The following is a 62,875-nucleotide window of genomic DNA, read 5'->3' on the forward strand; positions in this document are numbered from 1 at the left end:
AGGGCAGGCTCTGCAAGGCAGGGAACGAACAGGAGAATCACAGGATCATTCATGCAGGTCAGAAAATTCCTCTAAGATTAGGTTGGAAAAGTGCTCCAAAATCATTGAGTCCAGCCGCTAACCCAGAGGTTTTACCAAGTCCACCACTAAGCCATATCCCCAAGCTACATCCACATCTTCTAAATCCCTTCAGGCATGGTAACTCCACCCTGGGAAGCCTGTTCCCCACTTGACAACCATTTGAAGTGAAGAAATTTTTCCTAACATCCAAACTAAACTCCCCTGGAGCAACTTGAGGCCCTTTCCTCTTGTTCTATTACTTATAACATCTGAGAAAAGGCCGTGCAGGGGAAAGATTTGCATAGCAAAAGGCTTGTTGGAAGTGAGAACTCACGATTGATAAGCGCTGATCTTTGTTAAAGTCTAGCCACCAACATCACTAGAATTTCTATTAATTTGAACATTCATGATATGCACACTGGCCCTTCCCTTTAAAAAGTGACATTTATAGCAGACTCTTGGTGTGGGGCTATCACAACTTCACCCGGACATGTGGGAGCCAACTGTGAGGACAAGAGAAGATGCTGGATGCTGATTTACCTCTGGGGATCTCTTGAACCAAAGTCCAAGCCACCCAAGCACCAATGACTGGGAGCATGGGCTGTCATGTTGGTTGTTTTAAGCCAAAACTTTAACGTAAATTTATCTCATCTTGCCCATCAATGACATTTCAATCAAACAGAAGTTTGTGAAAGTACCCTGATGTTGTATTTGTGGGGTGCCCCATGGCAGGAAGGAAGGATGCATCTGACTCCGTGGTTTTAGAAGGCTAATTTATTATTTTATGGTCTATATTATATTAAAGAATACTAAACTAAACTATACTAAAGAATACTAAAAGGACACAGACAGAAGGCTAGAAGATACTAACGAAAACTTGTGACTCTCTCTCCAGAGTCTGACACGGCTTGGCCCCAGTTGGCCATTAAGTCAAAACAACTCACAGCAGAAACCAATGAAACAATCACCTCTTGGTAAACAATGTCCAAACACAGTCCAAAGCAATAAAACATAGGAGAAGCAAATCAGATTATTATTGTTTTCATTTTTCTCTGAAGCTTCTCAGCTTCCCAGGAGAAAATCCTGGGCCAAGAGATTTTTCAGAAAATATAATGGTGATGCCCTGACACCAATTCCTATTATTAAAATCGCTGTAGAGAAGCCAAATAACAGGAACATCTAGGGTCAGCAATTACCTCTGTTCCCAGGTATCATCCTGCTTCAGCATCTGATCACCACCTTTGTAGCTGCCTTTCAGGCCAAGGCTACATACTGTTCTAACTACCCAGGGAGTTTGTCATGAGGAGAGATGTCCCACTGGCAAAGAGATAAGCACATCTGAATGCATTCTAGAAGTTTTCCTCATAGCTCAGCTCATTTGCAGGTGGCCATACAAACCTGTTTTTGTGGTTGCAGCTGCAGCTCTACTTACCATGGTTATACGTGGACTGGTTACAGCATGAGGAAACAGAAACAGCAAGGAAGCATCTTGGGGATGCCCAGGTTTCATAGCTCCCCTCTTTCTTGCCTTTGTGGTGGCTTGCCAAAACTGGTACCCTGCACTGAGCATCATCTGTGGGGGTTTGTGAGGTGGGACCCTGGGCTGGTGCCAGCTGCAGAGCTGGGAGGATCAGTCCATTCATCAGAACAAGGGATGTGGGAGTGCATCAGTCATTCCATACCCTTGACACGGGGTCAGGGATGATCTCAGGCACCAGCAACTTTCATTACCTTGAAAACCCTGGCTGCCAGTCCAAGGCATGATTCCTTGTTTGCAGAGATAATGTCAATGGCTGGAATAATCCATCGACCTGATCCTGATGGAAAAGTAAACACTTCATTTCCATCCAGAGCCCTGTTTGCTAGGCTGTAATGCTTGTGACACACTGGAGGATGAGCTCATACTCATGAAATATTTCAGTTCCACTTCTATTGTCCTTTGCAATGGAAGCTCTCACCTCTGTTTTAACTATAAAACCCTTGTAGGAGACAGATCATCTGCAGTTCTGACTCAGACCATTAAGGGTATGTTGAGAAATAACTTTCATTTCCCAGAAGACTAATTTACGTCAGCAAGCAAGAAGATAATCAGAGCCATAAATCTTTGTCCGTGTCCATATCTCCTGATTGCTTTAAAAATATTGGGACAATACTTTCTATACCTTAACCAAATGCAGAAATTCAGCTTGGTTTTCCTAAGAACTGCAGAGCATGGTAGTTAGGCTGGCTTATATCTGCCTGATTTCCAGCAGGCTGGGATTAAGCATAGCCTGTAAATTATGCACTGCTTTTTAACATTCATGGATCCCATAATTTTACTTCATTGATCAGTTTTTTACCATAATTGGCAACAAACCATGAGGAAATGGATGTTCTACATCAGGCAAATGGGAATTTTATTGATGTAGTATTGGGAAAGCAATAGGTATGATTAGCAAGCTTAAGTGTTCCTATCCTTGATGTTTGTGTGAGAGAAGTGTGTGTGTCCTGCTGCCGGCATTTCACCTGGGATCTTCATGGGAGTTAGAAAACCTGGTCTATTTAATATTTTTAGGGAAGCTATGTTATCCATCTAGCCCTCTATTAATATTAATCAAGGTAACCATGTATGTTCCCTCTATTAAAATTAATGGCAAGTGAACACAAGTGTCAGTGCAGGGATTGAAAAGTTTTTCCGTAGGACTAGCAGCCAATTTTTTCCCTTTCTCTGTCTCTCCACCTTCATTCCACACACTTCCTGAATGGCCACACACATGGCCAGCCGCAACACCAGGCTCTTCTGCTGATCCCCATGCTAGAGGAAAAGCAATTCCTTTCACTTCAGGAGGAACAAACCCACCATGAATAATCTGGTTAATAAAGGCTGTGTACTGAACTACAGTCTTTGCCCTCGTGTCAGCTGTAAATCACAGAGGCACAGAGCCATTCAGATTGGAAAGATCTTTAAGATCATCAGGCCCAGCCCCAGCACTACCAAGGCTGCCACTAAACCACATCCTCAAGTGCCATTTCTACATATATTTTAAATTCTGCCCCGGGATGGTGACTGCACTTCTTCCCTTTGCCAAAACCTAACAACCACTTTGGTGCAGAATTTTTTCCTAATATCCAATCTAAACTTCCTCTGGAGCCACTTGAAGCCATTTCCTCATCCTGTTGCTAACCTACCTGTGAGAAGAGGCCAATTTACCTCTTTCTATGACCTTTTTGGAGGGTGGTGAGATCCCCACTGAGCCTCATTTTCTCCAGGCTAAAAAAGCTCATCTCCCTCATTCTCTCCTCACCAGACTCACACTCCAAACCCTTCTACAGCCCTGTTGCCCTTCTTTACACATTCACAAGATTTAAGACACATCAACAGCCAAAAATAATCAATATCCAGAGAGGAGCCACAGCCATGTCTCTGCTGTCCTTATGTTCAGATCACGGAAAAGGAGAAACGGATCCATTTATTCCAAGGGTAAACATGGCCTTTAATTAGATAAAACAGATTTCTTATAAAAATGGTTTCTGGTTGGACAGGGTGGCATCAACCCTTTTATTGCTTTTAAGAGGGAAGATAGACAGCCCTCCTGGTGGGCCATGTTGTGAGACTTTTAGATGGTCTCCCAAAACTCCCAAAGAGCAATCATGATAACAAAGCATTGATGGTGACTTTTCATGACTCCAGTTATACATCTGTAGATGTATAACTACAGATTCATAGTGTGAGGGTAGTTAAAGGAAATTTAACTCTCTATATGCCCCTCCTAAACAAATTTAATGTGCCATTTGCATTCCTTGCATTCTGCTTTGGGAAGACACCTAATTATGTTGATAAAGTTGATTAGGGCAAGAGAGTCAATCCTTTGTCAGTTTTTGGGTATCCATAATGAGATCAATTTCATCATTTTATTTCCCTCTCTTTAAATTATGCTTGTTGGGTGTAACTGAATTTGTGTCCAACAGCAAGATGAAGATATTTAGATTTACTCTAATAAAATCTTGTACCAAGGTTATATTAAACTGCACAGAAAAATGGGAACTGCTCTAAAACATCTTCACTTGAGGTCTGCATATAGAAAAAATGCTCATTGTTTAAGCAAATCTTAAAGGCAAGTCTCCATTTTTCTCCAGAGTGCACAGTAACAGAAATAGAAAAATGGAATGACTTCAGGTTTTCCTTTTTTATTCTTTTTTTTTTTTTTTTTGTAAGGAAGGAGGAAGGGAGGGAAAGAGCTGCAAAATTGTTCATAGAAAACCCTTAACTGTGCTCTCAGATGGTCTTGGATGGGCTCACACCTCATGCAAAGTACAAGTCTCTGTAGTCTGTGTTAAAATTAAAAAAGGATGACTAGGAAGAGAAAAAGCCATTGCACACAAATAATCCTAAAAGTGAAGTACAGGGTGCATTTAGTATCCAGACTGGCAGGGAAAGCTGGTGCAATGCATCAGGCAGGTGAAGGATTTCTTCAAAGATCCTGGAACCCAAGAGCAGATTATAGTAAAATAAAATTTTCTAAAAAGAAAATTTAGTCTTCACCTGGTCCAGACATATTTCAGCTCTTTAGCAAATAAAACCTATAAAGCAGAATCCTCCCCACACCAAAAAAACCAACCAACCAAACAAAAAAGTCCCCCTAAACTAAACCAAACCAAAACCAGAGAAGGGGGTAAAAAGGAAACAAAAGCCACTAAAACAGAATATGTTCAGTCCTGGTCCAGGGGGATTTGTTGTAAAAACATCCTTGTGCAAGTATCATCAACCTTCTTGGAGGAGCAGCATTCACAGACAGGGTTTTTTTTTGGGGAGTAAAATCAAACATAATGTACAATATTTTAATTTACTGGCCATTAATAAATGGTTAATGAGAAAACCATTCTTTATTACACATCATGTGAGAGAACATATGTCTGCATTTCTGAGTTTTTGAGAAAGCAGGGAATGCAGTGAACACCTGATTGAATTACTGACCATTTTCTTGGACATGGGGAACTAAAACACTTTGGTTTTTTCATAAATAACACTTTAACCCCAGGATTACCTGGTATTACACAACCACAGCATCAGAGGGCACTTACCACACTTCTTCCAATGTGTTTGATCTTCTTTGTTAATTTTCAACTATGCAGAACTCTTCATAAATATTTAATTCTTATTATTCTGCAGGCACAAGTGCCAGGGAAGAGTCAGAAAGTGACTCATTGTTTCTTAATAAGAGATGAGGGACAAAGGAGCTCTGGCGTCACAGTGGGAGAGGGTTCTCAGTGCTGATAAAATCATCCCAGGATTTAAAAAAATCCTGTGGAATGAAATAAAATTATCTCTTACACCATCAACGAGGGTATGTGTGAGGAAACAAGCACAACTGGTCTACTCTGTAATTTAAAAAGAAATATTAGCAGTAAAATAATTGTAAAAACAATAGGAGTAATTTCTTTCATTTTTCAAGAGATTTAGCCATGATATCATGGACAGAAATAAGAAGTAAACAGCGTGATCACACACTAAAATAACTGATTTATCACTGAACACTTTATGCAAGGTAGAACAATTCCTGTGCCCTTCTGGTACAATTTAATTGACTTGTGTTTATGCTCACATTTTTCTGGAATTTGTTCTCACTGATTTAACGGCCTACAGCAAATTTGCCATAAATGTTTAATTTCAGGATGGCTCTGAGACAGTACCAAGCATTAGCTCCACCTTTTGAGTTTAGCTGGTTAAATAAGAGCAGGTGCACTGACAGCTATGAAAATCCTGCAGGCAAAATTGGTGAAAAGATATTTTCCTGAAGTGAAATGTGCATGAGGCTTCCCATTCCATCCTCTGGGTGAGAAGGTTACAACCCACATTCACTTGAGCCACATACAGAGATGGCTGAGCTGTCTTTGATACTGAATGGGAAATTTATTTACTGTTCATTTTAAAGTCAGTAAGAACCCCTTTAAAAAGCCAACAAAAAATACACCAACTGACCAAAAAAACAAACAAAAAAAACCTCCAAAAAACTGAAACAACAAAACAAAAACAAAACCAAAAACACCATAACAAAAAGACCAAACAGGTCTACAAATGGTCAGTGGCTGCTGCAGGACATCAGCCACCAGAGCAGGGACACAGCAAGCCCTGCCTCCTCAATGTTGCCTCTTGTGAATTCTTTAAACGTTCTTGAAGATGACTTCAAGAGGATTTTAGCTTTTTATTTTTTTCCCCAGAGTTTATCAAAGTTTCCACTCCATAAATCAATAGAAATTGTATTAAGAAATGGCTATGTAAAGGATATCTGAAAAATGACAAATCATCATTACGTCAGCCTCCTTGGCTTACCCTCATTACCTGACACTAACTCTCTTTGCATATGAAGGTTTTCCTCTACTTTGCATACCCTGGTATTAAATTCTGCCTTCAAGCAGAAGTGTGAGCAACAGCCCAGGAGATAAATGGTCAGGTGTACATTGCTAGAGTAGCCATATATTTCTATTTTTGGCTGGGCTACGTTTTGAGTTGCAGCACCACCCCTGAAAGTGATGTCTGATGCATGACAGTTATTGTTATAAATTGCTTTTGCAGATCTTTCAAGCCTGCAGGATGCTATCAATCCTCAGGGAAAGCACTGAAGAGTAAATTCCACATCAGTTCCCATTTTAATTTTAAATTAACAGTGCCTTGATTGCGTGGAGCTGCACACTAAATGAACATTCACGATTTCATGAAAAATACCCTGTTGTTCCTGGCTTTTGTTGGTCCTGCTATCATTTTTCCTGCACCAGAGGTTGGTGCTGGAGAGTTTAACCATCTCCTGGGGACCTGCCAGGTGTTGCTCAGGGTGAAGGGAGGGTTGAATTTGGAGATGCTCCTGTCTTCAGGGGGAAGGAGTTGGAATTTTTTTTACAGCCTCACTGAGCCACCTAGAAGGTTATCAGTCAGCCAAGAAAAATGTGAGTGCCTTCAGAAACAGATTCTTCCCTATTATCCCCTACAAAACAGATCAAAAACTGATGATTCTACAGCTAATGCATGTATCTAGTGTTTCATGAACCTGGCATTATCACAAATAGTGTGTCTTCATGCCACTGGAACATCTCAGGCGCTGCATAACGACAAGTGCAAATCCTTCAGGGTGGATTAATCCTTCATGTTCAAATCAATCCTTGATTTTTTTTTTAATACCTGATAAAATCCTGATTCAGTTTTATGCTGTGATATCACCAGAACTCACTGGGTACTGCTGCTGCATGACTTTGCTTTTTGGAATGGCCCCAAAAGTCAGAAGAAGAAAGTTGTCCTTTTTATTGGTCCATTGAAAATACAAACATTTCAGGGGGCAGAGAGGCCACAACAACAACAGCAAAAACAACAGGCTAAATTGCCTGAGCTGCTTTACCAGCCAAGAGGGTGACAACTTTGGGGTCAGATCAGTAAAACCTGAAAGGCTGTGACAGCACAGTGGCTGAGTGCAGGGCCAGCCAGGCAGACACATTGCAGCCTATTTGTAAAACTCCTCTTTGGCTCAGAGCAGTTCAAACCCCAAGGAGAAGGTGGGGTTTGAACGGTGCCTTTGGTCCTGCATGGTAGGGAAAGCATCCCCAAGAGGATCCTGGTGGCATCCCTGCCCTCCCTGCTGCCTGTGGCCTTGCTGCTGCCCAGGAGATGGAAATTGCCTTTATTGCCCCTGGATGAACAGCACTGCCTTTTTCTCTGTCTCACAGCCATTCAGGTTTCCAAACTTCTGCAAGAAGAAGCAGTAAAATAAGACATAAAGTCAAGACACTGCTGTTTTATTCCCCGAGCAATGCCAAAAGAGCTAAAAAAAGCATCATAAATATCTGCCTGCAAATGAGAAGACTGCTGTGCTCAATGCCAGTTTTATGATGCCAAGGTGAAGCTGGTTTAAGTCACTCCTATAACTTACACAGGCATGGCACAGACTTTGATGCTCATTATTTTTTCACTCCAGCAAAAGTTATAATCCTGAAAGTGTGGATCCACTTTCTTTTCCTATCTTTTCTTGGAAATAAGCATATTATGTAAGAGTTCTCAAAAACAAGGTGCAGGAGAAAATCCGGGCTTATTTCACCTGTAACATTTACTAAATTTTCTGAGCTGTTTTGTGTCTTAAGGCTAGCACTGCCTAACATATAAATTATACTCCCATAAATACATGAGGAAAAACATTTTCCTTATTGGAAATGTGTGTTTATTTTATGGAGAGGTGTTTACTCAGTGTCAAGGAGATGAAGATTTGAGCTTTGTGAGCTCAGAATGAACTTCCCACTGCCTGCTGTGGGGGCAGAACAGGGTCCTGGCCCAGCTGGAGCACCCAGCTGCTACTTTCTTTCACAAAAAAATAGTAGAAAATGGACAACTGAAGAAGACAGTTGCTTTTTACGATATAAATAAACTCACTGGGTATAATAAATATATAATATAATAAATCTGGAAATATGGAATATTTCACTTATCTTGACAGCTTTGAGGACTAAGATTTCCAACAGGAAGTTATCACTGGTCATGAGGCAGTGTGATTACCAGCACATTGAATGTAAGTAGCCCATGCTCTAAAACAAACTAAGTTTCATTTTATACATATATATGTATGTATGTAGGCACTTAGCCCACTGAACAGCATCAGCTGGTTCTCTTTCAGTGAAGGCAAATGCAGCATTAATAAGTGATGAAGAAAGAGATTTCTATCCTGGTGGACAGAACTTGCAAGATGGACGGCCTGCAGGATGGGCTTTGGAAAATCAGTTTAATTTTCCCAGCCCCTTTATCTTTGAGTGATGGATTAAGAAATAAAGTTCATTTGTAAAATGCCTTGCAGTATTGATTAGTAGTCCTGCTGTAAAATGCACCATGATAAAGATGGTGTGCTGTTTTCTGGGGGGGGGTTTGTTTGTTTGTTCTCTGTTCTGGGGTTTTTTTTTGGGGGGGGTTGTTTGTTTTGGTTTGGTTTGGGGTTTTTTTTGAGTAGGAAAATCATAATAATTTTGATTCCAAATAATGCTGCCCATTTTAAAGAGTATTTAAAAGCTTTTTTCCCCCCTCAATCTCTACAAAACCATCATTTTGAAATTCCTCTCCCCTTAAAGCAGGCGATCAGAGTGCTTTGCACATGAAGGATACTATTGACATATTCGGCAGGATATTTTTAGCATGGTGGGAAAAATAAAATCTTGGGAAAGGTCAGCTCTTTCAGTGTGCTAATTAAATTTCTGCGGAAGGAGGTTTTGTCACGATGGTGACACGCGGGCTGGCGGGGACGTCAGGCAGCAGCCTGCAGCAAGCAGCCAGGCTCAGAGGGGCTGGCAGGGCTGGACCTGCACGCCTGGCACATCACCCCTGAGTCAGACAGCGCCAGATCTCCCTCCCTGGTGTTTTCAGTGAAGCAGGGATCTCGCAAAAGGAGGCTTCCCGTTGGTTAATGGCAGCTCCGAGCATCCTCTCAGGGAGCAGGATGGGGGAAGGTGTTGGAACCCAGGGCATCCCTCTGGCTGTCCTGGGTGGCTCCAGCCCCTGCCAGGGGGCTCAGAGACCTTGGCACAAAGCCCAAGACACCTGTGACTTTGATTTGACCCATGGAGCAAATTACCACCTTGGTACGAAGAATTACAAGTCAGGAGATTTTAAGTAGAATAATAGGTAGTTTGTCAAGGGGTGAAAAAGTAGAATTTGGGGGTTTTTAGAATGGGGGCTTTGGGTACCAAGATGGAGGGATTTGGGTGTGCCTTGTCCTTCTCTCTCCTTTTTCCTAGGCTCCATCTTCTGGGTGATGCTGGCACTTTTGGATTGGTTTAAGGTAGGAACACACTGTCTAACATAGGTGATAGGTATTGGGAAATTATTGTAAATAATGTACACATGGTTTTTAATATAAAAAGACAACACCACCCTGAAGGCAGGCAGTGTGCCAAGGACTAACCTGCTGAACGGACCTCAGCAGGCCAGGGAAAGAATGTTATATATAAGAGAAAATAAACAACCTTGAAAACCACAGCTGAAGAATTCTGACTCCTTCTTTGACTACCAGGCTGGGGAAAGAGACTTTCTAAAGCATCTTGGGGTCGCTCTGACTAGCAGAGATTCTGAGACTAAGGGAGGGATGGGGGCAAGGTGGGTGAAGGAAGGTGAAACTCTGCTGTCTTGTCTGCACTTCTAACCCAGCCTGGGATAAAAACCCCGAGGATTCAAACTGGAGAAAAGCAGGAGATTTTCTACAATGAGAGTGGTGAGGCACTGGCATGGGAGTGCCAGTGGAGCTGTGCATATCCCATCTCTGGAAATGCTGCAGGCCAGGCTGGATAGGGCTTTGACCAACCTGATCTAGGGGAAGATGCCCCTGCCAGTGGCAACTGGATGGTCTTTAAGGTCCCTTCCAACCCAAACCATTCCATGATTCTATGATTTTGGAGGAGGGATTCAAATCTAAGGTCACTTCAAAACCAAAATGATGCCAGCATGACCGCAGGCAGAGTTGGGACTTGACACATCTTGGTATCAGCAAAGTGCTCCGTAGAGCCTGGAGTTTCAAAGCTCTGAACAGTGGTGATTATTGCTTGTCAGTAAACAGCCACCTTCTGCTCCCTTCATGGGGCAAAACCAACTTGCTCCAGTGAAAAAATTAAGAACATGCTAAGCAAGATATTTCAAATAACTAAGCTTTTTGAAAACTGACTTTCAATGGATACGGAGAATGAAAACTGCTTTGTGTTTTCTGTGGTAACTCACTGTCTGGACAAGACAAGGCACAGAATACCTGCATCAGGAGATGATTTATGTCCTTCAGGAGAGCAAGAGGAGCAGCCTGGCAGCAAAGCCAGTGGCTCCACAGTCACCTGCACTTTGACAGGTCCTCCCAGGCTCTGGACCCCTGTCTGCACCTGCCAGGACATAAGGAATGCCATCAATTTCCCTCAAAGCACTGACAGAGGAGGACGCTCCTGCAAGATGAGCTGCCACAACAGGCACAGATGGAAAGTGGGAAGGCGTCAATGTCAGACCTACACGGAGGTAAAAGGCTTGGAATTAGCACACAGGACAAGATTCCACTGAGCAGCCTTGTGGAAAAAGCAGGGAGGGAGCAAGAGGAAGATGCCAGGCCTGGTGAGGCAGATCTGGGTAACTCACTCAGACAAAAATTCCCTCCATGACAAACTGTGGGACAGGAAGCAACAGTTTAGACATATTCCATCACAAGCTGTGGGAGCAGCTCATATGGTTCATGGATACCTTGGAATTGGTCTGTATAAAAGTGGCACCTCCAGTAGAACACTCAAGGACTCCCTCCACTGAGCAGAGCAAGAGGGGCCAGCAGGACACCACAGAAACCTGTGTGGTGGTGACTAACTAATTAATCTGTCTCTCTCCCTCTTTCTCTCCCCCTCTGTCCCTTTCTCTACCTACATTTACTGATAAATAAAATCCATACTATTGTCTCCAACCTATGGTCCTGTTTGCACCTTAATTCTGACAGAGTCATATTTTAATAATCAGATCCTAACACTGTTCCAGAAGTGGGATCCTCAAGTTATTCCAGGGATTTATAACAGCATAGCAGCACCCTTGTCATGCAGGATGCCTTTCCCAGCTTGCCACCCCTGCACCCACCAGAGATTGCTGCCTCATTCATCCCCCAGCCCTGCTGTGGCCACTGGAGCCAGCACATCTCCATCCACCACTCCTGGCCAGGCATGGGCAGAGACTTATTTTTCCAAACATGTTCACTGATCTCCTGCAGGGCTCTGTGGTAGTTCAGCAGAACCTTCGTGGCTGGAGACAGTTTTGGTTGGTTACCAGCTGATGGCACAGGAGCTGCTCACCCTCCCAGCCGAGTCACTGTCACTTCCCAGCAAGTGTGAACCCGTCTTCACGCTCCCACAGGCAGACAGGGCAAGTTGCCTGCGTTGCTTCTGTTCAGTGGGGGATCCATCCTCCAGGGTGGAACTGTCACCGTCTTTCAAGACTGAGATTTTAATAAAGAAAAAAATTCTGCACAAAGCGTCTTAACTCTGAGCTGAATGACTGCTTTGAGCAGAGCAATTAAGAAGATGAAAGGGGGGAGGGTGTCCCTGTGCATGGTGTTGTCATGTGCTTCAGGAGAGCTCCTGGGGTGGGTGTGATGGATCCATGAGCAAATAAGTCTGTGCAAGAAGATCAATAGAGTTAAACCTGGGTGCTGCAGTCCTGGGCCCAGCAATGGGAGGTTGTGGCAATGGGATCCCAGATGAATTTGCTGGGGCTTCATTTGGGAAGATTATATTTAGGATCATTAACTGCCTATGAAATCCTTGAACGCATTGTGTTTAAATTCAGATTAATTGCTCCAATCTGCAGTTAATTTCAGAGCTGCTGTCAGCGCGTTCTCACTGACAGAGACATTAAGGAGGCTTCTGAATAAAATGTCTGTGGCTGAGCTTTTGCCCCACAAATGAGTGAGCAATGCTCCCAGCATCACGTCATTGGCCTCTGCCCCATTTTCCGCAGTCTTTTCAGGTTGGATGTGCAGAGGAATAGCAGCCCAGCATTTCTGAGAATGCTTCATGGCAGAGATAATTACATGGTGAAATGCAAACTAACAAGCTGCATCTACTTAGTATTAAGGATTAATGATCTCAGCTTTAGTCTTTGCTCCCCTGCAGGGTGGCACATCTCATGAAAATCATGCTTCAATAAATACAAAAATTGTGGTGTGCAGCCTATGCAGAGTGTATGTATAGAAATAAGATTCTTACTCTTCCAAGCCATCATCAGAAGCTGGGCCTAATGTTCTGCAGCCTCACTTGCCTGAGGCAAAACAAAGATGCAGAGTAAAGAATCATGTCATCACAGCATGGTTTGTGTTGGAAGGGACTACAGAGAATAACCAGTCCCACCCCTGCCACAGGCAAGGGACACCTTCCAATAAACCAGGCTTCTCCAAAGCCTCATCCAGCCTGGCTTTGAACACTTCCAGGGACAGCACAGCCACAGCTTCTCTGGGAAACCTGTTCCAGTGTTTCATCACTCCCACAGTCAAGACTTTCTTCCCAATATCTAACCTAACCCTGTCTTCTGTCAGTTTAAAGCCATTCTTCCTTGTCCTTCCACTCCAGAATCTTGTTCAAAGTCCCCCTTCCAGCTCCTTTAGGCACTGGAAGGGACTCTAAGATCTCCTCAGAGCTTTTTCTTCTCCAGGCTTCTTCTCCCCAGCTCTCTCAGCCATCACCAGACTCGCTGTCCTCTGTGACACAAACCCTGCTCTGCTCTCTGCTCTCTAGAATTATTTATCCCCTTTTCCAAGCTGCCTTCACCAGCCCTTTCTCACTGTTCTTTGTGTGTATTTCAGATGGTGAGATGATGAACACTGTGGAGCACACCACACACCCAGTGCTTTCCTCTTAAGTCCTTCCCCACATTTTATAGCCAAGTTGTGGTGTTTCACCCACCCATGGCTGGGACCAGCTGTCTCTGGAGCTTCCCTTTGAACCAGAAAATACTGAATAGCCTGTCTGCTGGCTCTTTTGCTCTCATTGGCATCCATTTCCCAGCCACCTGCTGATGGCGGGCTCCTCTGGAGCACCCTGGAACATGCTGGATAAGGGCAGGAGGCAGCAAGCTCAAATGGCACACAGAGGCTGAGATTTGGCTGGTCAGCCTGCTTCAGTCTGGCTCAGTTTGTCTTCACATCCAGGTTTTCAGCTTTCCCCAAAGCTACACTACAAGGGGAATGCTACAGAAGGGAAAATGTGGTTTAATAGAGCATGTGCAACACGGGTTATGAAAACATCTGCCATCCCCATGGAGTTTCTGGTGCATCCCACATTGCCTCTGGCAGGCAATGTGTGTGTAAAGGCTGCTCAGGTTATCATCTCCCACAACCAGAGGATGGAGATCCTGTCCCTCACTCAGTTTATATTTCAATTTAAAGAGATTTGACACTTCAAAGCAAGCCTCAGCCTCCGTGTGGGGTGGTTTGTGTCAGACACTTCCCAGAGACAGCATATCCATCAGTGTTCCCACACAGCTGTGTGCTGGAAAAAGCCCTTCAGAGTGTTAGCTAGGGCCAGAAATGCAACCAAACCCTTCAGGTAGGGTTTTGCATTTGGATTTTTTTGTAGAAGCTACTTAAAAACACTGTTCTTTCTCACCTCCCTTTAGTAGCTACTGCATGGTGCATTTCATTTCCCTGAGTGTGGCCCTGAAGTGCCCCCATGGCAGAGTGTGCATGCATCCAACTGGCAGAGCTTCCCTCCGCCAGCTCTGCGGGAAATGGTACAAGCTCTCAGACGTACTGACACATCCAGCTTAATCATCTTAAGCCTGTCTGAGCAGGAAAGAACCCCAGGTGGGATAAAAGAAAAAAACCCAATATTTCCGTGTGCAGAGAAAGAAGGGTTGATACAGGCATGAAGCACCAGATCTGCCTGCGATGCCAGATTTTGGGTTCCCTAAATGAAGACCTACAGCAGAAATGGATCCCTTCTCTCCTGGAGCACAAACCACCTTGTCAGGCTGGCTCCCCAGCCAGGATATCTGTATTCTGGAAATATGCTGAAGGTTTCTTATTATGTCGTTTCTGTGGCTGGTTGTGTGAGTAAATCTTGTAGTCAGGCGAAGCGTGAATAGTTTGGCACATATAATTTACTCAATGTATTCAGATGTGGTGCCCTGAATACTAAGCACTGCTCTCCCATCAGTGAAAAAGAGTGATTTTAACTGTTGGGGGCTTTTTTTTTTCTCTTTCTTGGCAATCAGAGGGGGTTATATGTAAATCCTGCACTTGCGTGTATGTTTCAAATAAATAGATCTGGGTTCGTTTTTTTTGTTGTTTTTTTATTTTAGGAAAAGAAATTATCCAGACTTGCAGTGGCACAACTGGTCTGTTGAGTCAGACTCCAAGGGGAAATATGGGATGAAGAAAGAAGGCAGGTCTGGACTAAAATGGAAGGGTAGTCTCTTAAGAAGGCTGGAGGAAGCATGCCCTGTGCTCCCAGCGCTTGGAGGCAGGACATCCAAGCTTTTTCCAGTCCCTGGAAGGCAGCGCCCATGCCCAGCACTGTTAGCCACCATCAGTGACTTCAGAAAGGTTCTGCTCCCATGGCCATATGTGGCAGCACTTCTGCTCCCTGTCCCTGGGGAACAACTGGAAACACATCTGTGCATCGTGCTGACAAGTGTAGGGTGTTTACTATGCAGAAAGCTTCCCTTCTATTTTATCTTTTTTTTGTTCTTGCCTTTTTCTTCTTTTTTTTTTTTTTTTAATTGGAGAGCACTGTAACAGTGAGCAGCTATTATGGCACAGCCTGTCAGCTGTAGTGCTGGCAGGTGGGTATCTGCAGGTTGTGTCTTGGGCTTGCTGATAGGGACCTTACACAAATAATATCTCCTGCCTTCATCAGTCCCTCTGAACCAGCCTGTCAGCTCAGGAGACAGGGAACAAGGCTCAAGCTTGATTGCAAGCCTGCAGCTCCCTGCTGGGGAGCTGAGAGGACGGGAATCAAACCCTGGGGCTGATTTCTAATTGGTAAGATAAGAAGACGTTTTAAATGAGATAGCTGCAATTAGGATGAGAGGCACTACAGAGATCAAGAGAAATGCTTCTTCATAAGAACAAGCTGTTGCTTCTCTCAAGGGGAGCAAGCAGGGGAAAGGTAGCCTGCCTGAAATGGGTTAGCTGCAGCAATTAGGCAGGAGACTCAGTAGACAGAAAGAAATATCTTCCTTCAAGCTTGCAACTGATTTCAAAGGAATCAGGGCTCATTGGAAAATAAATTACTGTTATTAATCTGATGGCTTAGCTTGGTTACTTTGCTCTTACCTTCATGTTGGGAACATTATTTTTAATTACTTCTATAATTTTTAAGCATGCATGGAGGAGCATGGGGCTACTGCAATGTTTGAGAAGAATGAGATAATATTTATGAATCCATCAGGGGAAGTTAATGGTCTGCCAGGCCAGCGGTGCCCATGGGGCAGTGGAGATGTTGGCAGTGACCCCATGTCCTATGGAAAGTGACCGCTACTGGCTTATTCCTTCATTCACACCTTTCCTTTCAAAAAGCCATCAGTCAGCTCTGAAGCCAGAAGGGCTCAGATATGCTGTTTACCCCTTGAAACAGGGCAAGGAGGACAACTGCAAACTACTCAGCAGTGGCAGATGACAACTGAGATCAGAGCTAACACTAAAATTCGTGGTAAACACACCTCCCTGAAGAAGTGACAGAAGGTATCCTCCACTACCACGATGTGCTTACCACAAATCTCTCTTCACCTTCTCTATTTTCTTCAGTGCTCTTTTTAGTCTTCCATATTTAACACAGTCTGCAGGTTTCTGATACCTATAATTTTCGGGTGCCACTTCAGTTATGACACAGTTTAGATGTGACCTGTTCATCCACAGGAAGCTGGAGATAAAATTTCAGTCATTTCAAGAACACTGCTTGAGCATATGCTGAATGCAGAGCAGCTGACTTTTCCCTAAAAGTTACTTACAAGCAGCACTAATTATCTTATTTTTCTGAAATTTTACAAGTGGCGTCAGTGCTTAAAAAAAAACATCAAGACAGTCTGGAGAATAAGGTTTTGCTGGAAATGTTGAGCAGACCTCAGAGCTGTAGATGATAAGGTCACAGCAAAAGGGAGCTCAGAAACTGAATTTCTTCTGACAGCCCTCCTGGAGCAGCAATGCTGAGTACCAGAGAGAAGCAGAGGTTTCCATATCTAAAAATAAATTGAAACAAGAGCATCTTGTGGCCTGCTCAGTGGCACAGAGCAGCAGCAGCAGCTGTGGCACTTCCCTCCGTCTCCCCAAGGCTCCAACTGGGAGGATTCGGGCCACTGCCTTTTGTATATTGTTTAAATCCAAGCACTCCAAACAAGCAGCCAACAAGTGTTTTGACATGAAAAACTTGCCTTTAGGGCTTCTGCTTTTTCTCATGTAATTTTTTTTCTCTTTTTCTTTTTTTTTTTAAAATCCTTCCTGCCTGCCTGTGCCTTGTGCTGCAGCCACCTTATTAGCACAGCAGAAAAGCAGCCAGAGGTAGTCTTGATTCTCATCTATTTCAGATCAAAGGGAAGAGAAAAACAGGGCAGAACCAGCATTTCCCTGACAGAGCACAATGGATCCTTAAAAATGAAAAAAGAAAAGATCAGGATCAAGCACTTCTTTATGTCACAGGAGTGCATCAGATAAAAATGGGTTCAGAGAGCCCCAAATGCCTTGAGCAGAGACCTCTGTCCCTGTGCTGCCCTGGCCCTTTGCTGCAACCAGCAGCAGACCTGGGGGCATTGTGGGGCAGGTGAGGGGCCACACATCCCCAAAAACCTGCTGACGCCCTTGCTGCTGTGTTCCAAGGGTCTCTGTGCTCTTCTCAGGCCGTGAACCCACACATGTGGGCAGGCCCTGGAGCCACACTAGGCAAAACCAGGCAGGGCTGCTGTCAAAGCAACACAGCAATGGATTTCCCTGGTTTTAGATAAAAACTTGGTTTAAGAGGAATAAACATTTGAGGAAATTCTTCAGTGTAATGGTGGTGCTTCACTGGCACAGGTTTCCAGAAGAGCTTCACTGGCACAGGTTTCCAGAAGAGCTGTGCATTCTCCATCTCTGGGAATGCTGCAGGCCAGGCTGGACAGGGCTCTGACCAACCTGGTCTAGGGAAAGATGTCCCTGCCCGTGGCAGACAGAGTAGAACTGGATGGTCTTTAAGGTCCCTTCCAACACAAACCATTCCATGATTCTATGATTTTATGACTCCGTTATTCTATGATTCAGTGTTTCAATGCTTCTTTAATTCTGTGGTTTTATGATTTTGGAGGGGGAATTCAAATTTAAGGTCACATTTTCACCGAAATTATGCCAACATGATCAGAGATGGGACTTGACATGTCTGCATTATTTTACCTCTGCCCTCAGCATAGTTTGAAGAGGATTTTGAAGGAAATCCTAGAAAATAGATTTCAGTAGACACCAACAGTTTGCTGTTTGCTGGGGCTTTTTTTTAAACCAATATTGAATATATTGCTGCTGTGTTGGTGGATGTCTGGCTTTTTTTTAAACCAATATTGAATATATTGCTGATGTGTTGGTTGACTCTTGATGGTATCATCAAAATGATGAGTAGAGCCTGGGATTTCAAAGCTCTGCACAGTGGTGATTGTTGTTTGTCAGTAAACATCCACCTTCTGCTCCCTTCAGGGGGGCAAAACCAACTTGCTCCAGTGGAAAAATTAGGAGCTAACTAAGATATTTCAGTGCTTGAAAACTGGCTTCTAATGGATATGAGGGATGAAACTGATTTTTTAAGTTAGCTCAGTGCCTGGATAAAGCACTAGCTTGTCCCCTGAGTGCTGAGATTTCATCTGTCTGGCTGCATGGTCCCTGAAAAGTCATGGTATCTCCCTGTCCCTCCAGTTTCCCTCTCAACCAAAGAGAAATAACAATTCTGTTCCCTGTAAAGAGTAAGCTGATGAATCATGCTGTCTTAGTGTTTTATCTCTTTGCTTGCCATTCTCCCAAAAGGAATTATGGGACAGTGTCAGAGTATGTATTAAAAAAACATTGGGATTTCTCCTCAAGATATTCTTAGCATTTGTAAAACCAGAACATATGTCATTGTTTATTCAGTTGAAAGAGATCTATGACTTTTGGCTTTCTTTCCAAACTAAAAGCTGGCACAGTGGTCCTAGCAATGCTGGTGAAACCTCATGTGTGAATAGATTTGGCAGTTTTGTTACCTTGAACCAGTGAGAAAATTCTGCTTAGCAGCTCTGTGCTTGTGCTTAGTCCTCTTCCATTGTTTGCACAAGCCAGTAGAAGAGGCAGGAAGGAGGACTGGCAGCCTCTCCCAGCTTTCCAAGGACCATCACTGCCCTGGATGTGCACCCAGAGAGATGGACACCATGGCATGGCACACAAGAACCTGATGGGCATGGAGCAGATAAATGAGATGCCAGCCTGCCTGCTTGGAACATCCATTGCTCTGCCAACCCAGATGGGGTTTTGTTCACAGAAGCAACCTGAAAAAAACCACCAAGATGCTGACACAGCACCTCTTAACCTTTGTCAGTTGAAGGAGGGAAGGCAAGGCAGGGCAAGAGAAAAGTAGCACATGGACAGAGGAGCAGATGCACAAGGGCCCCAAAATCCAGAAGGGGAGCTGGATACCATCAAAGCCAGAGAATTGCATCAGAGACAATCTCCTAAACCTACTAAAGCCCACAGAAGTCATTAGAAAACCATCAGGTGGCTGACACCATGTTCAATATTTCTTTTTCCTCCATTTTCCCCTACACTCCCTCCCTCCCAACCATTTTTTTTTAGCTCCAAGAAAAATATCAGCACAAAAGCTTCCACTCAGGAAACAGGGTGAGAATTTTCCTCTCTCTCTCTCTCTCTCTCTCTCTCTCTCTCCCTCATTGGCATTTTATTCTGAAATTTTCTTCAAGAACTGTTTATTCTGAGAAGTGTAATGTTCAAATGAATTCCACGGTCACTTTGAATACTGCAGAGCCCTTTAACCACCCCTCTCATCTCTGAAATCAGTTGTGTAGGTGATACATGACACTCTGATAGTGCAAACAAACATCTGCTCCTGTGGGCGTGGGCTTGCTCACTCCAACATGCTCTTGAATCTAATTGGGAATTTCCAGGCATATATTGCTCACGCTCTTTCCAAAATAACTTGTAAGTATAAAGTGTATGAATTAATCATCCTTTTAATCTGGCAAATGCTGTGCTATATCTGCTCAATCACGAGACATTTATTTCTGTTCTGGGTATTCAGGATGGAATATTTTTGGTTTGGTTGTTGGGTTTGGCTTTTTTTTTTTTTTTTTTTTTCAGAAGTGCTGGGAGGAATTTCCAGCTTAAAGAAGTAAAGCAGTTGATTTTTGCAGCACAAAAGAGATTTAACAGCATGGCTGTTAGTCCTACCATCAGAAGGGAGAGGGTGAACCGAGGCTCTTTGTCTGATTGGGTTTGTCCAGAGCTTCACAACGCCTTGGAGTGCATGTGCAGTGTGATACCATGAGTGTCCTCATAGCTCAGAGCCTGGACAGGCAGTCAGCAACATTTCTCTGTCCAGTCTCCTCCTTCTTGTGGCTGAGGATGAGTGTGTGGCCACTCAGGCACCAGCCCAGGTGTCACTTGGGATGTCACTGGCCATTCTGGTCATGCCCATTGTCCTAGGTTGACTATATGATTCTTTTATCCCCAATTGTCTTGCTCTGGTTTTGCTGAATAATAAGTTTTGCACCTTTAAGACTTGTTCTGAGAGTGAGGGTTGGGGGAGAAGAAGCACGGAGTTTCTTTTCAGAAACTGCACTCACTCCTCCACATTCCTGCTCCTGGACTGTGATGTCTGTGGATGGACAGACAGCAGGACAGAGTTCTCCTTTGCTTTTAGTTAGTTTTAGCTAGCTGAGGCAAAGAAGTTCCCTGGACTGTGGGGTTTTTTTCCCCTTTTCTTTGGACCTCTTTAGACCTTCTCCAGACTGAACACCAGAAGAGCACTGGCAGCTCACACCTGTGACCCACCAAGCTGGGCCTGGGCCGCGGCATTTCCAGCACCCCTGGGACTGACAGGAGACTGAGTGAGCTGAGCCACAGCCCACAGAGGAGACTTTCTGAGTTTGTCTCTCTTTTGGAGAGGCTAGAGATTTTATTGTCTAATATTGTTTAGCTATTATTGCTTAATAAACAGTTTTTTCCACTCTTCTCCAAGGAGGTGTTTTCTCCCAAACTGGTTGTGAGGGGCCAATTGAATCTGCTTTCTAGAGGAACCCCTTTGGGGGTTCTCTCCCAAATTTGCCCTCAACCAGGACACCCATGCTGGACAGTGGAGTGGGCTGTGCTGGCATCAGTTTAGGCTGTTCATTTCAGACATGTGCCCAGCTCAGAGCACAGAGAAGAGAGCAGGGGCAGAGATGCAGCACCACGAGGCTCAGACAGGGCTGCCAGAATTCCCTGATCCATGGCCATGAGCAGGAGGGGCTCACCGTCCCAACAGAACTTCTTGGAGCACTGGGGGAATGCTTTGAGTTCCTGCCATGGAACCGTGCACAGGCAGCAGCCAAATTGCCAGAGGGAGGTCCTACCCTCCTGCCAGCCTGCTGGAGAGACAGAAAATGAGGCCTGGAGACCAATTTTGGACACTGGGGCAGAGAATCTGCACACTGCAGAGACTGATGACACAGTTCAAGGGGGGTTCAGTACAACCAGAGCTCAGGATTTCTTTCCCTCACACTTGGCAGGAGTAGCCTCCAGAGTCTGAGGGCTTGTGTCATTTTCCTAAAGGGTTTGTCGATGCCCATCTCCTCAGGCAAGGATCAAGATGGAGGAAGATGTTTCCACTAGATGACTCATGAAGTATGAAGGTGACTGCAGTACTGAACACATAGACAAGGTGAGTTTCACGACCAGCAACACTCTCATATCAAAAGCAAACACTACACAGTTCACCAAAACAATAATCTTAGTCCAGAATAAATATCTGGAAGCAATAGGGCAAGAGGAAATGGCCTCAGATTTTGCTAGGGAGGGTTTAATTTTGAATACATTTGGAAATTTCTTCACCAAAGAGGTTGGAATAGGCTTCCCAGGGCAGTGATGGGGTCCCCATTGCTGGGAGGATTTAAAAGACATGTAGATGTGGGACTAAGGGAAATGATTCTGTGGTGGGCTTTGCAGCGCTGGATTGATGTTCAACTTGATGATCTTAGAGAGTTCTCCAATCCAAATGATTCTATGATTGGAAAAGGAAACGTGGCTAAAATTACTGGGATATAACATGCATACATTCTGTATAACTACAACATCCTGAACAGCATCAGTACTTCTGTCAGACCCATGAGAAGGAGAAAGGATGAGTGACAAATGAAGAGCTCCCCTCACCTGCATGACCCTTCCTGGCAGCTGTGACACAGGAGATAGATTGTTCAATGACTGTATCCTGTTAGACAAATAAAATAAACTTTTAATTTACTTGACATGGAAGGCAAGTTTTTAAGCGGTTCTTGTCACTGAAAATAAGGAGTTTTCCGCAATGCATAATTTCAGCAAAAGTTGCTGTCATTTGGGTGGAGCAGAAAGAGACATAAAGATACTGGCAGAGTAGCTGAAGGAGTGTCTAATTAAAATTTATCCCATTTCACTCCTTAGTTAGAGAAGGTCATTTACTAATGAAGGCTGTCTTAGCAGCTTCATCAAAGTGGTACATTTGAGCCAAATAGCACAATGTCTTATGTGATATATTCTAGGATACGGTGAACTATAAAATACTAGTCAGAAAGTCAAGCCAGATTTTTTTGGGAGAAAACCATTAAAAGAGAAGCAGTTGCAAGAAAGTGAAATGTCTACAGCAATTCAAAGAGGAGCTGGTATGGCTTGCCTTCTATATTGATTTTGCTTTCTGCTTAGCAACAGGATCTCATGTGGGTTATATAAAAACACAAAAACACCCAACAATATGATTCAGGATAACCTTTTCTGGAAATATTGCTGGTATTAATCTTGGATGGAACTGTTTTACCTTGGTAGATTTGAACAATAAAATACAAACCTGAAGTATCTGATCTATGGGGAGCTAACTGGGAGTGCTTGCTTGCATCTAAACAAAGGCTTTGATTTTAATGTAACTAAATACATCTTTATGTGACATCTGTTCAAACACATCAGGGACAACTGAAGACAAAGGAAATGGTTGATGGAAAGCAGCTCAGATAAAAGCAGGCTGTCCATAATACCTTATTAAAAGAATGGGGCCTGTTAAACGTTCTGTAAAATTCCAAGAAACCCCAAGTATTTCTATTTATGTAGCTCCATTCAACTCCCCAGCAATATTATGGTGGGATACCTTCTGTTCTGCACCCAATCTGTTGGCTTTTGCAGGACTACTGAAACATTTGTGTGAGATGACTGAAGTTTCAAATGCATGTGCTTTGATTTTGCTAACCTTTTACATCTCTTTTCTGATGATACTGGAGTGACTGTATTCCCCAGAAAGGACATTTTTGCCTGTGGCTAGACACCATCATCTTGGAAGATGCTTAATGCTTTCAGCTGTCACCGGAATTAATTTTAGCTTGTTGGGAGCTGAATTTTCTCTGCTTACATGGTCAGCTTTGTTTGTCCTGCAAGGTCCTCCTCAATCCTGTGGCTCTGTGCTCTGCCTGAATTGTCTTTTCCTAGAGGAAAGGGTGGCAGATTTCTCCTCCCTGGACCCAGCAATGGCAGGTGGGGAAATCCCAGCATATCTTTCCTATGCAAGAGGAACACATTTCTGTGATTGTTTGGCATAAGAAAGGTGATTTGGGGAATGCTCTTTAAGACATACACACTACTTCTTCTTTTGGGGCTTTCCTCAAATACAGGATGAGATTAAAACATCCAGTGTCACATGAAGCTGCTGCTTTTGTAGGTGATAAAGGAAATATTTCTTCAGATAACTGGCAGACACTTGTGAAATGTAACATTAAAAAAAAACTCAAACAAACCCAAAGAGATGGGTTCAGATTACACAGTAAATTCAGAAATGACAATACATGTGTCTAGGGATAGTTTTCTTGCTAAAGCATGCAGCACCATGCTTTAGCAATGGTGCTAAAGTATTTTTTGTACCCCACCAACACTGTTCACTGCTTCTTGGACAGCTCCTGGGTTCTGCTTTGCTTGTGGGGGATTTAATCCCTTCCATGTGGCAGCACAGGGTGCTGAGACACCACAGGTGGGGAAAGGGTCTCATGTCTCCTCTTGGCTCCCCTGCCTTTCATTGGAAATGTAATAAAACCCAAATCTCAACAGCACATTACCTCTGTGATAATTTATAGATGTTGATGACACATTGCAGTGGGCTGACCCCAGCCAGCATCCAAGCATCCACCCTGCCTTTAATTCATTCCCTTTTGCTGGGGAGGAAAAGATTCAAAGGGAAGCAAAGAGAGTCATGGGTTGAGATAATGGAGTTTACTAAGCAACACAAAAGCTGCCCATGTAAGCAAAGCAAAATAAAAGATTCATTCAGTAATCCCACTGGCAGGCAGATGTCCAGCTGCTTCCTGAGAGGCAGAGCCTCAGCTTGGTTAATGGCCACTTGCAAAGACAAATGCCATAATCACCAACATCCATCTTCCTCCTTTCCTTGAGCTTTTATGCTGAACCTGACATCTCATGGCATGGGATAGCCCCAAGGTCAGCTTGAATATCTCCATGTTCCCTCTCAACTTCCATCCCACTCCCAGAGTGCTTGCTTTGGGACAGGGTGAAGGAAAGAGAGAGGAGACCTCAGTGTGGGGTGAGCAGCACAGCTCACAGTAATGCATCACACACACGGTGCTCTGAGGAAAGTGACCTCCATCCCAGACAGACAGAAGCTAAACAAGCCTTCCCCTTCAGCCCTTAAATTCTGATTCTACCTCCTCCCACCCGGGCAATGTGAGGCAATGAGGAATGAGGACTGTCTTCAGCTCATAACATTCCCTCTGACACTCCTTTCTCCTCACACTTTCTTTCTGCTCCGGCACAGGCCCCTTCCCTGGGCTGCAGGCCCTCACATAAGCCCATGCCAGGGTCCTCTCCATGAGCTTCTGGCTCAGAATGAGCCCCTGCACTGGCACCTCTCCCCACACCAAAATATTCCTCACACCAAAATATTCCCTACACCAGAACAAAAGTAATGCCATCACAACACCAACAAAAGTGAGAAATTTACAAACATGATAAAATTCCAGTGCTGGGCCCCACTGCAGCAATAAAATATTTCCCACAATTATTCCATTCTTCTGGCTGTTTCCAGCCCAAGTTTGGTTCACAGCCAAGTCCCAATAGAGTGGTGAGGAGACTTCTCAGAAGACCTCTTGGTTTCAGAAGTCTCCCTGACATCAGCAGGGCCCATCAGGGCAGCTCCATTTGCTGTGGCACAGGACACTTAGTCACAGGATCATGTATTCCAGCCAACAAAGTGGGAAGAGCAGTTTTTCGTTCTTATCTCTGCTTCTCACCATCCTACCCTTATTTTCAAGCAGTAATAAATTATTGTCAATTAAATTGAATTAGGTAAATGAAATTAATTTCCCCCAAGTCGTATCTGTTTAGCCTGCAACAGTAATTGGCAAGTAGAGATCTCCCTGTCCTTATCTCAACCCAGGAGCTGCTGCTGTTGCTTATTTCTTTCCCACCACCCTTTGGGGAAGGATGAGGGAGAGAGCAGCAGGGTGGAGGCCTGGCAGGCCGTTCTTGCCATCCCACCACACATATGAAGGCATTTAACAACTTTGCATCATCAGCACTTAATACACTTTTAATTTAGGGTGACACCTTGGGTTTTTTTGTTATTTTGGGCTTATATTTCCTGTAATGCAGAAGGTTTTTGAAAACTCCTCTAGGAGATCCCCTGGGGAATTCAGTAGTAGAACAGATGCAGGGCCTAGCACAGCAAGAGCCAGGCACCTTTAATGGGATGGGTGTGTCCATGATATAAGAGAAACAAACTTGGCATTCCTTTCTGGGTCCAGGAAAAGTCTCTGTTGAGGAGACAGTGGAACCTGGAGGTCCTGGATGAACCTTCCATGGGTCAGAGTTGGGTGGAGGGATGCATGACCCTGCACTGTGGAAAACCTCTGAGTTTGATGCTGCATCTTTGAAGCATTTTCTAAAATGCACACCCTACCCTTAAAAATGGTGCTTGCTTTGGCTGCCACAGCACTGGTAAAAATGCCTCCAATCACAAGCATGACACACAAACAGAAGAACTGGTTTTGTGTGTTTATCAGTTTTGGATGGGGCCTAGTGATTTACTTGGAAATAGTATTGCTTTATCACAGCTAAACCTAGACTCAAAGAATATTTAAAGAAATCTTTTCCAGCTGCTGCTGGTACCTCAGTAGCCCAAACTCTTGCACCTTTGAAGCCAGATTGTAATAATTTGAGGGAAAGTAGCACTTGAGTTATTAGCTAAAGGTAAACAGGCAGCCCTTGGAAGCATCCAAAAGCATCAAAAAGCAGCCAAAATCATCAAAAAACACTCAAAATCATGATGTGTGGCCAAGTGTCACCCAGCAGGGCAGGTTGTATAGCACAGACTTTTGAGATACTGCCCCAAGGAGCAGCAAAACCCAGGCTCAGGCCTGGCTTATCTGCCAGGCCTCGCTTATCAGCCTGATGCTGTATTGGCCAAACCAACATGTTTTAATTTCAGTATAAGGATGCTTAGATTTACTCCTCATTGGCATAATACAAGCCAAAGTTAAGTCATTTAGGCAGTGGAATGATGAGGAGAGGAATTTTATGCTCTATGATGAAACTAGACCAATTTTAAGCAAGTTTAGGGATGTAGATAAGTGGTGGGCCTGGCAGTGCTGGGCTGGACTTAAGGGTCTTTTCCAACGTTGGTCATCCTCTTCTGTGATTCTTTTCTCTTGTCTTTGTAAATTATAGACACAGTACTGGCTTTGGTAAGAAGCACAGGCAATTTAATTTCTCCCATTTTTCTTCAGCAAGACTAGCTTTCCTGAAAGAAAACAAGAAAGCTTTCCTCAACAAGAAAGCTTTCATGAAATTTTAACCTAAAATAATATTTTGTTTTACCCACTTATTACTTTAAAAAAATAGAGAAAAGGACAAGATATTTTTTAAATGTAGGTTTTTATATAGCTCTGAATGGGGTTTAATCTGTTTTTCCATGTATTTTTGCTCTTCTCTCATGTATTCATGCTCTTTGTTCTTTCCGGTCCTTTCTATTTCATCCTACTTGAAATGGAACATGAGGAGGAAGAACACAGCATAAGAGCCATTTAAAATAATTAATCAATGTACTTAGTCTTCTAAAAATACTCATACAAAATCACCCCCTTAAAAAATAAACATGTAACTAAAACAGTAATTTTGAATTCTCAGAAATGTTTTCAGCAAGGCTAAATATTAATTACACTGTTATTAAATCAACAACAGATTTGTGAATATATTCATCCTTCTACAGGGATTTATTGAAGAGCTTGCAGGCTAGTAGAATAAAATCATTACCATAAATAAAATATTATTACAAATGTAACACAGGTATGAAGAAATTTAAAACGTCAGGTTTGCAGATACAGGTGATAAAATATTTCCTTAAAATATTTCCTTAAAAATAAAAATTAAAATAAAAATAAAAGAAAATAAATAAATGAAAATAAATAAAAATAAAATTAAAAAAAACAAAAAAATTTTTTTTTTTAATATTTCCTTTCTTTGTTCACTTCTTCTATCAGGATTTTCAAAAAAAATCCCCAATAATACCTCTTTCTATTGCCATCAGTAAAACACTTGAGTTGGACTTTGTCCTTACCAAATAGATTACTACCATTTCCCTGAGGGCACCGACCTCTCCTACAGCCCCATCCATGCCTTTTCCCAGGGCTTTTTTTGCTCAGGTTGGCTTTGCAGAGCAAACAGACCCATCCAGGTGGCCACAAACGTGTGGTTGTTCCCCAACTGCTTCCTGCTGGCCCCGGGTGGCTCCTGGTGTCATTAGGGCCCCTGTTCAACCACGTGTATGGCCAGGAGGGCATGTTTGTGTTTCATTTGTACAGACATGATTAGCTCCTTCCTGGGGCTTGTCTGCTGTAAAACTGGAAATGTGTCATGGGCTATTACCCAAGCAAATGTAATGCCCCCAGAATAAATATGCCCCGCAAGCTCACAGGCTGTAATTGATGGAAAAACAGGTGTTCCCCCTTATCCTCTGTGATTGCCTGCACATATGGCCTCTTTTATGCCGTCCTCCAATTGCTTTGTAGTGCTGGCTCCTGCAGAAAAAGAAATAGTGTTACTGTAAAAGAGTGGGTTTCAAGAGTGTTCTTCGGTCCACAGCCAAATTAAATACAAGCAGCACAGCCCTTTTTAGTATTTAACTAATTAAACTGCAGCAGCCACCACAAGCACTTCAGGCATCACACTGCATTTCCAGCTACTCTTGTTTTAAAAAGTGGTGCTCTGACTTTGCAAATTAAAGCCACATATAACACAAATTCCCATTTGAGTGGTGTTAACATCCTCAAATTGGACATTTGAGTGGTGTTAAAATCCTCCAAATAGAAACAGTAAAATAATATCAACTCCTGGTTGGTTTTTTACCTCACAGGCTGAAGTTTTGTGTTAAAAAAAAAACAAACATTTAGCTCCCAACAGCTGTGTAAGACCTACTGGCCTTGCGGTGTTAAAAACAGGAAGATTTTGGAACGAGGCACAGGCAAAAATGTCAATGGTGCCTTTATATAACAGATTTTCGAGAAGATTTTTTTTCTCCTGGGTGAATGCACTTGCAGGAGAAATAAAAGAAGAAGGGTGGCTGAACAGCTTGAGGGCCACCCTTAAGAGGTGAAGGCTGGTGATGCCCAGCCGCTAAAATCCTTAGTCCAGGACTGGGCTGAATGTAAATCCTGTGCTGTGATCTGTCCCTCCCAGCATGTATCTCTGTTTCTGCATCACTCTTCCTGTCACAGCAAGGCTTGCAGTGGACAGGAAAAGTCTCTGCTTCACTTCTCTGGGTGGTAGAAGATTCCCAGAGCCAAGGCTTGGTTTTATCTCTCTCTGTCAACCCAGCAGTGTGTGCAGGGACTCAGCAACGTTCAGAATATGCTCCTTTTGCTCCCTAAACACACCTCTTTGGTTTTTCATAGAGTGGGTTTATGCTTACCCATCAAGAACTACCAGTATTTTAACCCAAATTCAGCATACATATTGAAAGCAAGCTCTGTGGGTAGAAAAAATATTCTTCGCTTGATCTTACAAAATCAAATGGGCTGATCAAGATATGACATCAGAGATGAATCCCCTGTCTGGCTTTTACATTGTCACTGATCTAAAGGAAAATGTCATTACATAATACCTTTCTTCATCCAAAATATGCTTGCAACAAAACAAGATGATAAAACAGCAGCATCCTCCTGAACTCCTTTGAGTTTTCTGCAGATAAACATGGTGCTTTGTCACACACATCTTTTATGAAAAATCCTTTCCTTAGGATTTTTCCTCCTGAGAAGCTGAGAGGCCTCAGGAAAAAAATGTAAACAATGATTATCTGCTGCTGTGGAATGCAACAGGTGCATCTGGGATTGGTCTCATGTGGTTGTTTCTAATTAATGGCCAGTCACAGTCAGCTGGCTCGGAGAGAGAGTCCGAGCCACAAACTTTTGTTATCATTCCTTCTTTTTCTATTCTTAGCTAGCCTTCTGATGAAATCCTTTCTTCTATTCTTTTAGTATAGTTTTAATGTAATATATATCACAAAATAATAAATCAAGCCTTTTGGAACATGGAGTCAGATCCTCGTCTCTTCCCTCAGCCTGAGACCCTTGTGAACACGGTCACAGTGTTTTTACCTGCCTTTGGTTTTCCTTATGTCCTGCTCCTGTTTATCTCTGCTCTTTCCTTTATTGCCTCAGCAAGAAGAGAGCTGCTCCCCTTCTATAAGATGCACAAAGAAGAAGAAGAAATGTGTCAGAAGAAGAAGAAATGCATCTTTCTCACTTTATCCATTCCTGGGGTACTTTCATTTCTGTGACAGCTTTCTCAATTCACAGCTTGCAGGGTTTCATGCCTGTGCTTCCCACTTCTGTAAGAGATAAAAGTCACAGAGCTCTGGCCACTGTTCAGAGGTGCTGAAGCTCCTGAACTCCTCCAGCCTTCCCCACTGCACAGTTCTGACTGGAGGGATGGGTTTGTTGGACATCAGGGTGGACATGGTGAAGCCACGGGGCACCAGCTGCAGAGAGTGATGCTCCCCACACCAGGAACAGATGTCTGGAGAGGTGCCACGGCAGCCAGCAGAGAGCGGGGCTCCAGATTATGGCCTTGAACTTTAAATAAGGATTACCAAGTTTAAATAAGTTATGTCTGCTAACAAGCAAGGAAACGGGCTGCTGTGTGTGAGTACCTGGCTTTTCAAAACCAGCCTGTCTCCCCTTTTCATGGACGGTCTTTGGAGGATCAGAAATGTGGGTACAAAAGCACAGCTACAGCCTCAAATATTTGCATGCCTTTTGACAATAAGGGTGAAAAACCCACTCAGGTAAACTCCTGGCCCTTGTAACTTAGGATTTCATCCTTAGTGTTACATGCTGTATTCGTGGATATCTTACCTATGTGCAAAGGAATATTTTCCGCTAGGTCTACAAGGGTATATTTCTGCTTGGGGAATGTAACTATTCTCACTGAAAAAAACCCCTCTGCAGCAGGTTTGTATTGGGATGTGGACCCCCTGGAAGCAGGTCTACCTTGAATTCCATGTTGAACTGAAGTTATAAAGAAGAAATAATATTTTCATAACCAGCCTTGCTTCAGATCTTACACTCAGATATAATACCACCGGGTGCAGTAGGGTCTAAATAAATATTTCACTGGTAAACAACAAGCCTAAATTGTTTATGAAGCATAAAACAATTATCTTTGACTCCACCTGATGCTGCTGAGCAAGCTGTTCCTATTTATTGTGCTATTATTAGATGGGAATTTGGTGCATTGGACAGCATCTTTCCTGAATGGATGACATAACCAAGTCCATGTGGCACAGACTCATTCTCCAGCACAATTCAGAACTCTGTACACAGTCCATCATCCTACATGGAAGGATTTCTTAAAAAACCAAACACATGTGAATGTATTTATCATTTAGAAAAGGGTGCCTGGACTTTCAAAACACTCCTGTGGATCTAGATGTTCTGACTACTACTTAAAGATTTGAGGATATAAATTGCTATTATATGTACATACAACTCTGATTTAATTTCTGTTTGGAGACAATATTTCTGCAGAGCTCCTTAACACAAAATACAGCAAAAAACCCATGCCAGTTTGCACTGTCAGTGATGAGAAATGAGAGGTAAAAAAGCAGTTTGGGTTACCACTGGAGGTAACACTCACACAGGAAAAACCCACATGGAATCAGAAACTGCTTGGTGAGGTGGCCACATTTAAATAAAGCCTCAGAAACAGCTCTAAAAATGGAACAGAGGGATCTTTAAGGCATCTGTCCAGGAAAGTGAATAAATTGTATTTTTGGCAGAGAGCACTGAGAAAACCATGCAGAGAATAAAATAAATTAAAATGAACAGGAACCACGTGCCCTGGTTGCTGCCTCGGCTTTGGTGAACCTTGACCTGCTGTTGCACTATGTTGCAGAAAGCAAACTTGGGTGAGCAAGAGGATGGTGTTCCAGTGCCATTTTATCAGTGTTCTACTCTATATCAATATTTATTGATATTCTCTTGGCATTTCTAGTATGCGTACTACACACTTGCCCTTTCCCCCTCTTGTGGATCCGTTCATATTCCTGTTCTTTGAGGCTCCTACTCTGACAGCTGGCAGAGCAGTGGCAGTGATTGCAGCCCCTGGTCCCTGTGGGTCCATGGGGGATGCCCAGAACCATATCCACTCCCATGGTGATGCCTGGGAATGAGATGTCAGACATTGAAGCAATGATCTTTTAAAATGTTTTCCTCCCCTCATTGTTTCATATTTATGTTTTGTTTATTTTCCCATTTTAGAAGCCAGTGAAGAGCAAGGCAGGCATATCTGTCACTCCATAATAAATGGAAGGAAGCACAGTCTTGGAGCACAGATCTAAAACCAGCTTGCTAAAATTTACAGTTAAAAAGTTGGAAGAATCAAGACATGAAATACAGTGCACCATAAAGTGAAGATGCTAAATGGTTCAGTTTCAGAGGCAAAGGGCATTTAGAGAACATCGGGAAAGTTTTAGAAGCATTTTCTAGCGGGTGAAAAGACAACGAAAAGGTAGAGGGAACGTGAAATAAAGCTGAAGGGGCTGGGGAAATGCAGATGCAAAATGCAAATGTGTAAATAACTGTTTAACAAATTGAAAGAATTGCTGAAAAAGTACAATGTGCAGACCCCTGCATGTGATTATTAGAATAAGAATTGAAATTATTTTTAAATGAGAAATTGTACAAAATGAATAGCTGTATTTGAGGACAAACATTTGCCCACCATCTCCAGGGTGGGCAGGGTGCCCATTAGTGCCGCACGTCTGTGGTGTGCCGGAGGTGTCGGGGGACAACGCGCCGTAATCGCGCTGTGCCGCCCGGTGGGTCCCGGGTGAGAAGCCCAATTGAACAAAAAATCCTAAATTCACCTCGCTCTGCCCTCGCACCGAGGCGAGAGGGGGCAGAAAACCCACCCCCGACGGGATGGGTGCAAGGGGCGGGCGGGGTCCGCGCTCCTGCCGCACCGATGCCCTTCAATAATGGAAACGATCGCGCACCGGCACGGACCGACCCTCGGGGACCAGAGCCCGCATCCCCGTCCCGCCGAGCGCTGCCGCCCCCTCCATCCCCCTCCCGGTGCCCCGAGGCCCGCCGGGCTTCGCCCCCGCGCCCCCGCCTCCATCCCGCTCCCTTCCGCGCCCCCCCGGGAATCACCCCCCCGGCTCGGGGGCCAGGTACACTTGACGTCAGGATGGCTGTCGTCGTTTTGACGTGTAAACACTCATTTCCATTCCGGCTCCGGAGGGTCTGTGTGCCTCGGGCAGCCGCGCCGGCAGGCAAGGCAAGGCAGGCAGGGCTCCGCTCCGCGCTATCGCGTAGCAACGCGGCGCCGCATCCCGCATCCCGCATCGCGCATCGAGCATCCCGCGTCCCGCGGCCATGGCCGGGCGGCGTTGGGCCGGCCCGTGCGCGGCTCTGGCCGTGCTCCTGGCAGCCTGCTCCCTGCCCCGAGGAGGCAGCGCCGGGCGGCTCTTCCTCAACGAGTGGGCAGCGGAGATCCCGGCTGGCCCCGACGCTGCCAGAGCTATCGCGGACGAGCTGGACTACGACCTGGTGGGGCAGGTACGGCCGGGCGGGGGACACCCGCAGGATGCCCCGCGACGGGGCTCCTCTCCCATCCCGCGAGCATCATTCCCTCCCCGCTCCCTCCAACTTGTGCCCGGCTGCCGCCCGCGGGGCTCCGGGGAGTTTGAAGCTCCCGGTCTCCCACCGCAGCCTCCTGGGGGCCGGCCAGGGACGGCTCTCTCCGAGGGGACGGAGCAGAGAGACTCTGGTCTTCCCCAGGGGAGCGGGCGGGGACCTCTGGCTCTCCTTGACGGGAGCGGGCAGGGCGCTCCCGTTCTCTTTGGCTGGACTGGGCAGGGTCGGGCGGGAGGTCCGGCTTTCCCTGGAGGAGTCCGGGCAGGGCAGCTGGCTCTCCTTGAGGAGAGCGAGCAGAGTCAGGCAGGGCACCCCGCTCCTCCTGAGGAGACCGGCCGTGCACCCGCAGTGCCCCGGGCACCGGGCAGGGCTCTGCCCCGGCTTTCCCCCGGCAGCTCGGGCAGGAGGAGGAGGGCGCGGGCAGTGTCGGCTACGACCCCGCTCCGCCTCCGCCCCGCCGGCTCCATCGCCATCGCGGGGCTTCTCTCCAGCCATCCCTCGGGCGCTTTTTTGGGATGCCGTGACGTCAGCGTTGTCAGGGATGAGTAACCGCCGTGAGGGAGCAGCTTCGCCTCAACCTCCCGGCGAGGGTCCTGCGCCGGCCACGGCGCCCCCAGCTCTGGGACCCTGCTGTCCCCGGCCCGGCGCCGTGGTCGGGGTCGCGGCCAGTCCCCCTCCGTGTCCCCGGTGCTGCCCGCGGGCTGCCAGTCCCCTCTGGCCGCCTGCCCAGCCCCGCTTTGGGGCACGGCCGTGTTCAACTCGCTCCCAAATCCGTAGGTGTGATCCCAGCTATGTGAAATCGGATCCCTCCTGCGTGTGATGCCACCTGCGCGGGTTTGGTCCTGCTGCCCTTGTAGTCTCTGCATTTGCCCGCACAGTTGTCAAAGAGCCCGTCCTTAGCAGAGTGGGATATTCAAAGCCAGCGGGATGCTCCTGGCTTGCCCGGTGGCCGGCTGGCTGCTGAGCGAGTGAAAATGCTGCTACAGCGGGTGCCTGAACTACCCAGCCCCGCAGTGAGGTGTCTGAAGCCAGGCGAAGCTTTTCACACCTGTCCAGCTCAAACACAGGAAAAGCAGATAAAACTGGTGAGCAATCTGCCCACCTTGTCCTTGCCGAGGTGAGTCCGTGAGTACTGTGGTCATTAGCGCAAGTGCTGTGTAACTTGAGTGCTGCAGTTGTAATGACTGCGCTTGAGTAGCCCAAATGAAATTACTGCCCCGGCTTCTTCTAGCAGCACGCAGGCTGAGAGAAGCACTTGTTACTGGAAGAGTGCTTCCTTGTTTGGATTAAAATATCTACAGGCTGGTTTCTTGCTCTTTTGTCTTTAAGGCAGCGTGAACTCGTTCAGGTTTTGATTGTTGGTACCTGCTCACAGTGGGGAAATGCTTCCTGATAATTAAAGCACGCCTGTGTCTTACAGATTGGATCACTGAAAAACCACTATTTATTCAGGCATAAGAGTCACCCAAGACGGTCCCGAAGAAGTGCTATTCATATCACTAAGAGACTTTCTGATGATGAGCGGGTAAGTGTTAAATTTATTCTTTTTTTAAATTTTATTTTAAATTCTGTCTCCTTACCCACTAGCTTTGTAAAGAGGTCACAGGCAGGCCTTTCTCATTTTGCAAGTCTAATATATTCAGCCATCCATCCTTGCGCTGAATGATACTTAACTATTCTGTCATTCACAGGCCGAGTCTGACCCTCCCTTACCACATATTTTACAAGAGGTTTCCAAATTAAGATTTAAGATGTGCAGCACCGGAATTTCAGATGTTGATGTGCCACTGAAGAAAATGTGAACAGGGAACTAAGGGGGTGGATTCAAAGTAAAAATCCATAGATGCACTAAGTTTAATTAGGCCACGTCTGTGCAATTACCATGTGAATTAGGTTTGATTTAAAGTGACTGAATATTAAGTAAAAAAAAAAGAAGCAGGGATAAAGGGCTGATGTTCTGCTGGATTGGCTTCTACAACAAGCTAAAATCCCTTTTCAAAAGATCCATCACACATTCCAGACTTGCAGCTTTTTGTTACAATGATCTGCTACTGCAATCAGAGCAGGGAAACTGGAGAGGGGTCTAAGGTACAACCCACTGGTGAAGCAGACCCCTCCTTTGTCCAGCTTTATTTCAGAGAGAAGTATTTCTGTTTGCAACCATAATGAAAAACTGAGGTGCATGACAAATTTAAAGAGCAGACCAGAAAGCTGTCAGCCTCTCTTACAAACTATTTTCTGGGAAATGTCACAACAACAACATTTGATTTTAAGATCAGCATTGTTGCAACAATCACTGTGACAATATGAGCTGTCCAAAGCATGAAGTAACCTAGTTGTCAAAACCAGCAAATTCTCTTATAAGGACAAATCACTGCAGAATGAGTAATCTTCTATCTGGAGGTTTTAGATGCAAATGTCAACTAGGAGGAAATATTCTGTGTGGCAAGACAGGGTGTTTGTTTTGCCTGTTTTGTTTCAAAAGTGTACAATCTCATCTATTTCCTTGCAAGCAGGGACTGGTCTAACAGTTAAAGTTGAAATAATCCCAAATTGGGGATGTTCAAACCTGCAGATTCAGTCTAAACTAGCAATTATGCCTATATGACGACATGTCCCATGTAGTCACATAGGTATTTCTATTGTAATACAGTGTTCAGGACCAGAGTTTTGGGTGCAGTCTCTCCCTTTTTTGGGTTCGCTGCATCCAATGAATCTGTTGCACAGGGAAGAATGAGAGTGTTGCAATGCATCTCCTCCTAAAACTGTAGCAGAATGGAAGTGATTGTATCATATTGCTACCAGACATTATTGCATCCTTGCATTCTTAGATTCAAAGTGCTGCAGGTGATTTGCTAAATTTACTCCAATTTCCATTTTATTTACCATCCAGTATGCAAATTAATTCAGTGGATAAATGAGATGTAATTATGCATTATGTAAGTGTATAAACACAGAGCAATCATGTAATGCTGTGTAGTTACACAGGGACCTTTGCACTAAGGAGCTGATCTTGTTCAGCAGCAGCCTACTTAAAAAGATTTAGATTCAACCTTTAAAAAGAGAGAGAAAAAGGGAATCCTGTTTTTGTTTGTAAAACGCCTTCATGAATTTTACGGTATGTTAAGTGTGAAAGTTGTGGTAAGACTTGGCTCTAATCTGAGTATTTATGTGCTTCCTATAGTGTTTGTTGTAAAACAGATAAAGGCTATGAATACATTGAAGGGATATAATTATCTGGTTACCTACCTTCTTCTAGTATTTGCACTACTTTCCAAATTTACTTTCTTGCAAGTAGATTTGAATTGAGAATTTTTTTACTGCTTTATGTATCAGTGATTGGAGATTTGGCATGGGGACTTCAGCTTTTGCTGGGGGTGGATGGCTGGAACCTCACCCAGCTGCTGAGTGACAAACGTTTTGCTTGTTTGCCTGACATATGTGCCTGGGAGTTTCAGCTCATTTCCCTTCAGTGCACTTGCTCCCCGTGAAAAGAAATAACAAGCGTGGAAGTTGTCAACTGCTAATTACTGTTGGGTGGTGAAGAGGTCAAGCTTTGCTGTGGGCAGGGAAGAGAGATAGAGGTAATTACTCCAACGTGTGCACAAGTATGTATGGCCTGAGATATCAATAGAGCAGTTTAAAATACCCACACTTGCATGGGTATATTCATCTTCTATGACCAAGGTTTGGGGGGGTTTAGGACTAAATATATAGCAAAGAGAATCGTAAACATGCCTAATGCAGATACCGTTTTAGGGGATTTATGTTCTTGTAGTGAATTTTCATTAGGCTTTCATTAGAAAATTGCATTTTAATCAAATCCTACTTCTTAATCATAACTTCTGAGTCACTATTATCTCATATATGGTGATAGATGTCAGGATCATAAAGCTGCTCAATCACAGTAGATAAAAGGAACAGAATCTATTCAGAGCTTGAAAGTAAAAGATTAGATATAAGGCACCCTCCATGAGAGGCTTGTCACAGGATCTTGGCAATCTTACTGAACCTGTTTTCTTTGCCTGCTTGGAATTTGGGATGAAAAGGACCAACATATCTGCGTCAGAGTGATTGTACGAGGACCAACTAATAATGTTTTATTCCCTTTCCAAAAAGAGCACACAGCACAGAGAGAGGCATCATCATCAGGATTTCATCTGAGCTGGGTTCAGTAATGCATTCAAGGGCAGTACACATTTAAAATACAACCTAGTGACTTAGAGACTGCTGTGCCTGTGCACAAAGGCTGTGCAACTCTTTTGAAGCTTTATCAAAGCACGCTGAAGCATTTTGGCTTTCAGTTGCCTTAAGTGGAATTATGCTGGTGATGAAGTTAGTCTAATATTCATAGCTTGCTAATTGACCACTTTTCAAAACACCACTAGGAAGGAGACTTGGAGGTCCAGCTGGTCTGTGAGTAACAGCATCATTATGATTGCTAGACTAAAGCCAGAGACAATCTTTCTTCTTGCCTTTTCACTCCCAGTAGAGAATGAATAAATGATAAGTAGGGGAAAGAAGCAGGCCGTGGTTTTCCCTGTTTCAGTAAGCACCATTGCTTAGATGACCTTCTAGCCCTACTACATGGTTTTATTTGATGCAAAAACCTGCCTTGTGTCACTCACAGGAGTTTCTTGTTAACTTGTATTTAATGGTTTTCTGTGAATTGATTCTACAGTATAGTGATTTCACCAAGTTCTCTCCCCTAAATCTCACTGCACTGCAGTTTAAATAATCCTCTTCCCTGTACTGAATGCTGCTCATTTTGCTTTAGGCACCAAAATCTCTCTGTGTGATGAAAGCCATTATACTCCAGGTTAAGAATGTCCCAAATTGAAGAGGTTCACTTATCGTAATTTTGCAAATAATTGCAGGTGTCATGGGCAGAACAGCAGTATGAAAAAAAGCGAACCAAGCGTGCTGCCGTGAGAGACTCAGCTGAAAGCCTTTTCAACGACCCTATGTGGAATCAGCAGTGGTATCTGGTAAGAATTTGTTGCCCTGTGGAACTGAGGAAGGTGGTTGTGCCACCAGCTGCATTATTTTACCAGTATCAGAGTGGTTGCACTGAGGGGAATAAATGAAAAGTCTCTTTTGTTAGCGTACACTGTAAAAATGAGTGATCTCTATAAATAACATTTTCAGGCAACCTTCTCTCTTCTGTGGAATGTCACTTCTGCAAAGATCCTAGATCCATTACCATATCTGAAGCTGGCCATCTATTTCTTTATTAATTATTTATTAATTGGTAGTACAGAATACATATACCAGATTAAAACAAAAGCATCTGCATGCATGTGACAAGCACCTTCAGCTATATGAACTAGGATTTCTGTGTTAGAGGGTCTCTAAAGCTTGCTCATATGCTCAAAACCTCAGGGAAAAAAAATTTCCTGAGCTCCACAGTTTCTATCTGCATGTGTCAATTGAGAAATCCCCTTGATCATTTAGATTTTACATGGTTTCTTCCAAGAGCCTGTGTTTCCATTGTGCATCTAGCTGTACTTTCAGTCTAGGATTCATTGCTTTTACAGAATAGGGATGGGATTAAAGGTGGGTATAACAAATCAGAAAGAAAGGTCGAGCACAAATGGGGCCTGAGTGGCTGGAAATACTTTTCCTCAGGTCATTTGTGAGAAATAATACCAAAATCTTGGCTACTTTCCTTCTCTTGAGCTAGGGAAGATGAATTATAAACCACATAGCATAAAATATTTCCACGAAGATTCCTGCAGACTTCTTTTGAACAGAAAAAATGTTGTTATCTGTAAGAATTTAGCTTTTCTTAGATCCAGAATGTCTGTTTGCTTCCTTGCCTGTATCCAAAAAAGCAGGACATTTCCAAGATGTCTGTATTAGACAAATACACAAACACACACATGATTCATAAAAACAGGGGAAAAAAACCTGGCAATGTTCTGCTCTCCAGATTTAGTTCCTTTTCCCACCTCTTTATGGTTTTCATTACTTTTCCCTCTAGTTTTCACAGATGAGAAACAAAAACCTACTGCTTAGCCTTGTTCGCAATGAACGTTGAATTTTTCTAATTAAATGCATAAAAGAGTTAGACATTTTCTTCCAAAATATGTTCTTTGCCTTGTAGTGAATAACTGGCTATTACCTTATTTTTATGATTTGATGGCAACAGTTTTAGCTCTATCCTGTGTACTTTCATACATCACCAGGAAAAAAAAATTATTTTATGGATTCAAGAGAACAAAGCTTAAAATCTCAAATAATTTCCTGAATGGAAGCAGTCAGGTACAGATAGCAAAATATGAAAGAAATTTCATCCCCATAACAAATTTCTTTTCCTAAACCTTATATTTTATGCGGTATTTCTTTGGAAACAAAGACATACAGAAAACCTGCCATCAGCTAATGTAATTGTGCACAGAGAAACAGAAAGAAAGTGCTGCTTTTTACATCTCTGCTTTTATGGGGGGCTGTAAGCATGTTTTCTAAATTAGATGTATGCACTGCTGCTTTAGCATTGGAGGGGGAAAATGACCCATTTAGGAGATACTCTTCAAAAAACTTGCTGCAGAAGAGAAGGCTACACATGATTCATACTTCCAGCTGATTTACCACAGGAACACCAATGAGGGTAGTAAAAAGAAAATTGTGATTCAACGCAGTTGTTCCCAACCAAACGACTACCTTAATTGTTTTACCCATTAATTACTTTGCTCTGGCTAACTTTAACATCCAAGGAGAAAATACACTTGGAGGAACTCCAGCTCACTGCACTGCGGGCACTGTCTTGGCTCCTCATCAAATGGAAAGAACAAACATTAGCAGGTCTGATTATTAACCCAGTGTTCCAAGGTCCATCAGTGCATCCTCACCACTCCTTTCAGTTTCTGCTGCCTACTTACCAAAAATACAAGGTGTTTTTTGTTCAGGAGTGCTCTTCAGGGGTATTTGTGCAGTGGGATAAATCTTTCAATGCCACAAGTATTTGATGAAATTAATTTTTGGCTTGTATTTGCAAAATTTGAGCGAAATACACAAGTTCTGGCTGAGATTGTTTACAGCATCTTTAGAATATGACTTTGGATCAGTTTGGTATAAATGGATAAAATACTGATTTATTTGAATCCATTCTGTCCCACAGCAAGATACAAGAATTACTCCATCCCTGCCCAAACTGGATCTCCATGTTATTCCTGTGTGGCAGAAAGGATTCACAGGGAAGGGAGTCGTCATCACAGTCTTGGACGACGGATTGGAGTGGAATCACACTGACATCTATGCTAACTATGTAAGTTTGAGCATTAGAATGCTGTGGAATAGATTAACCAGTTGTAAATTTGATAAACAGACACTCTTCCCCAGCTCATTGTCTGTTCTGTAAGTCAGCTCCTGCAGTACAGAGACTGAAACACTTGCCTTAGGCATGATTTGGAGCCTGGTCTGTGTCACAGGAAGCTGAATGCCACTTAGCAATGGTAGCAGGGCAGATATTTTGTTGTTTTGTTTTTTCCTGCAGTAGATTTATTTCCCAGATGCATTTGTATGTAGTGGTTTAATGATAAATTATTAAAGCTCCATGAAAAAGTTATGGAATTGTTAATGGCCATCAAATTCTACCAGCTTGATTGCTGCCAATGAGGCACATCAAGTAAATAAATACAAAATCTAGAACCCATTTTGTTAGCAATTTAGAAATGCCTTTTCTAGTTGTCTGAATTAATTCTGCTTCTCTTTTTTTTTTTTTTTTTACACGTAGGACCCAAAGGCAAGTTACGATTTCAACGACAATGATCATGATCCCTTTCCTAGATATGACCCAACAAATGAAAACAAGTGAGTAGCTTCACTGCTGTCTGAAGAGAAAAAAACATTGCAGTGTTAGTTTGTGTGTTAGAAGATACAAGTGGAGAAATTTCTGTGTAGGTGTCCTGTGGCAATTATTTTATGAGAGGAAGAATTTGTGTAACAGAATCACTGCATGCTTGAGCTTGGAAGGGACTTCTGAAGGTCATCTGCTCAAGCAGGGAGCTCTAGAGGCTTCTGCCCAGCACGATCAGGATGGCTTTTGAATATTCCAAGGAGGGAGAGGCCACAACATCCCTGGGCAACCTGTGGCAGTGCTCGGTTGCCCTCAATGTAAAGAATCACTATTGGATGCTCAGAAGGAGCCTCCTGTGTTCCAGTTTGCAAGACCATTCTCACATAGCATTGATATAAACACTGGGATAAAATTCCTAGATGAAGAACTTCATAATTGTAATCTCCCTATGATGTCCTGAATTTCTTCATGCCATATGTAAGATGCTGAGGTATTGCTGCAAGATGAAGGGAATAACCTATTCTTGTGCCTCTGTTTGTTTCTGGAATGATATCTCCCAAAGTATATTTTTACTTCAATACTGTGCTTTCCACTGGAAATTTCAAATTAAAAAGTCTCAGTGGGTCTGTCAGACCTGGGCACGTCCATCATAGTCTGGTTATGGATTTTGTACATAAGAAAGAGAACAGGAGGCACCTCCCTAGAAGCTGGAACACAAAACAGTCAATTTCTTAAACAAATTAGGATGCCACTACTCTCTGCAGATAGCAAGAAACTGATGCATTGGTTCCCTGTTTCCCATCAGACAATACTGTAGCATTCACAACATAAATCATTGCATGAGGGAAAAAAAGAAAGATCAGTCTGAGGATAATATATCCATGAATAAGACATTTGAAAAATGGCATTTCTACTTTGTTGCAGTGTTATTTTAGAGAAAGAAGCCATTATCCTCTTGTTATGATGTCATTATCTCTTAAATCTACCTGTATTGTCTCTAATCTTTATTAATAAGTAAATGGAATTCAGCCCAGAAGCATTGAAGCATGTCACTGAATAACTATCTGTAGCCTTACATAATACAATGCTCTTACCTTGAGACTTATGGGAAGGATTTCTGTATTGAGGAATTAGAATCACCCATGGAAAAAAAAAATAATTGCATAGAAAAGAGTTTGCTACCAGAAAAAACAGGGACACTTTAGAGGCTCACTTTCTGAAATCCTACATAAATGCTGCGATTTAGAAAAGACATATCTAAATGTGTGATTAAAAAAATATTAGTATCATATTTCTGTCTGAAGACAAATTTTTAGCTTCATAATTTTATGCCACTTTTTCACTCTACTAAAATACTGACATCTTCAGTGAGATTAAAGAAAGCATTTATCGTCTCATGGAAATGTTCCTTTGAGCATTAAATAGGTAAAATTATATTTAATGAAGCTTAGGAGAAGTAAGTATTTTTGTATCATGTAGATACAACTCAAAAGCTCTTCAATAACTGCATATTGCATTAATTGAAAGGGAGAGTTTGAACAAATCAAGGTCCTTGACGAGTCTTTCTGTACAATGCAACAAAGCTGTTATGATGTGTTCTTTATTCTTGCTGTATTTATTCAGGCATGGGACACGGTGTGCAGGGGAAATTGCCATGCAAGCCAACAACAGAAAATGCGGAGTTGGAGTAGCCTACAACTCCAGGGTTGGAGGTAAGGAACAAAAATAATTAGATGTCTAATGTGAATGGAAACAAGACAGATGCTGAGCATTGCCAGATACCATTAATCTGAAATATGAATGATTGGTCATTCTTGGAAAACATTTATCTTGCAGTATTGCAAGCTTCAAAATCCTGTCTGGCAAGAGTGCTGAGTGACACCTGTACATGACAGGATTTCTTTAATGAAGTCTGGAATTGGATTATGAATAGACAGATAGGTAGAATATGTAACAAGAGCAGCAATAGTATAGGTGGGATGATGATGATTATGATGATAGTAATAAAATTAATAATCATAATGTTAAGAGTATTAACAGCAATTACTAATATTAACAACAAGAACAACAATAATAGCAATAAAAAATAATTTACCTAGAATTAAGACAGTATCTTTTAAGGAATGAAGGACTAATTACTTTTTATTGTTTATCCAGGGAAGGAGAGGGATTCAGTGGAGTGAAAGTAGGAGCACACAACATTATACCCATCAATATTTGCAGCATATTGTTTCCATTCACACAATTACATTCAAAAGGTCATGTCAGTCAAGTCATGCAAACTGCTGTGCTTTTTGTTTCAACACCTTCCTTCTCTACTGTCACCACAAGTTAAATTTGAAAACAAGTGAAGTCTTTCATGCCCACCAATCAATATCGTTGTTTTGCTTTTTAATCAGTGACTCAATCTGCTAGTTGTTTATGAAATTATCATGATGCAAGTATCAGTTGCAAATGGTTATTTAGCTCAGAGAAAGTTATTTGTACAGTCCTCCTTTTTCCATTATTCCCTCTTTTTCCTTTTAAACGACAGGATGACGAGTGGCAATTGACACCCATAACTTTCGTTCCCACCATTTCAGCGTGGTGTTTCCTCAGCTCCCAGTCACTCCACTGAGCTGTCATGGATGTCAGCTTTGCAGTTTGCCATTGCCATAATGCATTATGCTGTCATGATCTGTTTAAATAAAATATCTCACTCATAATATAAAGACGTCAGATTTTCAAAGGAAGGCAAAATGGATGAAGCTGCAAAGATGTCTGAACTCCCACTGTGCCCATATTTTAAGGCTCTTGCATCTACTGAGGAGATACTTCTACAGCTATTTGCATGCGATCCGTGCTCATTTGCAAATGCAAACTACAGATCTGTACAGGATGATTTATCTAGAAAAGGGAAATAGGAGGAAAAGCAGTCCAGCAATCCATATTACCCAGCAAGCAACATACATTTGGGTGGGGGAGGAGGAGGAATGGAAAAGTTGAAAGAAATTGTGAGCTGTTAGATGTGACCAGGCTGATTAACACCCAGACAGGGGTGTAAGAAAAATATGTTCAAAGAGCAGTGGAAGATAAGAGAAGTCTTCAAAACATTCAGATAAATTTGGAGTGGCTAAACACTAGAAGCTTTTTTGATGATCCAAGCTCTACAGGATTCATTTCTCCAGAGGCTGGTTTTCCCCCTCGGTTTTTTTTTTGGGTTTTTTTTTTCTAATCCATGAAATGACACATTGCACACTTGTACTTGACATTATTCAGGATGACTCCCTTAAGTGGCTGTGTGCTTGTAGCAGTTGCCATTTTGGACAAATCCGGTGGTCCACAGCCACTTCTCTCTGATAGTCAGCAATATCTGCTTCAGGGAAAGAAACCCGGGCAATGTGGAACACCTTGCTCTGCAGCCTTCAGCATCACTGGTTGGTTTAGCTTTGCCTTGAGGGGTAAAACAAAACATTCCATTGATTTTTTGTTGTTGTTGTTGTTTTTTTTCTATGAAAGTACTGAGTTTAACAATCCTGAGTGTTCTCTCCAGTCACATCAATGCCTGGCACTATTCTGCAGCACGGACTAGCCTCTCCAGTACTTTGTGGCTGTGAGTACCATGGGCTTCTCTGTGACTGTGTGAAGAAAAAATACTCTTCGTGCCAGTCTTCAAAGTGACACCTTTCAGTGCCCTTTAACATTTGCCTCTTGGTCTTTGTACACCTGAGAAATGTGTGTCCATCACCTCCGGTATAAATCAGAGTATTTTCATGCATACCTGATGGTACCGCTGTGTTATGATATTTCCATGGTGCTGCCATGGAAATTAAATTAAGAAGCTCCATTTTACAAAGGACTGGGCTGAGAGTTCGTGCACAGTGGCGTGTTGCTAAAAATAGCCCTTCTGTCAGGCAGAATATGTGTGTGTCTGAAATTGCCTTGGGCTTTGCCTGCTTTTGATTTTGTGGGACTGATGAGGGGAGCAAGAATAGAAAAGAGTTTATGCAAGAGGACATAATTGGAATCTGCTTACGGGAATATCACTGCAGTCATCAAATCCCTGAGTTGACTTGAGCAATCAGGATTTCTGACGATCAGGAAGGCAAGGCAGTGATTTTTTTTCCTCGAGCTGTTTTCATCAGTGTGGAGTCGTTGTTCTTGGGCGTTTTCTGGTTTTTGTTTCGTTTTGTTCTGTTTTCCCCTTATTATATTATTTATCTGCAGACCTGTCCGTCTTTTTCTGTGGGAAGTATGTGGGAAGCACACTACTCCTCCTCACATTCCCACCATCTCATTTTGTATTGCAAGCTCTCACCTGGGGCTTGCAGCCGCTTTCACGCAGGCAGATCTTTGCTTGGCATGAGAGAATCTGGAAATTCTGAGCCGACAGGAAAAATAAAGAGTAATCAAACCATTCTGAGTTTAAGACAATCCTGGGTAAGTGGTGTTTTTAGTACCTGAGGCACAGGATATACCTCGGTGCGTTTCCCAGCTTTGTGAGTGATAGTGGAGCAGCTGTGGTAGAGAGGATTAACTCCTTTGTCTGATTTTAGCACTAATGAATATGAAATAATAAAGCTCAGCTTTATCTCAGAGGTATTAGGAGTATTAAGAGGTCAGCCATTCAGGAAAAGAATTATGCTTGCAGTCTTTTTTTCCTCTGCTTTATAGCATAAAAAAAAGAACAAGACACTTAGCTGCAAGGGTAGGGTTGGAGGTTTTTTGTTGTGGGGTATTTTTTGGGTTTTTTTAATGGAATGACTACATTTTGCCTGCTGATCTTTGGCAAAATCCCCTTTTTTATGGAAATACCAGAAAATGAGTAGTCATAACTCACCAACTGCCAGCAATGGTGCAGCTGCTGTAGTGCTAACCTGCCAAATCCAAGGGAACACAGACATTTTTATTGCTTGTAAACACAAGCTGAATCCTGACTGAGGTGACTCTTATATTGCTGCTGTTGCTGTAAGAGCCATGCCACAGAGGGAATTTTGCCAGATTTCTGCTTTTTCTGCTGTCTTCCATCATTGGGCAGTAGTAGCAGCCCCACTGCAGAGCTGTGGCTTTGCACAGCAAAGGATCCAGCGCAGATGAACAACTGCCTGCACCTGAATTTTAAGTACCACTGAGTTTCAGGCTTGCTCTGAAGGAGGTTAGATCATGCAGCTCCTAATAAATTGTTAATGTCTAGATATCTCTGGATTGCTTACAGCAGAAAAAAAACGTGTCAGAGGAAAAACAGTGAGTTTTTTTTTTTTCCTGTGGTGGAGATTGAAGAGCTGGTGAAATTGCAATGTCACAGAGACAGCAAAACCTTTAAGGACTGCGAGGGACAAGTGCTTTGGTCAGAACGTACAGAACTACACCTTGAACTAAAACTCCTAGAACTCTTACAGACAAATATAATGTTGATAAAACCTATTTAATTTCAGCATCATTTTAGCTGTTTGAGAAGTCTTTGTTGCAGATCTAAAAGAGCAGGAGGAGGAAGAAAGAGAATGCAGTAAGAAAAAGCCAGAATCAGTAGCAAGGCATCTTCTTTGGTCTCTGTAGAGGGAGAGAAAAAAATAAATAGGAGGCTAAGAAGATTTTAAGGTGTTTGTGGTGGGAATTTTGTACAAAAACATCGAGCTTTGCCAATAAAATCTAACTGCACTGTTTTACATTGACAGGAGCTCTCTTCAATACCTTTTATGTGAACAGCAGTTGGCTGTGGTCACAGCAGTTACGGCTTAATTTTACTGGAAACATTAAAACCGGTTAACTAAGACAAGGAGGAGGGAACAGAAAGTAAATTCAGTCTGCTTCTGTTTTTTTTAACCTGTGAAGGTATACGGATGCTGGACGGAATAGTCACAGATGCTATTGAGGCCAGTTCAATCGGTTTCAACCCAGAACATGTGGATATTTACAGTGCAAGCTGGGGCCCTAATGATGATGGCAAAACTGTGGAGGGGCCTGGGAGACTGGCACAGAAGGCTTTCGAGTATGGGATAAACCAGGTACGATACTTCAGAGGAAAATAAAGCAAAAAAATTTGGCAGAGAAGAGACTTTTAAAATGGTTGATACCAGAGAAGAAATGAAAATGGTTTGTGCTGTCTTTGCTCAAATATATTTGAATGGGCATAATGTATTTTAATAGTGCAGGTGAGAGAAATTTCCAGCCAGAAAGGACTTTTGAGAAAACACCATTAGGGCTTTCTAATCTGGTTTTTAGCTGCTAGTCTCCATGGATAACCTTTTTTTTTACATCCTTAATTTTGCTGCCTCAGTCTCACCCTACACCCACCCTTCTCTGCTGCTTGTTTTACGCTGAACAGTAATTGGATTTCTGCACTGAAAGCCCATAAAATTTAATACAAAATTCCTGCTTCATGAATATTTTGCTATGTGAAATAGTGATGCATTTTAGCACCCTGTGGATGAGCTTGTATTGTGCTAATTGCATTAATTTATAAATTGGTGCATGTCATGATCCAATTAAAATGAAAATAGTACAAATGCATGATGAGGAGTACTGGGAGCAATATTTTTATAGGTTTCTTTTTTTCATGTTACGCTCTTTGGATCTGTTGGGTGATAAATAGGGTGCAAACTGAGAGCTGCCATGAATTTATTAGTCAACTATTCTAGCTCTTGCCAGTGAGGTGAAAAGATATCTAAAGATGGAGAGGTACTAATAAAGAGAGGAAGACTGAATCATAGATGGGAGAAGGGAGAAATAGCTTGAAGGACAAACAAACAGAAAATTTTGTATGAAGGGCAATTAACATCAGTAGGCAGAAGAAGAAAAAGAGAGAACAATTTAAATGCTGTCCACTGACAAAGACAATATGAGGGAATAATGGAGACAGAGGAGAGAGCTTGTAACAGGCTATATACCCATAGGTAGGTAGCAAGAACAGAGGGAGAATTAAAGGTGAAAATTAGGCAACAAATATTAATTGGTCTTACTCTGAAAAGGCAGGGTCTTTGGTGGAGAATGTATCTTTTTTTTTGCAGCTTGTTTTATTTCTAATGGGGAACAAATTTACCTGTTTGTCTCTCAGGATTCAAGGATTCCTTTTGCAAAGGTCTGACTGGTTTCCATTCTGCTTAAAGTCAGCCAGTGCTGGGATTGACAACATCTCTAATCCCTGGATCCTTCACTGCTGCTCTGGTGAAGCACCTGAGCGCAGGCTTAACCTGAAGAGCCAAGGAAGTGTTGCCATCACCCTAAGTGAAATCAGAGCAGATGCTGGGAAACATCAATTTTTCCTGGGCTGCAGCCTTTACTCTCAAAGGCACTATAGGATTTTCTATACTTGATGTGGCTTATCTTTCCAAATTTAAAACTTGTATCACAGAGTACACCTTATTTGTCTTTGCTTTTAATGATTTAAGTGATGCAAATATCTTATCACTTGCATAAATAACTTCAAATCTCACCTGAGTGGAATGATAAAAAAATAAATTGTATTCCAACTGGTGTGGAATATTAAATGTGCTTATATTAATAATGAACAACACATGAAATTTTGCTTGTCACATGAAACACATTTTTTTCCTCTGAAGAATGAGTAGAGCTCGTTAAGACTGCAGAGTGATGCATATATCCTCTGTGATAGCTGTGATGTTTTACATGGTTGTGCCTGGAGGCTGGTGATGCTGACCCACAGATCTCTGAGAGAAGGGAGGGTTTCCAGTGTGTCCATCACTCACACTCCTATCCCATAACTCTGTGCGTACAGGAAAGGAAAATTAAATAAGCCCTGATGAACTTGCCTTTTTTTTTTTAAGGCATTTTTTTCTAGAAATGATGAGGATCAAACTGCAGCATGTAGAAAAAGTTACTCTTTGAACACAGACTCTATTTTTAACTTCAGAACCTGAGGAAAGCTGCTGTATCAGGAGCACTAAACCTAGGCCAGTGAGATCAAGAGTTGTGCTGTAGGGTGAACAGTGGGATATTGCAAACAGTTGGTTTATTCAGTGCTTATGGGAATTGCTCCTCTTCTATGTTTGCTATATTAGGCTTTTTGGGGAAAGGAGTTGTTAAGGATGCATTCTGAGATCTGAAATATCTTTGATAACTGTTCATTTCCTTTCTTTTTTCTTTTTTTTTTTCCCTAGGGTCGAAATGGGAAAGGCTCCATTTTCGTGTGGGCTTCAGGGAATGGAGGTCGCCAGGGTGACAACTGCGACTGTGATGGTTACACTGACAGCATCTACACCATCTCCATTAGCAGTGCTTCTCAGCAAGGGCTTTCTCCCTGGTATGCAGAGAAGTGCTCTTCAACTCTGGCCACAGCATACAGCAGTGGGGATTACACTGACCAAAGAATTGTAAGTTGCTTTTACCAGTTTCAGAACAAACAGAAAAGTATGATATATGCAAATAATAAACAAAACATCCTAAATGCTTGGCTTCCAGTGCCTGCTTTATGTTATGTGGTTAGTGCTTTTTGGAAAATTTAAGGGATTTGTAATCCAAAAGGTGATTGTATTCCTCTATTCTTCTACCTTAAAGCAATGGTTAAATAAAATCATTGTGTCGATGCCGTCAAATCAACGTGCTGAATTTGTCTGCGGTTTGTGTGCACTGTTTGTGTATGAATGTGGTCTCTGTATGCTTTGATATGGCACTATTCTTCACAAAGGGCAAGTGAAGAGAGATTTAGAGCAAAAATAAAATCTGTGATGTCAGGGCCACTGCTCTACCTTGTCATTACATTTTTTAATGCAAGAGACAGCAACCACAGTGGCTCCAAACCTTCCAAACTCGGCAAGAAGGCATGCCAGTCTGTGTGCTTTCCTTAATTGTGCTGAAGAAAATTGGTGTGGCACAATAGTGCTGAAATACCTGTCATTTCTGTCCAGCCCTGGTAGATGTTAATTTTACAATGCACTGCACTGATGGGGATTGAAACAGCGTCATTCCAAGTTAGCTGGAGATCAGTCCTTACTATGTGGCTTCTCCTTATAGTCGAGATTTAGATAAATGGGCTGATGAGTTTGGTGTTTATTCATTACAAATTATAGTTCTTCTGCTGAAGAGGGAGCAGAACACCAATGCTAATCCTATGAGTAATTTCCTAGTAAGCAGTAATTTTGAATGTTCTAGGCCCAACACAATGATCTGTTTTCATGAATCACCAGTAAGCCTGAAACACTTATTGTGAAACCTTTAGACTAAAATAAGATATTCAGAGTGGGAGTATTTTGTTCCAACAAAAAACGTTTTGATACAAAAATTATAGTTGAAATAAAAGGAGTGGATTGAAATATGAACAGATTTAAAGACTCATCACTTTTTCTTGCTGGTGAGGAGTGTATTAATATGCACCAACTAAGGGACACATAGTTACGTTTGCGAGTATGGATACTACAGTATTTACAACTGTTTATTTATGCTTTTTTTTTTCTTTTTTTTTTCTTTTTTTTTTTGTAATTTTTATTATTTTCTGTCAGACAAGTGTTGATCTTCACAATGAATGTACAGAAACTCATACAGGGACCTCTGCATCTGCACCTCTGGCAGCAGGAATTTTTGCTCTGGCGCTGGAAGCAAAGTAAGATGTCACACCATCACCTTTGAAACTTCTTTCTCTCAGCCACCCCACTGCCTTCCCCAAAATGCCTGCTTTAAGAGGCACTACCTCAGCTACACACTACTGCAGCTCCACTTTTTGTCAGTCAGGCAAAAGTCAGTCCACTTTTTATTTGCTCAGGCTGATGACTAAAAAATGAGCAGCTACTTGCCCCAACACCTTCCTAGAAAAGCAGAACCAATGTGAATAAATCATGATGACTGAGGAATATTTTGTGTGTTTGTGTGTTGGCAACAGCATTTACTGATTTCTGGTCAGATGCATCTAAAAGTGAGTGTGCACATGGATTCAGGAGAATGTGATTTGAAGACAATGGGCTGCAGGAGTTTAAGCTAAGCCTCAGCCAATTTGCAGAAGAATTTCTGCCAGTGACAAGGCATAAAAGAGAAGGTGTCCAAGCTTGTCTGTCAGAGCAGGAAGGGAGCAGGCAGGTTTGGATGCTGTAGGGCAGGTAGTCAGAATTTAGGCCTTGGGGAAGCTAAGAAAGGATGGGACAATGACTTTTTTTCACAGAAAACACTTTAGGCAATAGTGCACAGGTTTAATGCTTTTACATGTAGATTCAGCTCCATTTCCTACTGCACACCCCTTTGATGACATGAGCCTAAATTAACTATTAGATATTAAAAATTAGACATTTTAAAGGGTAGAGTGAGTCACAGATTGAATCAAATACCCAGTTTTCAAAGTCCTGGCATTAAAAAGTGAGGTAGAAAATTCTAGTGTTGCTAGCTAACTTTAAATACCTGAATTGTTTTGGAGGATTGGACTCTGGGTATCTGCTAGATACCCATTCTTCATGGACACAGAAATCTTGTGCTCCCAGAGAGGTATTGTGAGGATAAGTGCAAAATGCTTTGTTATAAAGCAGTGGGATGCCATATGCATTCAAAGCACGTTCTGTTTCAGTCTAATAATTGATAGAAAAATGATAGATAGCCCTGAAAAAACTAACCAGGAGCATTTTACAAACAGCCCAGATCTAACGTGGAGGGATATGCAGCACTTGGTAGTGTGGACCTCAGAATATGACCCACTGGCTGGAAATCCAGGATGGAAAAAGAATGGAGCAGGACTGATGGTCAACAGCCGATTCGGGTTTGGGCTACTCAACGCCAATGCCTTGGTGGATTTAGCTGATCCCAAGAGATGGAAAAGTGTACCAGAAAAGAGAGAGTGCATTGTCAAAGACAAGAGCTTTGAACCCAGGTAAGGATTTGCAGTTACCTATTGTAATAAAGCCTGAAGGATCATATTCTTGGCAGATTGCTCTGAACAAGAATAAGGGACTTTTGATTCATTTAGTTTTGCCAGACTGTATTCCCCAGAGGCAGGCAAGCAACATTGCTTCTTGGTTTGTTTTTTTAGTGTAAGACTGATGGAAATTACTAGCATGAAGCCTTAACAAAGACTAAGATTATTATGTCTGCTTGTGCAGACAGTGTATAAAAGAATGATACTGTGAGGCTGAGCCCAATCAGCAAGGCTGTGAATTTTAGACAACCGTCAGAAGAGAGATGAAAAGATACTGATGTCTCACAAAGATTTTTTAAAAATAAAAGTGTCTGTAATGGGTCTTAGCAATTCTTCTCCTGTGACAGGCTTGTATATGTTGTAATCAAGGTGATATATTTAACTATAGTAATGTCTGCAGCATTTCTCTTATGAAACACAAATGTGTCAAAGGCTCACTGAAAAGTCTAATGAGCCACATGCCAACATCACAGTGAGCCTGAACAGATAGATTAATTATCATTAGTCCTTGGGCTGGTTAATCAATAAGGATATCTAGACTCTTTTTTTCTCTGCATGTTGGCATACGGATTTTTATCCAGAAAAAAAATATCTGTTTCAAAGGCTGAAATTATACCATGTGACTGCAACAAAGGTCTGTCTGCAGAAACATATTGCAGTGTTTTGGACAGTCACTGCTTGGTAATCTTATTATTTATGCTATTTCACTATCAAATTGTTTTTATGGACTCTGTCTGTTTCACAGAATGTTGACTCACTACTGATGTATGCCACACTTGCTCTTTATGTATTTTTACTGCAGTCCTGTATGTTACATTACAAAAACAAAGGTCCCATGATACTGAGCTTAGAATTATTTATGTGGAGATTTAGATACCCATTGTGTTTGGAAGTAGCGGGAACTGTGCAGAGAAAGCTATGCAGAGTCTCTCTCTGTGCAGAGCATGAACATTACCTTTTTTTTATTGAGAGCAGACATTACCTTTATTTTTATTGAGCTGGCATTGACTCTTCTTTCCTCCTCATTCCAAAATGGCTGTTAAACCTGCCACTCATGACCCATAATCAAGAGTCCCTGTGGGTAATCAAAAAACTACTTTAATTTTGACAGATTATTAAGAGCAAATGAAGAAGTCATTATTGAAATTCCCACAAAAGCCTGCGAGGGCCAAGAGAACTCCATTGCATCTCTGGAGCACGTGCAGCTAGAGGCAACAATTGAGTATTCCCGTAGAGGTGATCTGCATGTCACTCTGGTTTCTCCATCAGGTACAGGAGGAAAAGATGCATTTTATCTGTGTTGCTGTAGTGTGTAACATTTACTTCATGAAAAAAATGTGGTTTTCAGTGGTTAAAGAGAGCTAAATATATCACTGGGCAAATTCAGTGAGGATAAAGCATCCAGGGAGCGATAGAGAGCCCTCTTCAAACTTCACCTGTTCTGGGTTCTTTTTGTGGAAAGACATTTGAAAATCATACTTGAGAAAATGAAGTCACAGAACATTTTCACAGAGGCATCTTGACCTATGAAACCTCAGGGCTCCCGGCAGACAACAGATTATAGATCAATAATTCTTATCAGACTTCCTGAATTAGCAGACTAATGGAAAACTGAGGATATCTGATTCCTTAGGTTTTATTTCATGCATCTCCCCATTGGCGTATTTAAAAAAACCAGAGTGTTTCTGTTAGGTACCTCAGTACAACTGTACTAAATGAGCTAGAATATGGCAAGCTGTCCTGACAATGTCCTGAAACAGCATATTAAGACCAAACAAAAGGAAAAAAAAAAAGATATTATAAACAACTAAGAGTAAAGTCTGTTAGATCAACTGGTATTAAAAAAAAAAAAAAAAAGGACAAGCTTTCACATATGAATTTAAATATCAGGCTGATCTAATTTTTCTGTTTCTAGGTAGCAATCATCAAGTACTGCTGCCTCCACTGCACTATCATTTTGCTTTCATGGTTAAATTGTTTTTCCTTTGTTTCTTGCTGCTTTTCTACTGTCTGCAAAGCATTAGTAACAAATGCATGTCATTCTCTTTCTGTATTTATGGTGTTGCCTTTAAATATATTTATAAATTGTGACAAGGCTCCTTGGGGCTTCACTGCTCCTTATTATGTAAATATTGCTCCCTTGCTTTTTTTTCTTATACACAAACAAGCCAAACAAAATTTCTCCTGTGCAGTAGAACCTCTTTTGCTGCAGAAATGCTTTATGAGCTGCAGCATTTTTGTAATAATAACAATGCAAATGCATTTTTTCACCCTGTTGGAGGACCAGGCTGTAACAATATACATCCAGTCACGAAAATAAAAAATCCCTGAACCAGTGAAGAAATCATGACAAGTCTGTGGTGGTTTCATAAAACTGTATGAGTTTTACCTTCAAAACTTCCATTTCAGAAGTTTCTTGAACAGCTCATCGGTGGGAAAGACTGGTTGTGCCTGACATCTTCTCCTTATGCTTCTTTTACGTGTGTTCACTACCTTTTCGGGCCAGAGATAGAACACTGAACAAGATGTACCTTCTTGGTGTGACCTAACAGCTTGTGCACTCCTAAGCACTGCTGTAAAAATAATTACAGGAGCCACTGCTAAAGGAGGCACTGCTGAGCAGTGTGTTTTCCAGATCACCTCAGCTCGAGGCAGTGTGCAAAGCTGACAAGTATGAAAGGTAGGAGCAGGCAGCACATGGACAATCAGAGTGTTGATCTTGCACCCACACAGGGACCAGCACTGTCTTACTGGCTGAGAGAGAGAGGGACAAATCTCCCAATGGATTCAAGAACTGGGACTTCATGTCTGTCCACACGTGGGGGGAAAATCCAGCAGGCACTTGGATTTTAAGAATTACTGATATGGTGAGTATGCCTGTATGCTAACTAGCTGTGTTTGGGGGCTAAAACAGATTAAATGATCACTCATTGCTACAAAGCACATTGAGTAATGAGCCTGCTCATTAAGCAAGCTAAATGAGAGGTTATTGAAGATATCCAGCTGGGTTAAGGATTAAAGAAAAAAGGTAGGGTCAGATTTTCTTGTTCTTTACATACATGCAAAGCCCCATTCTCATTTCACTGGCCCACACCTCTGAAAAAAATTTCAAGCTTGTTTTTTTCAGACACATATCACCAAAATGAATCACTTGATAAAGTTTTCTTTGATTCTTGGATATAAATATTAAATAAAATTAACACATGGTTAACTGGAAATTCTTTTCTGCAGAGAAGAGCACAGCATGGATCTAGTCTTCTTTTGGTCCATGTTCATAGCTTTCATTATCTGGGAACCTTTTGAATTAATGATTTTTTGGGGGATCTCAGTGATCTATTCTGATGTATACATTCCCCTAATTTCTTTCTGAGAGTATCTAGTGCTGAACAACACTTAGGGATTAAAGCTAAGTAGTCTACAGATATGAAATAAATCAGTTCACTGAAGCTACCTGGGGAATATGGATTACAACAGCAAGACACCAGAATTAAGCTGCTTGGTAGGCAACTGAAAAATAATTCCCTTCAAAGAGAGAGTGATCAAGCTCACTCACCTCATTGAAGTTGTCTGTTAATAAGCTTGTCCTTAGGGCTCAGATCTTGCCAAAAACTGAAAGCTTCCTGTTGGACACCGAGTCTTCAGACCCTATTGGCCTCAAATTGTAAACAGGAGGGTGTTGCCAAGAGCTGAGCAGATGGACAAGGCACCAGGAGTAAATATTACTATCAGCAGTGTAGTGTTAATGCTGCAGGCTCATAGATAGCCCCATGGTTACAGATATCCTGCTCTTTGAATGCATTTTTGTGGAACAAAGTTGAGAAGAGCATTTTGTTTGTAAATTAGCCCTCATTTCAAGTGAGAGCTTCCTGAAACTTACAATAAAGCAAGATTTTTGTCCTCAAGGCATAATACACTCAGTCCTCACCTTGTAGGTTTTTTCTCTGGTTTTTTCTCTACTTGTCTCTTCCACTTTCTACTTCTATTTCTACTTCCATTTCTATTTCTACTGCCACCAAAATTTATAAATAAACATTTGCTGCTTGCTTCCACACACTGTATTTCAGATTGCTGTTGTACACCACATAATAAAAAAGAATAGTATTTCACATTATCATTTCCAATGTTAAGTTTTATAAGGAAATTACCAAGGAACAGCCTAGTGAACAAGTTCTAATAATGCAAAATACTGCTTCAGTAACTTCTAGCATTCTGTGTTATGACAAAATTCCATTGATGCTTATATGATGAATTAATACTTATGTTACATCAAAATGTGAGTATTTTATGTGGTTAGGCTATTGTATCAAATCCCACATTCTAATATACTCTGTCTCTACTACATCTGGGGTTTTTGTGCTTATGAATCATACTCCATAGGTAGGTATTGAAAGCCTGATAATTTGCTTTGGTCACTTCTGTGTACTTTGCATTCAAGTGTCTATTTTGCTCTTTTATGTCCTGAGAGCCCATTCTGATGCCACGCTTGTTTTTCAGTCCAGGCGAATACAAAATGAGGGGAGGATTGTAAACTGGAAATTGATTTTGCATGGCACTGCTACCCAGCCCGAGCACATGAAGCAGCCACGTGTGTATACATCCTACAATGCTGTGCAGAATGACAGAAGAGGAGTGGAGAAGATGACGGATCTTGTGGAGGTAGAGTTGTATTGCATTTATTCCTTACATGTTTTTCAGTTTATAAGAAAATGTTGCTTTGTTGGTGAGGCATTTGGGGTTTTTTTTTGCCTAGTAAGAAGACATATATTTATTTTGTATTCATTTCATCAAACTCCTGATTGAGTGTATATCGTAATTTTGCCCATGTCAACAACTAATATTTTTATGTGTCTCTCCTTCAAATTGCAAAATGTAAGAGATTTGGGATCATAACAGGAAATTGCTCCCAAAGCAAGGAACTCTGTGGCTAACGCAGCTGAGTGGTGGAAGGAGGGAGGAAGACACCTCTGACAGACACACTAAATTTATGTAATTCTACTGAAAATGAGTGTCACATTCTAAAGGAACTTTTCCTGCTGGAGAGCTTCCAGTGAGTTTGCAAGGAATTTCAGGAACAAAAGGCTTGAGAAAAATCAGGGACTCTCTGATTCAAAGGTTTGGCCCAGTGGATCTGTTGCTGCCAGATCCGTTAGCACCCCCTGTTTACCCTGCAGATAGCAGTGCTCTAAAAATACAACAAGGCAGGGTGACCCTGGGTTGCAGGATGCACAGGATGGTAGTAATGCACATTTTCATAGTGCTTGATTACGTCAACAGCATCAGAAAATAATCCCATCACATCAAATTGTCTCCCCATTAAGTAATTAGGACATCCATAAAGCACAGATAGTTTAACCTTCCTCAGACAGGTTATGAAAGGTGAGTGTGATAATGGTCTCTAAATCCATTACATAAATGTCCCCAAGTCTGGCAGCTGCGGGCAAAAAAAAATTGGAAGAAAGTAAAAGTGGATTCAGCAGGTGCTGTAGTAGAAAATGGGTGGACATGGTAAAAATTACATGAAGATAAAATGAGTGTTCAGTTAGAAATGCCGTTCTGGTTTGAATGAGGAAGCTCCACAGGCATATACTAGTGTTGAAATAAGATCATGCCTCTCACCAGCTGCTCTGTGAACCTGTGCTTGGGATTGGCCTTCCAAGGTCTCCTAGGTTTGTGTTATGCTCACCCATTTGCCATACTTCACTGCCTTTTTCTCAGGTGGGATCATCTACAGAGAAGGTTTCAGGGAAACACTGGTTCCATCCTTTTCCTGAGAGTACAAGGCACAATCAGAACTGCCATCACCACTGCATGTATGTTTCCTTCATTTAGAGTGCTGTGTCTCATGACACAACCAGAATTATCTCCTAAGACTGGGACAAATCCAAATACTATAATATGTATAAAATGAAATGTTGTATTTTGCCATCTGAATTTATAAATGCCTGTATTGAGGGAGGACTTGATATTTTTTACAGCGTAGTACTTTCAAAAGTTTGTTTCGGTTGATAATGGTCTGCTTGTTTTCTAGATGCCCAAGAGGCTCCTGAATGAAAAAATGACATTTTCCCACACATAGGTGGAGATCACCATCCAGAACAAGCCTTAATCCAGTCAGTCTTTCATTGACACCTGACCTTTTTTTCGTGCTAATCTGTATTCTAGGACCATACCACACTGGAGAGCCTGAGTGAAAAACCCAAGGCCACAGAAGACACCAGCAGTGACAAAGCAGAAGATAAAACCCCTTCAGAAGCCATGCTGCATTTACTGCAAAGTGCTTTTAGCAGGCAGATGGATCAGAAGCAGCTGCCAAAGAAGACTGCAAGCGAGAAGTTAAACATTCCATACGAACACTTCTATCAAGCCCTGAGAAAATTGAACAAGCCCTCCCAGTTAAGAGGCTCAGAAGAAAGTCTGTACAGTGACTACGTTGATCTTTTTTACAATGCCAAACCTTACAAGCATAGAGATGATAGACTGCTGCAAGCGTTGGTTGATATCATAAATGAGGGAAATTAACTGTAGGGCATGGCACTGAGTTGGAAATATTCGTTTTCCCCACCTGTAGTTTTTTTTCCAAAGTCTGTGTACGCTCTAGTTGTGTGATTGCTGCTTTGATTGCTTCATATTTAATACAAATATCAAGGAAGGGAAAAAACAGGTGTGAGGGGATAAGACAGGAAAATTACACTTTTTAGTATTATCTTTTTTCAAAACCTTTCTTCAGAGTAGATTTGCCCCCTCAGGCATGAAATGCAATAGTACTCCCCTGAAAACCCTAATACTCTATTTTAAACAATTTTCACATTGCTTATTCTTCCACCCTCTTCACTTAAGCATGCAGTAGGATTCAAAACCTGAATTACCAAGCAGTTTTGAACCAAACTGCCAAAGCTATGGGGATATATTCTCATCCATGGATTTGTCATGAATATTGCAGTCTTTGTTATATTTGTCATTTATTCCGATTTAATACTTGCAGCCAGTACTGCTTCCGTCATAGGTGTTTTGTTCCTCCTCCAAACAAACTCTCCCTTGCCCTTCTGTTCTCCTGTAGAGGAACATCTGGGAGGCTGGGGTTGGACTGGGGCATCAGTGAACACTGATGAAGCTATTCACAATTTAGATACAGACAGAAACACCCAAATTAAAAAAGAGCCCCTGCAGAGGCATCCCAGACCATGGGATGACATTCTCTCCAGCAGACTTGGTACTTACCCAAGTGAAGTGCCTGAATTATGAGCCTGGTCTTTCTAGGCCCCATGTGTTCAATGAGGGCAGAGTCTCACTTCAGAGCACTTGGCTTTCTTTTCATGAGTTATGCATCCCCTGATGGAGTACTGACCTGTTTGTGCCAATTATTTGAGCTTTGGGCTTCAACTTCTGACCCGTGGAGCCTCAGTCAGGTCTCCAAAGCAGTACAAAGCTGCCTTCTGAGATGTCTACATCTGCAAGCAGCCAGAGGCTTGCAGAAAAGTCCACCCAAAGACTCTAAAATTCCCAAAATATCTAGGAAGACAAGGCAAAATTGTCTGAGATTTAAAAAAAAAAAAACAAACAGTACCCTGAGAAGGGTGAACATAGAATGTGGAGTGGTAAGAAGAGTTTGTGAGGCAGAGGTGGCTGTCAGAAAGCAACTAGGGTAAGCAACCCCCTAACATTAGCAGTTTTCCATACATACCTCTTTAATGAGAGTCAAAGTTATATATTATTTTGCTTCTAATAAATGAAAAAAAAAATAATAAAAAGCCATGTTGGAGGCTCAGAAAAGCTAGGGGATCTAGAACAAGGAAATGAAGATTCCTAGGGGATAGTTATCTCATTGAAGTACTAAAGAATACCCAAAAAAGTGCTGACTGCTCTTTACTTTTCTTCCTCTTGCCTAGTATTGAAATGTGTTTTACAGACTCTCTAGAAATATTTGATTGGATTCTTTCTCTCTGTCTATTCCTTAAAATTATGCAAGTGTCTCTAAGACAGGAATTTTACATTTTGCTCATAATCCATCAGTTCAAATAAAAGTTTTTCAAACTTCACACTAAATTCTGTAATTTAAAGGTAAACCTATTTACTGTAACTAATTAAGAATTCTGTGGAAAAAAAGGACTTCTCTAAGACAACCTTGAAAATTTTCTTACCAAATGTAAGATATAAAAAACATTCTTTGTGGTGGCTTCATGCCTGTCTTGGGCTTAGCCTGCCTTTTTGCCAGTTTTAAGGATTCTTTGATATTCTTCTAGTCAGCAGTTGAAGGATAATATCTCTGCTACTGAATGCTGCTTGTACTGAATCACTCCCTCTCTACTAAGAAATTTGCTTAGGAAGAGAAGTCATTAAAAAAAAATAATAAATTCCTGCAAGTGGTCCAGATCAGAAAGCTTTTCCCTTTGCTGTCCTTTCCACGCAAAAGCTTTCTGGCAGTGCATAACTAATGAACAAGCAAACCATGAAAATTTCTAATTGCTGCTATTACAGAATGAGAGCACTTATTTTCACTAATGTTTCATTTTCAGAATAGGCTCATATGGCAAGGTAAGGGCCACTTTTAGTCCTGTGCAATGAAGCTTAGAGGCTGGTTCCCTCAGATAACAACAAATTTAGCCAGTCCTCATTCAGGTATATTACAGGGAGGAAAGTGCTAACAACACTCCATCAGGTCTTGAAAGAAATGTTCAGGTTAAAAGCGTGGGAAACAAAAGACCCTCCTTTGTTTTAAGATCAGTTCCTGTGCTGTAGCCAAAGTTTCAATAGATGACAAGTTTAAAATCTCTCTTTTGAATGTTTCCAACCCAGATCAGCTTGTACAGGAGTAAATTATTTTTACTGTTAGTCTCTCCTTGGTGCCTGTGTGGGTTTTGTGAAAAATGTAAAAGTAAAAAAAAAAAGTTTTCTCTCAGAATTTTAAATTATATTTTCGTTACAGGTATTTATAATATAGCAAAGATTTTATTGAACAGACAGAATTTTAAAAGGCATAATAAATTATATTGAAGAACCAGATTTTTTCTTGAGAAAGAGACAATTTCATCCAATAAACGTATTTTTTAAAAGGCATGTTACAACAGCAACTGCAACATGTATGTGATGTGATGTTAAAATTTGTCTACTAGTAGCATAATACAATGTGTTAGCAGAGCTCAGTGTGTGGTCTTAACATTTGTAAAGAAAACAGCAAGATAAAGTCAAGCTATTGACTTAAAAGGAATGGGAAATTGAGTTTAGAATGAAAAATAATGGTTTGGGGAAATAACCAGGATTGGGTGGAAAGAAATGTGGAATGTACTGAGAATGAGGGCTTGCAAGGGATCTCTTCAGCAGGAACACTCACTTGTTTCCTTCTCACAACAGCAGCCAAGTAAGGCTTGCTGTGGACATCGCTGACAGCAGCACTGTCTCTAATTCTGACAATTAAAATAATTCTGCCTATTTAATACACAGATGTGTGTCTCAGAAGCACTAAAATGAAATAATGCAGCAAAAAGGGTCAGGTTAAACACATGAATCTTCTCTTCCTTGAATGAAAACTGTTGAAATAATTGTTGTTCCCTCCACCACTAATCACATTTGAACTCAGAAAAGAGCCCTTAAACCCATGTACACTGTAACCAACTACCTCTCATTTACAAAATCTTCTTTGTCAAATGCCCTAAGGATAATTAAAACACTCTTAATGTGATTTCAACAGACACATTCCCTTGTGAGAAATACTTACAGTAAATGTACACAGAAAATTGATTTCTGAAGTAGCTTTAAGAAAAGAGAGAAATCTAAGCCCAAATTAGAGCAAACTACCTAGCTTCCACACTAAACAGTATTTTTCCCTTCAAGTTGACTGACTTTTGAAATGCTGCATTTGAACTTTCTACCTTCCCCAGCTTTGAGTTTTCCAAGCAGAGTTTCTGATAAGTCACATCTTGTAACCCCAAACTTGTTAATTTAGATTTCTAATGAAGTGTCCTCTTTCTTACTTCTCCCTTTCCTCTCCACTCTGAAAACAAGCATAAACATTTTCAGTAAATAGAAGGCTAATTTAAGAGAGAGAATGGGGAGCCTTACAAATAAAATGCTAGCTCTAGTTTTTCTTATTGAATTACCTTAGTGTCATAGATTAAATGAGGACGAGGTCTGTTTTTTAAAAGAGCACATTCACAGGAAGGGTGAACACCTAAATGTTGTTTTTTTTTTTTTTTTTTTTTTTATGCATAAATCACACTATGGAGGCAACAGTCACAATTAACTCCTTGTGCATCAGAGCCTCAGGAGGGACTGCACTGTCCCTGAGAGTCTCCTTCTGCAACATTAAGCCAGCCTCTGCCACTGCAGTTTTCCAAACATTACAAATCTGGAGGATTTGTAATTCTCCAGAAGAAAAGTTGTCATCTGAGTTAGTAAAGTTCTGAAAGTAATTATAGAAGAAAAATTATAGGGAGAAACGCAAAGAATTATTATACAACACAGAGTACCTGCACAGCCTAAACTCTTTCTGTTTGATCAAGTATTTCCTTTCAGGAAGTCCATTTTCAAAGCTCTAAGGGACCATTCGGTTCACAGCATTCCATTTGAGAAAAGGAAAATTTCTAGAAATGTGTATTTTGCCCGGAATCAATTGGATATCTAATATTTCTAACTGCAGACTGAAAAGGTTCAAACTCCAACCACTCTAGGCACTAATAAAGCTAATTTCTGTGAACATTCTTCTATTTAATTACACAAGTACCCATTAAAAATATCACTTCTCCTATTGCATTTGTGAGAATAATGTAACCAGAAAGAAAGAGAAATTTTGTTTCCAGAAATGCACTAAATGCCTACTGGGAAAAAAAAAATCTAATATGTTCCAAGTCCCATTAAGATACCAGAGAAAAATAAATAGATAATATATGAAAGTGAGTGTTTATCAGGAAAATATATCTTAATGTATATGCCATTTCAGCTATTTGACTGCCTCCAATCAAATGTAGCTAAGCACGTATCTCTTTCTTTCTGATGCCATATTCTTTCCCTAAAACAAATGAATTGGTTGCTGTTGCATGCAGCATTTTGTTTGACTATGGCCACATTATCAGGCAGTGTTTCAAACCATAAACATGCAGCATAATGCAGTGCCATATATTCTGATAAGGAAGTGCACTTAGGACCAGGGATGTGCAGCCCTGCCTGTGCTGCTGCACAAAGGGCTCATGTGAAACAGATCCATAAAGGCTGGAAAAAGAGGAGAGCCAAACGCCAGCCCCATTAGATCCACTGAATTAATTCCTCTCTTCAGAATAACATTGGTGGGGTGCAGAGCACCACAAACATCCAGAATGTCAGGACTAAGTTTGGCCCC

At 42.0% G+C, this 62,875-nt stretch overlaps 1 protein-coding gene and 1 long non-coding RNA gene across 2 annotated transcripts; one reads left to right on the forward strand and one right to left on the reverse strand.

The window, feature by feature from the left end:
- Nucleotides 1–24,740: 24,740 nt before the first annotated feature.
- On the reverse strand, nt 24,741–31,484 carry LOC135459581 (uncharacterized). The gene is made up of 3 exons (XR_010443052.1): nt 29,378–31,484; nt 27,343–27,802; nt 24,741–26,526 (listed from the first exon to the last, which is right to left on the reverse strand). It is a non-coding gene; the product is annotated as an uncharacterized LOC135459581 (long non-coding RNA).
- Nucleotides 31,485–32,487: 1,003 nt separating this feature from the next.
- PCSK1 (proprotein convertase subtilisin/kexin type 1) lies at nt 32,488–60,681 on the forward strand. Its single transcript, XM_064735457.1, has 14 exons — nt 32,488–32,842; nt 34,341–34,445; nt 37,798–37,908; nt 40,041–40,187; nt 40,656–40,732; nt 42,342–42,430; nt 46,530–46,702; nt 48,815–49,027; nt 50,153–50,253; nt 51,268–51,501; nt 52,658–52,815; nt 54,280–54,413; nt 56,041–56,202; nt 57,709–60,681. The coding sequence occupies exons 1-14, from the start codon at nt 32,660–32,662 to the stop codon at nt 58,063–58,065; spliced, it is 2,244 nt and encodes a 747-aa protein (XP_064591527.1). The 5' UTR covers nt 32,488–32,659; the 3' UTR covers nt 58,066–60,681.
- The last annotated feature ends 2,194 nt before the right edge of the window (nt 60,682–62,875 follow it).

Source organism: Zonotrichia leucophrys, chromosome Z (genome assembly GCF_028769735.1).
Source record: "Zonotrichia leucophrys gambelii isolate GWCS_2022_RI chromosome Z, RI_Zleu_2.0, whole genome shotgun sequence".
In the NCBI taxonomy this organism is placed as follows: Eukaryota; Metazoa; Chordata; class Aves; order Passeriformes; family Passerellidae; genus Zonotrichia; species Zonotrichia leucophrys.

Bases quoted from the DNA above. Each gene is read 5' to 3' on its own strand.
- PCSK1 (XM_064735457.1), top strand. From the start codon at position 32,660: ATGGCCGGGCGGCGTTGGGCCGGCCCGTGCGCGGCTCTGGCCGTGCTC. The intron at 46,703-48,814 runs GTACGATACTTC...TTTTTTCCCTAG, and splicing joins TCGAGTATGGGATAAACCAG to GGTCGAAATGGGAAAGGCTC. The intron at 51,502-52,657 runs GTAAGGATTTGC...TAATTTTGACAG, and splicing joins GACAAGAGCTTTGAACCCAG to ATTATTAAGAGCAAATGAAG.